This window comes from Oxyura jamaicensis, chromosome 7 (assembly GCF_011077185.1).
Source record: "Oxyura jamaicensis isolate SHBP4307 breed ruddy duck chromosome 7, BPBGC_Ojam_1.0, whole genome shotgun sequence".
Taxonomy (NCBI): domain Eukaryota; kingdom Metazoa; phylum Chordata; class Aves; order Anseriformes; family Anatidae; genus Oxyura; species Oxyura jamaicensis.
The window spans coordinates 17,632,741-17,703,473 of record NC_048899.1 but is presented as its reverse complement, the minus strand read 5'-3'; the positions used below and the strand labels follow the sequence as shown (position 1 = coordinate 17,703,473).

General features: G+C 46.9%; 1 protein-coding gene and 1 long non-coding RNA gene across 2 annotated transcripts; one reads left to right on the top strand and one right to left on the bottom strand.

Annotated features, from left to right (window-relative positions):
• Positions 1-5,339: 5,339 nt before the first annotated feature.
• LOC118170043 lies at positions 5,340-7,966 on the bottom strand. The gene is made up of 3 exons (XR_004752457.1): positions 7,320-7,966; positions 6,990-7,081; positions 5,340-5,810 (listed from the first exon to the last, which is right to left on the bottom strand). It is a non-coding gene; the product is annotated as an uncharacterized LOC118170043 (long non-coding RNA).
• Positions 7,967-15,014: 7,048 nt separating this feature from the next.
• On the top strand, positions 15,015-53,290 carry TWIST2 (twist family bHLH transcription factor 2). The gene is made up of 2 exons (XM_035331941.1): positions 15,015-16,703; positions 52,524-53,290. The coding sequence occupies exon 1, from the start codon at positions 16,184-16,186 to the stop codon at positions 16,664-16,666; it is 483 nt and encodes a 160-aa protein (XP_035187832.1). The 5' UTR covers positions 15,015-16,183; the 3' UTR covers positions 16,667-16,703; positions 52,524-53,290.
• Positions 53,291-70,733: the final 17,443 nt, after the last annotated feature.

Here is a 70,733-nt window from a genome sequence, read left to right as displayed (position 1 = left end):
TTCTGTGCAGAGCAGTTTAGGTAGGGAAAAAAAATAATAAAAAAGGAAAGGTCATTGCATTTTTTTTTTTTCGATGAGAAACCAAAATTATGCCTTTCTGTTATTATTCATTAGGAAAAACAATGTGATGCATTTCATGACTGAGTACATGAACTCTCTACTATATTTACAGAGATGGTCAGAGCAAATAAGGCAGAGAGCAAAGTTATATATCGTTTTGCAATGAAAAAGTAAAAGTAAAAAGCTACAACTGACCCAGTCAAAATTTTCAACTCAAGATCTATAGTTTCTTTAATATTAGATTTTCAGTGAAAATTATGTTTGCAATTATTTTAATAATAATAATAATAATAATATCTCCCATCCAACCTTTTGAGATACTTTTAATGTTGAACTCTAATTTCTCAGGAAAAAAAACCCTTTTCAGAAAAAAACTGTTAGTGCAAAAAGTCAGTTGGCTGGGGGAATAATTTCACTAGGAAGCTTTAATACATTTCAACCTTTTGCTTGGATCTCCTGCATTCAAAGAAAAATCTTCCTTGAAAATACAAAGGTTCTTAAGGAACATGGAGCATAGAAAGCACTCAGGATGGAAAAAATCCTGGCCGGGGACACCTTGATGCCTGCCTCAGAGAGGTGACAGATCATTGGATGCCTGTGCCCCTTGGAAAAATGTCTCCAAACTGTCCCCGCTCAAGGGCATCCCCTCTTGGGTTGTGCACAGCCAGGGATGGAAGCTACCTCTGCCACCACCTTGCTAAGCTAACTAAAGTACTGGGAAGCGTGTATGGAAGGTTTCACTTCCTTAAATTTTCATTTTGAAATGAAATATGACACAGACACACACTCAGTAGACAGCTGGCAGAGTTCCCATTTCCTACAAAAGCCCACCAGATCTGTGGATAGAGATTGTCTTTTCACACCCTTTACTAACACATTTTGATTTTTGACCTAATTTGATTACTGATTCATCTTAAAGGAGAGCAGTGTTTTTCTAGGGCTTTCCTTTTTCCCCAGTGAGGCCTCACGCTCCTTGAAATACCCAAAATCGCTGACACAGTGTGCTCCTCCAGGAATCCAGAGTCTTTCCCACTGAGTTACAAGCTGCCAAGGAGGCTATATTATAACAAAAGAAGTTTTTATATCCTCCTGTAGGCAGAGTACTGGAAACTACCATGAAATGTGCATTATCTGAATGGTATTTGTTGATGGTTAGAGTCAACTTATTTAGGAAATTTCCAGCTGATATGTAAACACGCAATGGAGAAGGACGGAGACAGCAACTGTGAGGCAGGCAGTGTCTGAACTCTCTTGGCCCCAGTCCTGGGACTTAATATCTTAAAAACTTGTCCTTATGAGTCACTGCAGCAAAGGAGCCAGAATTGCTTTTGTCACATTTGGTAAGTGGACTGAAATGCAGCCATGGACTGTGCAGTGACTCAAAATGGGGCTGGATGGAACATCTCCATCACAGCAGAAATGCCATTATTTCTGAGAGAACTTGCAGGGACATTGAAACGTGACCGAACCATTACTGGCGACAGATATATCAACCCAAAACTACCTCATGAAACCAAAGAAGCATCGATGAATGATTTCCAGACTGAAATGACATTGCATTAACATCCTATCTGTCCTCTCTGTCTCTCTGCCTTCACCACCACGGTGCCAGGTGATTCGCAAAACCCCACCTCTCTTGGACAGCCAAGAGTCCTGTACCAGTAGCTTTACAGGGTGAAAGAACCCCATAGACATCCCATCTGTGAAACGGGAATAAAATGTGCTCTTCTAAGGGTAACCAGGCTGCTAGAAGAAATGGCAGACTTGGCAATTCTCAAAATCTCCAAACCAAGACTGGTTGCCTCACTCCAGCACTTTTCCCTCTCTTCCTGCTGCAAAGGGGATAGGAAGAGATAAATTCAGGGATGGTGGTTTTGCTTTTTATTCTACTTTTTATCCTACTTTCTTTTTGTGGGAGGACAGTATTGTTTAAAGGATTAAGCTAAAATAGCGCAGGAAAATGTGTGAAGTTTAAAAGAGATAAAAGAAATAGGTGGTGACTAAAAAAATTTAGGCAAGCACATCAGTGGTCTCTAAACAGGTGTAAAGTGGCTAAAGCACTCCAGCCTACCATAAACAAGAGGTCAAAGTGATCAAACAAAGGGTTTTGACTTTAAGCTTTTGAACATGTGATTAAAGCGGTGAAGAGCATGGATGGCTCCCAGGAGGCCTGCCTGAATTTTCAACACATCACAGCGATTTGGTCCAGCCCATGTTTTGAACCTTGTTTTTTCTCCAAAGGGCCTTGTACAAATAAGCACCCACAATTTCTGCCTTTTGGTTGTTCCCGCAGTAGACACTAATGTGTAAAATGAAATGGAAGCAGCAAAGAAGACTGGCAGATCATTTTATTATTGAACAGCCCAATTGATCTGTCCGGAGCCTAAAAGTCAGGATGAGTGATGCCTCTGAAAGTCTTTGACTTTAGTGACAAGCTAATGGCACCAAAGAAGAGCGAATCTGGGATTAAACAGCTGCTGGTTTAATTGCCAGCAAGCAGCTTTCCTTTGGGGAAAGGCAACACTTTTTGTATACAGGTTTGCAAGCAAGCAAGGTAAAGCCAAATTCTGACAGTGACTTTGTAGCTGGCAAAGTGCTTGTAAAAATAGCATCTTCTGAGTCATAGGCTCTGATCCCTGTGCACATTCACAGCCAACACCAGAACAAAAGCAGCATTAGTGCCCTTACTTGTGTAGGAGCTGCAGATTCGGGATAGCTCTGAGAGAGGGAGCTACATCTCCCTCTGGCTCCCATCTTCCCAGGACACGTTAACTGAAATCCTCCCGCAGAGGCCGATTCCTGGCACAGAAGTGGGAACAGGAAGGAGCCCTGTGAGATGTGCAGGTCTCAGCCCACATTCTGCAAAGAGAAACTAGGACTACCCAGACATGCAAGCAGAATTTCCCACCCCCCAAAATCAGTTGAGTGGTGTTTTCATTAGAAATTCTTTGTGAATTCAATTTCATTTCCAAGAGGTGGGGTTAAGAGGGGAAAGGATCTGTCATGCATGAGTGGTCCTCACTGTTTATCTCACTGATTCCTCCTTGTTCTCGATGGGGAATTAAAAAAAAAGAAAAAAAAAAAAAAGAAAAAAAAATGGAAGAGAAGCAAGAACTGCTTGAAGCAGTTAATATTTTAAAAAATGACTCTCCACACCCTGATTTCCTCTGCTCTATTCTTCTTCTTCTGACAGGGAGACCCTTCCAAACAAAAAAGCAGGAGTGAAGCAGATGAATAAAAGAATTTGTCTGTAGAAATATTGCCCTTGCTTTCTTCTAAACTTAGGAGGCTTTTATTTAAACATTTCAAAATTGAGAACAATGCTCCTTATCTAAAATGCTGAGGAATTGGGTGGGATTCCTCTCTTTTTAAAATGTAAAAAATCATAAAAGAAGGAAAAATTCTTCCACTTTTCAAATTTAATTGTTCCTCTTTTTGGGGGGAATCTGAAAGAATATATAAGTTTTACATCAATTTCCAAATTAAAAATGTGGAAAAATCAAAATTTCATTACTTCCTCCTTGTTTTGAGACACTGATGGGAAAATGTTGAAAACTTTAACTTGCAAAAAATTATGACCAGAATTTTTGCCTGAGATGTATTTTTTCAGCAAAAAGAAAACAAAGCAAAACAAGTCTTATCAGTGACATGTTTTGATCCCCGCTATCCAACAGCCTCTTTATTTTTAACCCAAGAGATTTGTATCTGGGTCAAGCGTATGACCAGTTGGCCTCCTCCCACAGCGCAAGATTCAGCCTATCATTTCTCAGGTTAGAAATGCATTTTGCAAACTCTCTTTGGGTCAGCGATTAGACAAAGTTTAAGGCCAATTTATATTCCATATGAATTGGTTGGGCCATTCCTAGTGACAACAGCCAGAATATCAAATATACAAAAAAAAAAAAAAAAAAAAAAAAAAAAAAAAAAAAAAAAAAAAAAAACTGGCTTACTTAATGATATTTAAAACATATGGCACAACAATATTCTGCACATTTCCATAGCTTCACGTGTGTGTGTTACTGATACGCCTTGCATTATAACAAAAATATTAGTACACGTTGGATTGCCATCTCCCTCCCCCTTCCCCTTCCCTCCACATGGAAGGATTTCGTCATATGTCTGCTCCAGTCTGATTTTGTTATTCATCTCTGCTGAGTGCCTGACAGATGTTTGCCTGCAAATTTCTAAATCAGTCTGCACTGGGCTCACTTTGCTCCCACTGCATTCATGAAGAGTTGTACCCCATGTGTTATAGGAGCAATGCAGTCTGCCTATTCCTGCCTGCAGCTAAATAAACCAGCAAAACAGTAAAATCTTAACAGTGGGTTATGCTTCTCTGCCCCTTTGCCAAAGCAAAACTCACCTTGAAAGGTTTCACATCAAAATATCCTTCCATCCACAACCCCATTAGTATTTTTGTACAGAGAAGAAAGACTGTACTAAAATAGCAGTCACGCTTTGGGGTTTTCAAAATTATTTTATCTATCCATGAGGATTCATCTTTTGCTATACTAATAGTAAGCACTGATGCCTGTGGCCTCCTGCTTTCCCGCAATAAAATTTCTCATGCTTGTGAAAACTTCCTTTAGGAAATCTTCAACTTCCTTGAAAACAAGTTTTTTATTTTCAACCAACTATTCTTTTTTTTTTTTCCTTTTTGTTTTCCAAATCAGGTTTTCATCAAAACTAGCATATGCTACCATCAGAAAATCAGATCCCACTGAAAAACAGAAACAAAAACCATGGAGCAACTCTAATTACAAAATATCACTGAGCTCTGGTTGCACAACATGTAGTGAGACGCTGACTCTTTTAGCTTTTAATTTAGGCTTCGCCTCGTAAGCTAGAAGGTATGTGTCCCACCAACCCCGCCAAATGTTCAGAAAGTGCTGCTTGTGCTTTTGATGGAGGAGAAGTTGAGATCTTGGCTTTTTATTAGCCCCCCAGGTCTCACAGTTCTCGAGGTGAAGCTGACTTGGGGCAAATGGAAGTCAATGGAAGTGTTTTCATCACCAGGCCCAATGCTGCTCTTCTCCCGTTTTATTTTTTGATATCTCTTCAGGCTTATGCAGAGGGAAGTGCTTTCTGAGGAAGAATGTGGTTTAATGGAGGTGAGGTCTCAGGAAACAACAGTTCTTGTGCCTGTGAGTAGCTTCATGCTTGCAAGGGATTTTGTATGGAAAAGTGGTAGCTTTACCAGAATTTATTATACGTGGTCTGACCTGCCTCCTGGTGTGATGCCAGAAAGTGAAGTGTGACCAGAAGTATTCCCACAGTTTCATTGTGGTCTGTGCTTTCTCCACCACAGAAGGAAGACAGAAGACAAACAAGCAGGTTGGGAGAAGCAGAGTTGTGGAGTGACTACCTGGAATCCTCTGTGACTACCTCACAAAATCCTTACCAAATTCTCAGCCTCTAGAGCCATCTGGATGGGAGATTTCACCCCTGTCCAATTGCCAGATGCCTAGGTGCAGTGCCCAGACATCGCTCTTGAGCAGAAGTTCCTCACCATGCTGTTGATAAAGGATGGTAAGGGGACCTAGTAACCTGGAGATCCCCAAGGACATTCAGCATTTTATGAGCCAGCTATCCTCCTGCTTGGATGTGAGAGTGGTTCCTCCCCAGACTGGCTGCATTTCCCTCTCTGTTCTCTACCATCCTCAAGAAAATGGCTTATCTTATTGTTTCACCCTTCCCTTTCAATCATCTGAGCAATTCTAGGAGCCTTCAATGGTATTCTTATCCCAGCCCTGAAATAACGATGTCCTGACTATGATAAAACTGCACTAAAACCCCACGATACCCATCTATTGTCAGAGCTTGTGGCAATTTGTACTGAGAGGCCCCTCTATTGATAATTCTTGCTAAATGAAAGGCTGCCTAGCGGCACTCTAAAAATTGAAGCTTTGATGCCAGCACACAGCTCCCCAACCTATTATTGCTTTTTCAGATATGCTCCACTACATCAAAATTATACAGATGGTTCTGTCACGAGTGTAAAAGCAATGGTTTTGGTGTCTTCCCCACATAAGAAATGTAAGCCAGCTTATACAAAGGATCTTCCAGTTATATTTCCTCCATGTGTTATTTTTATGTATCTTCCAGGGAAATGCAACTGGAGAATTTGAATTTAATAAGTGCGGGATATGGGGCACTATTAAGTCTTCAAAGCACAATCAGGCAACAGTGATGGATCAAAGGCCTACAAAAATATTGCAAGAAATTATTGGCCCTTTAGGAGATGGAGACACAACAAATGCCTACTGGATTCGTACTTCAGCCCCCTTGGGAGGGCAGAATTATTAAAGGTCTCTGTAAAGCCTGCTGAGAGCAACATAAAGTTTTCTGCTGACTTTGCAAGTTGTGGATCAGACTCTGGGTCACCTGATGGAGAATATTGTGGAACCGACAGTAAACTTTATCTTTGCCAAAAGCGAAAAATAGGAGGAAATGAAACATCACAGTAGTATTGATGCCAGAAAATAATAATAATAATAATAATAATAATAAATTACAAAGCTCAATTGATAATGAAAAAGCTTCAGGAGGTTCAGGCTGAGGACAGGTATATTTTATAGCTCTCCTCCTTCAACAATTAAATGCAAGTTAAAATAACTCTTGAGGAAAAATACAGAAAAATGTAATACTTTGCAATCCACTACAGGCTGCAGTGCTCTTCCTCGTGGCAAAGACATCTACTATTCAGTGTTATTGTTTTAGTTCGGGGATTGGATACCATGGAGGCTAGATAACATCCTTAGGCTGCAATGCTGCCCATGTTTCCTGAACAGGGGCTGCTCCTGGGGAGGATTTGAGTACATGCATCACCCCCTTAACTTCAATATATATATATGAATATATAAAACTTCATATAATGCCTTATATGCTTGAAGTTGACCACATACCACAGAGACTGAAATGTGACTCACCGTGAAGACTGTACTGATGCATCCAGCCCTGTAATGTGTCTTATAGCCTCACCAAAAGGAATATTTCCCAAAGCCACTTTTCATCTGTGATGCTGAGGGAAGGATACAAGGTGCAGTATAATATCCATCGAGTCACCCTTGCCCAGCAAAGAACACCAGGAATGCAACGGAGCTACACATTGATGGGAGCTAGGGAGTGGGAAGGATACTCTGACTCCCAAATGCAGCAGGCCTGGGGTTTAAAATATCTGCTACCTCACCCAAACATGCATCCTCCCTGACATCACACATGCAATTCACAGATGCTTTGCAGGAATGCTCTTCCTGTACCTTTCAGGGGTGCAGCTGTTTCCTCAATAATTTCATTTCCAGTGCTTCAGCTACTACATGTTCCTCAGACCAGCTTTGATGTCTGTTCAGTGGTGTATTTGCAGCCAGATCTAGGTCAAGAATACTGGGGCAATTGTTCACAATACCCCAACAGACAACACGGTCCACACAAACAGAGGTCACTACACTTGAGAAAACAGCCAGTACATTTCATATTTCTGTAACAACACTCCAAAAATAATGCTAGTAATTTATGTTTTGTTATGATTGCTTCTTTTAAATTGTACAAACCTTAACTTTTGAGAATTTGTTTGTTTGGGTTGGGGCTTTTCACCTAATTGTTTTTGAAAGAAATGATTGGGTTTTCCTGCTTTTTCTCCACAGATCTCAATAGGAATGTCAAGCCCGGCTTCCCCTGGATTTGCTGAGGGTCCCAGAAGTGGAACCTGATCTTTTGAGGTCCACTTGAGTCTTTAACAAAGCTATCTTTCCTCCTCAAAGTTTATTCAGGTGCTTGAGTCAAACAGGTGTTAGTAAAGACAAAGAAGAAGTTTTAATCAGGCTAAGAAAAATAACGTCCCCTCTCAGCTGAGCAGGTTTGGTTGAATGTCTCTTCTGATGTTCTAAGTGTAGCTACTCAGCAAGGCATTTTTTTTTCTCAGTGGAAGATTTCAACCCTTCAGCAACAAGTTAAATACCAAAGAGAAGACAAATCAACTGATAACAGTGATTTCTTCAGGAGGTACCAGCCCATAGCTGTAGCAGAACTAAAAGTAAAGCACTATGGGTTTCTGTGCTCACTCCACTGTTGGCCAGGCAACCCTGGACATAGTGAGCCTCCTCCTGCTTGGCTCTCAAGGTCTGTTAGGGCTGTCCAGAAGGGGGAATAGGGGCAGTAGGCAGCTAAAGTACCAGGAAAAACAAGGACACCTAAGCTGAAGCATGTTGAAGTAAGGGGGTCAGAGTTAGGTTGCTTTTTTCAAAATATATTATATTTTCTTAGGAATGTTTCTTGAAATGTTGTTCTATTTAAAATAATCTACTTAAAACATTTTTTCCAAACAATCAATTCAATAGTGAATTCTGCCACGTTTTTATTTATTTAGTTGGTGAAAAATTTAGCAGTCACCCAGGGGGTTCTCCAAGGTGATAGCCCTTCCCTCTTGTCATCCATTTAAACACCAAAAAAAAAGCAAGGAAAGGAGGATGCTGTCCACTTCCCTTTATTTCATGGCTGATTATTGAAGGTCTCCTCACCAGATCTCACCCTCTGCTGAGACACTAAACCACAGAAGATGTTAAACAGGACCACCAATCCCCACAGAGAGTGAGCCACAGCTCTTCTGAGGTTAGGCCGATGTTCTTCAGACAAAAAGCAATAAACAGGCTGGGGGATGGGATGATGCATTTTGTCCTTCTGCTGTGGGAATGTCTCTAATACCTAAAGCCGCACAGAGAGCATAGAGAAACACTGTTGGGAAAAAAATTAATAAAAAGTTAAAATGTGGCTAAAAAAGATGAATAGGAAAGGAAGAGTGGATGTGATTTTTGAGCAGAGTTTCCAAGAAAGGGAAGACATTAGGCATTTGTTTTTTCCATCAAAGTATGGGAGAACAGCTGTGTTTTGGCTCAAAACTAGCTCTATAGACTTTCAGGGAGAAGGTTTAGGTGTCTTTTTAAAGTGAATGAATATTAGGGGAGGTTCGGCCCAATTTCTTGAGTTGGCCCAGCAGTGGCAATGACCCAACAGGTAGAGCTCTTCTTTTCTGGTGCAGGAAACTAAGATCCCATCTCTACGATCCCACTACCAGGCTGATGGGGAGTGGGAACCATTTGAAGGCAAGACTTTTCACCACTGGGAACTGTGATGAATGACCTGTCACTCAGCAGTGACCCATCCAGCCCATCAACACGTGCTGCTAATGAGCTGTCCAGTCTCCCTTAGCCAGAAGACATATGCAACATGATACATGGCCTCAACTATGCCTTAAACCCTGGAAGAAATGATTGGACAATTACAGTGCAAGGGGGTGAGAAGTGAGGACAGATGTTGCCTGTTTTTATCTGGGCAGAGGAAGGCTTGGGTGTTTGCAAACTTATGTATTAGCCAAACCCAAGGTAAAGTTCAGAGTTGGCCAAAAAGACTACAAAAGATTTAACTGACCCCATCCTTTTCTCCTCAAGAATTCAGCTTTCCCCACTTCAGAAACCCCAAAAAGTTCCCTCTTGTTTTGCCCTGACTTTTAAAATTGAAATTTTCTAGATTCTGAAAATTCCCCAAATCCTGGTGGGCTCCAGCACAGATGTTCTTGAGGCAGATCTGAGACCAACAGCAGATGCATCAGCATCCTGGAAAGGCTTCACCTCCTCCAGGCAGAGCAGTCTAGTAACTATCTGTGTCCAAGTCCATTGTTTTGGATTACCTACTACCCAAAATCTGAAATTATGATGTACCTTGGTGGTTAAACTCTAGAGGTAGCCTCAATAGTTAAAATTTGTTTGGCTGAAGTTCAGGGTGATGAATCCCTCCACACTGTGTGTGTATCTATCAAGCAATACACCCAGGCAAACAAAGCTGTTTCTCAATCTGCCTTTCTGCATGTCATGCCATTTTTTAGGGTGCATCTGTGCAGTTAGGAGGCATTTTTCAATATCCTCTGGCCAGCAACAAGGAGGCATGTCACCAGTGTCACACATCCCTTTGACGTATCCTTCAAAGTTCTTTAATTTGAGGGTAAGTGAGGAAAAGTGATTTGGATGTCAAACTGGTGGACTCACAAGGAAAACCATTCATTTCAATAACATAATTACACCACGGCTTTGCTTTCCAGTACCATGTTGCTACCTTTTCAACTCAAAAAAATGGTTAACTAGAAGTCTGACTTAATTCTCTGGGGTTCTGGCCTATCCTTAAAAATACTGAAATGTAGGAATACCAGCAATAATGTTTTGGACTTTTCCTTGGTGGGCTTTCCAGACACGTGAATTCAAGTAACCCTGGGTTTCAGAATGTGTCAAGTGAGTAATTGCACCACAGGCTGTTGTGGTCGAAATACCACCATGTAGACTGGCTGGATCCAAAGCAGGAGGTGTACAAAGGGGCAGGGTGTTTGTAAAGGCTGTCGGTGCCCAGCAGGAATGGTTTTCACGCTGGGAGCCCACTGATCCTTTCAGAGAGGATTTCAGGATTTCAGCCTGGTCAAATTCTTCCCAGATAATAGTCTGCAGCTTGCACTGCTAAAATCAGCCAAAGTTTCACCTCAGGTCCATGTCCTGAATCCTCAGTGGAAGCAGTTCTCCACCTCCTGCAGATGGAGAAGCTGTCAAGCAATACTGAAAAACTGGGGGCCAAACTTGATGTTTTTATGAATATACCTGCCTTGAAGCCAGCTCAGTTTTGAGTTCTCCTTGACATTGGTAGGAAGCCCTTCCTCCCCCATTTCATGAGGCTGGAGATGGGGGAAGAAAAGGCAAGGAGAAAAAAATACTTCACATGCTTTGATTTTCCAGTTCATGAAAAAATATTTTCATTTTTCCTAGCCCAGGTTTTAAGCTACAGTTACTACTGCTGCAGCCGCAATTAATATTTTACCTTCCAAAAAGAGGGAAAAAACTGTCTTCCCCGTGGATTCCCAGGGAGACGTTCCGCTCTGATCTGCAATTAGTGGTGGCCTTGGGTAAATGATCTAAAATAGAAATGTTATTTTTGGAATCATGATAGCTACTACTTTTTACTTCCCCAAATGCAGTTTTTTATTTTATTTTATTTTATTTTATTTTATTTTGCTTTACACTATCATTAAAAATAGAATCTACAATTGCAATGCCAGTGCATTTTGGTTTCTTCCTGCAGCAGGACACACACTATCTTTCCAACAATACTGACACGAGAAATTAGGCAGATTTCTAATCTTGCCAGCAATCAACAGTCAGACTTGAAACACTGCACCAAGCGTTCGAGGCAGAACTGGATCTGGTCTAAATTATCCTTCTCCCGCTGACAATGGAGCTTGGACTACCAGGAGCTGTGACGTGGCCCATTGATGCGTCAGACCCCTATTCAAAGCATGCTGAATCCACTGAAGATCTTTATATATATATAATTATTATTATTTCAGGGGTAGTTCAGATCAGAAACTCAGCTTTAATTGGCATATATATGTAGCTTTACACACCTGCCTGTGTTCCACAGGAGCTGACACATCTCAGATGCAGTGCTGTTTTCCAAGTCATGCTCGAGTGCTTTGCAGAGGCTGGGCCTCAGGTAGGAAAGTTGTGAATTACTGCACATTTCAACAATCTGACATGTTATGATATTCCTTGGAAGTTATTTCTGATTTGCATCCATCGTTATTACCCTGTAGACAGTCTGCCCTGGCATTGTACACAGTAGATAAAGCAAGATTTACAATCTGAGAGAAAGAAACAGAAAAGGCAAGTGTTTGGGCACTGTAGGGTCTGGATACCAATATAACCAATACATACACCTTTCCCAACATTTGGCTTTGGTCATTCTTGTGAGTATAGTGGGAGGAATGTGAGGGACAAATTATGCTTTTGAAAGCATTGCTCTTGAAGAAACCTGATGAGGGGAAATGGCCCTTGTGATTCACATGCATGGTCAAAACTTGGTTGTAGCTGCCAGCCTCATAAAGGGATGGGGACATGGAGATGGACTAACAGCCTGCAAGGCTTTTTCACAAAGTTCTTCCCCATGTTATTTTCCATCACTCTCTTGAACAGGTCCGTATTTCCAGCTCCTCAAGCACAAAGTTGAGGAAGCCACCTAAGCTGCCCCAGCAACACCCTTGCCCACCAGAAGCATTCTTTTACCTCGGCTGCATTTACTGGCAGGGTCAGCAAGCAACCAGACCGCTGTCCCCTGCTCAGCCTCTCCTTCTCTCCTGTGTGCCTGCTGCTCTCAGGGTTTGCAGCCGAGAAAGCAGAAAGGAAGAGCGGGCACATCAGCTGGTAACAGTTCAGAAACAGATGTACATTCCTGCGCAAAACTCCGACGTTAGCATATCCAATTACTTTGAAACTGCGCTCTGCTCCCACTGTCTTATCCCTAAAGCCTTGCTCGCCTTCCCTCCTGCCTCTTATCTCTGCTGTTCACTCACTGCTCCTTTGCTTTTGATTATAAACTTGTCACTGCGGGGTCTGTGCTTCGGGAAACATCCGTCTGTGCCGCGCACAGCCGAAGGAAACATAACCCAAGAAGGGGAATTGCAAGGCAAAGCACGGCTGTCCTTGCAAAGACAGCACAGTGAAGATGCATGCCCCAGGTCACATTTAGCACCCACTGCCCATGTACCAAGGAATTATGGCCTTTCTATGCCATACCAGAATCAAGGGAAAGAATCGGCTTAAGAAGATCTGGCTGCAATAGAGGCCATTCAATTTCCAACCGGGGCATTTCGGAAGGGCTTGTCCCTAGCAGTGGTAGTGAGGAGGAGGAAGGCAGTGAACACGACAGCATCTTTCTTCTTTCAGTTTGCTCAAAAGATTTGTGTCCTTGGCAGCCCCCCAACAGCGGGGAGCTGGAGAAGCATGCTGAAATGCTATCCCCCTGGCCCCCAGGGCACCCAACCTTTCCTGGCTTCCCACTGGAAGCAGAGGGGAAGGACAGCAGGAGACAGAGATCCTCTGCAGCACGAAAAGGGTGATGTGCTGGCCAGGCCCTGCTGGTGGGATAAAGGACTACAGCTTCTGTACAGAGAATAAGCACTGCCCCTGAAGTCTGGTCTATATTCCCTGTTCTCTAAAAATTAACTTTAGGAGCCAGGAACAGCAGCAGCATCACAGTGGGTGTCACTCCTTTAAAAGAGAGCATTAAACTCCCACCAAAACTTGTCTATTTTTCACATTGCAGTTTCCATTTTGTCCCCTCTTTGCCGTGCAGCAGGAAGGATGCATCCAGCATCCTCCTGTGCCAGAGGTACCTTTGTGCCACAGGGCCCACCACAAACCTCTCAAACTCCTTCTTCCTCCAGGAGAACCAGCTCACATTTCACCTGGTTCTGCAGACACGTAGACCGTGCCTTTGGTCTGCTCCAAGGGAGGATATTTGCAGTATTGTCAACACCACACGTAGCTCTAGTACTGCTATGGGATTCGGTGGCCTTAAAGGGTACAGGCATACACAGCAGTTCTGGAGCGATGCTCGTTAGAGCTGGGCGTATAGACTTTATAATTAGGGCACAGCCTAGTTTCACCATAAATTCCGCTTAATGAAGCCCGCTTGATACTAAAAAGCTTTGCACATTTAGAGGTTGTGCGCAGCAAGATCCCCCTTAGGGAGAAATCCTGCTTTGTTTTGTCATGCAAACAGTCCTTTGGGCTTGTTCGCAGAAGCCAGGCGGGGGGCCAGGGCTGTTCATGCAGTTATTTAACGCAGCCGTGGTGCACGCAGGATGTGGAGGAGCATTGGGAGCCCCGAGCCTCCTCTGTGCTGTGCAGCCTGGACAAGATTTGAGCTGGACTGGGGCTAAGCCCTGTGGGGCTAAGCCCATGATGCCTAGGAGTTGCATGTACCCTGCTCTGCCTTTCCATGATGGGCTCAGTGGCTACTGCAAGACAAAATGGTTGTGCCAGATGAGAGGAGTGTGTTCTGGGACTCATTTCCCCCAAAACCTTCTGCCCCCTGTCCCTGGAAGGGCAACGTCTCACCCCATGGGAGCACCTCAAGCCCCAGAACATCAAGCCCTGCCTTGGTGGTCACTGTGGGGCAAAAGGAAGATGCAAGCTACGCTTTGCATGCACCTCAGCAGGGCAGTAGAGAGGAGAGGCAGCCACGAGGGGCTCTGCTTGCTCTCAGAGCTCGGCTCTGCTCCCCGTGCTCCTGGCACTTTCGCACTCAGCCCAGAGCAGCCCTGTGCCCTCTCTGGGAAGCCTTTGCAGGCTCCGACAGTGCTTCTGGGCAGCATGCATCGTGCACAGCCCCGCTGCCCTCCTGTGCACCACATGGTCCCGCCGCTTTGCGCCGAGAAGGGAAACCTGTTTGCTCGGGAAGCCCTGCTTTTTGTGGCTGTTTTCCCCAGCTTGTTGTGTGATATTTTCACTTACAAGGGGGGCTTTGCCCTCCAAGGCGCAGTTTGACTTCGGTGCCTCTGCACCGACAGCATTTTGTCTCGCTTACGGGACAGGCGAGGGGCTGTAGCTCAGGTTTAGATGTCTCTTGCCCTAACTCAGCTAAGGGCAGCATCTGATCATGGACCTCCAGGTCGCAGACACAGAGCAGTGACCAACCCTTGGCCCCGGTCACATGCCCCAAGCCCTTCTGGAAACCTGGCTTCGGGGTGTGAGCAGGAGGCACCCGCTCAGCGGGGTCTTAAATTGGATTAAAAATCTATTTGCAGAACTGCCTCGCTTTCCGACTTCTGTGCTGCACCTGAAAACCTTTCCTTTTGAAAGCAAACACAGGCTCTCCCCAGGGGCTGCCTGGGGAAGTCTTTCCACTATAAACATTACCTACCAGTAGTGGAGTCAGCCCCAGGCAAGCCAAAATTCCTTCTCCTACCAAAGAACACTTTCCAATCAAACCAGACATTATTTTTTCCATTAATGAGTGTTGATACCTACTGGAAAACTTTGCAAAGAAATGTACTCCAAACTAATTCTTCTGATACAACATCTACATTTTACAAGTTTCTTTTGTCTTTCACTTTTTAAAAATGTATTTTATTTTCCTGCTCCATATAGAAAACATGATATTTGCTGCTCAGGAATGTGTCTGTTCCTGCAGTCTGGGCTTTTGCTGAAATCAGAGGTCCATATCCGAATTTTCTCTGCACGAGCTCCATGGAAGCTAGCAGAGTTTTCCCAATTTTTATCCGGTGTGATGGAGAGAAGAAAAGAGATCTGTTGTCTTCTTTCTGATGCATCAGAAACCCGAGGGCCCCTGCCATGGTTTTATATGCCCTGGGGTCCCACAATTTCAGCTGCTGGATAGACTGGAGGAAAAGACATCCTCCGACCCGCTTCAGTTCTCGCTTCTCAAAAAGGGCTCCAAGGAGAGAAGTGGGGAGAAAACTGGGAGGCAGACAGGCTCCGGGGCACACTCTGCAGGGCTTTCCAATGGCTATTGCCTGCTTTGGGATGACTCCTGGTCTGTCTGGGAGGGTCTCTCTGTGCCCGCACCAGCAGTACCCGGCCGGCTGCTCCCAAACCTCCACCCAGTGCATCTCAGGGAGCTTCTGCCACCCCGACAGCACCTGTGGGGTGGCCCTGTGGTGGCAGTGGGGGCATGCAGGGGGCTGTGATGTCCCCAAAAAAGAGAGGCAGCAACCCCAGCTGGGGCCAGAGCGACATGCTCACTCTCTGCCTCGCTGCATGTGCGAAGGGGGCACCCCAAAATCCCATGTGGGGACACAGGGGGGGCTCCGCAGGGGTCCCCGTCCCAGCGTCATGCTGTGCATCTCCTGGGGTGGGGGTGGTGGGGGGTGGTGGTCGTGAGCTATCTTTTATTCGAGGTGCATTCCCAAGATTTTAGTTAAGTGTAACATAAAACTGTGAAAGTTTAGCAGGGGAAAAGCTTTCCTCCCACCGACCTGGCCGGCCAATCAGAAGGGAGCCCCGCACCTCCCTCACTTCTGACAACTATTTAGCAACTGAGCTCAGCTAAAGTTTCCAAAAAGTTAGAATAACTTCCTCTCTCCGAGACCTCAATTTTTTTGCACAACCCCGTCCTTGAAATAAGAGCCCTTCAAGCAACCTGGAAAACGTTTGGTCAGCAAAAAAAAAAAAAACCCTCCTGTTTTTCCAAAGGATCTGTCTCAGGAATTTAAAGCACATTTAAGACACACACACTCACATAACATAAGGAGGGGGGGAAAGGCTCTTCCCCTCCCCTTCTTGCAGAAAGCATGGAAGAAAGCTCCAGTTCTCCTGTTTCCCCTGTGGATAGCTTGGGGACCAGTGAAGAGGAGCTGGAAAGGCAGCCAAAGAGATTTGGCAGGAAGAGAAGATACAGTAAGAAGTCCAGCGAAGATGGCAGCCCCAACCCAGGGAAGAGGGGGAAAAAGTCTAGTCCCAGCTCCCAATCCTATGAAGAACTGCAGAGCCAGAGGATCCTGGCCAATGTCAGAGAGAGGCAGAGGACTCAGTCGCTCAATGAAGCTTTTGCCGCCCTGAGGAAAATCATCCCCACGTTGCCCTCTGACAAACTCAGTAAAATCCAGACCCTCAAGCTCGCGGCGCGGTATATAGACTTCCTCTACCAGGTGCTACAGAGCGACGAGATGGACAGTAAGATGACGAGCTGCAGTTACGTGGCTCACGAGAGGCTGAGTTATGCCTTCTCAGTGTGGAGGATGGAGGGAGCGTGGTCCATGTCGGCCTCACACTAGCCACCGCCCGGCCGAGGCAAGCGCGGCTGCCGAAGGGGTAGGTACTGCTTTTCTTCTCCGGGACTCCTGGGCGCGGGACGGGGTGCACGCAGCGGAGGAAATATAGAAAAAGAAGCTCCCACCCTGGCCTAAAAGAAAAAAAAAAAAAAAAAAAAAAAAGGAAAGAAAATAATAATTTAGATGTGCGGCATCTTTTATTTTTATTTTTGGAAAAAAAAATGGCATTGTGTTGTTCTGCGAGGACTGGGGAGCAGAGAGGGGACTGCGGGGACGAGGGAAGGGGGAACTGCCACGGGGTGAGATTTGCCAGAAAGCGCCTGCTTTGGGGAAGGGTTTTAAGAGGGGAAAAGGCGATCAGTAAAACAGGCTGACAAGGGGATCCAAAACAGCTGCTGCGCCACGCTGAGGGCAGCTGTGCCCAAAGAAACCCCAGGGCCAGGCGTGCAGCCCCTGGGGTGGCCGCATCCTCTCGGCGGAGAGGGAGCAGGGGGCCCGTGGGACCCGGTGGGGTTCGGCTCACCCCGCTGCGCCCCGCGTTGGATTTCTGCAAAAAGAAACGAGCAGCAGATGTACACTGTCCCCCGGGCCGCGGCCCCTTCCCCCTCCCTCAATAAAGGCAAACAAAGATAGAGGAGGCTTGGGTAAATTTTCGTCTGGTTTGGTTTCCCTTCCTCAAAACGCCGGCAAAGCGAAGGTTGGCGTTAGGCTTTTATCGCAGTTTCTGATTTACTCTCAGCACTAAACTCTTCCTCATCATTTTCCATTGCTAGAAAGCTGCTTCCTCTTTGCATTGCCTTTGTAATGTTTAGGGTGGGAGGGAGGAATAAACAGAAAGAAGGGAAAAAAAAGAAAAAAAAAAAAAAGAAGAAAAAAAAAAGAGCAGCTCTTAATAACACCCTCATCTCAAGCTAATTAAGCATAGTGGCTCTGCGTTGTATCAGCCGGAGTTTGCGCAGGGCCGGTGGCTCCCCGGGGCTCGGTACATAAAGCAGAGCCCACTAACCCTGCTTGCTGCTGCAGGATGCAGTCAGCTCAAAAAGGGAATTTGCACCCCCCCCCCCTCCCCCCGTAATGTGGTGAATGAAATAATTCCATCATTTGGAGAATCAGCTCCTTAAAGACGGGGAGAAAGTTCGTCCCAGCCCATTGGCCAGGCTTGTTTAAGGAGGCAATTCCATCCTTGTTGTAGCATTAATCAATGGCCCGTTTAAAAACCTTGATAGAGCTACGGTATGTTATTTGAAAAAGCCAAGCAGTGCTCAGGCAGGGCTTACTGGTGGTGTAAAACACAGACTTGAAACCATTTTAGAAACCACTTCAAGTAAATGCTTCCTTCGTGTCTTGAAGCTGTCTGTGTTTTGGTGCTGCAATTAAAGTTTCTCCGTGCTCTCCTGGGGACCCCCCAAAATGCCAGGCTGCTTGAAAATCAGTTGCTCTACCTATTGTATGCTTTCAAGAAATAAAGGCTGTCTGCTGTTCAGTTTTGTTTAAATAGGTAACGCTGCTGTCGTGGGTTTTATGGCTATTACTAGTGTTGCTATTTTTTGCATTGCTGTGCCCTAATTTCAACTGTGAAAAGTCAAAGTCGAGCCACTTTTTTAAAGGATAAACTCTCCGTTTGTAAGACTGAGTGCCTTTTCCCATGCTAATCTGGCTGAAAGTGCTGCAGCAAATAGATTAACAAAACACACGCAAAACCCAGGCTTCTTGTCAAAAACAGATGTAAAATGTCCCAAACACATATTTCTTCAGCAGTTTAGATTGGCTGAATACTGAAGCGCTGGGATGGAACAATGCATTTATTCTGTTGTGATGTGCTGCCATTAGCCAATGGTTTTTTAAAATCTATTATCTAATATATACCCATTCCTCTCTATCGCACAGTGCATTAGTGGCAAACCCTGCATATTTTTGCCCCCTTTTGAAATTCCTTGTTAGTGGAAATGTTACTAACAGTGCTCTGACAAGGCGGGCTTTGTGTGCGGATGCTCAGAGCTTGTCCCTACATAAAAGAAATCAAGAGAGACATTTCGGGCTGTCTAAAAACCGATGACGTAGACCCAAATCCCAACGTATTTTTGGACTCCTTCGGAGCCAGTCGGCATTCAACGCCTTTTCCATAGCCAGCTCCCAGCCTGGCAGTGAGAACTGGCTTTTTGCTCAGTATTTGGGCACTCTGTAGAGGGATGTCCCCCTTCCCCGTGCAGCCCCGAGCCCCCGGCTGTCCCTCTCGCCTCTGCTTTCAGCGTCCGAGTGTGCATGCACACACATGCGGTTGAACTGTTGAAAAAGTTGTTGACAAATGGCCTGGTGTGGTGCGGTGCGGTGTCAGATTCTATCATTTATGGCGACAAAAATTATGTCTGCCAGCAAAATAAAATAAAATAAAATAAAATAAAAATAAAATAAATGGTAAGATCCTCAAGAAAACGCTCTGAAATGGACAAATGTAGCCAGGCAGCATGGTGTGGGCTTCCACATGTGCCTGTCCCAGCCAGAGGTGTTTTTCTGCACAACAGGGGAGCTGGATGTGCAGCTTGTATGGCAAAAAAAAAAGTCCTAGGGAATGGCTATTTTAGTTTGTGATCCGCTCCTGCCTTTCCTAGGGAGCAGTGAGCGCACCACCCGCCAGGTGAGCCCTGCTCGGGCAGGAGTGCCACGGCCGTCCTCCCATCTGCATGGGTTTTGGGGAAAGCAGGCAAGGAAGGGTCTCCTCGGAGGGGTGATGGCTCCTGCTTGGCCGGAAAAATCCAAGGAGTGCTTTGGTTAAAAAGTCAGAGCCTTGGGAACTGGTGAAATGCCACCTGGCCTTTGCGAATGGGAGCAGGTCCCTGCAGCTTGCTCCTCTGGCCATCAGAGGTTTTCCTGTTCTGCTTGCCGTAATTACAGGCAACTTACTCCGGTACTTTTGAGAGAAACAGGCGCAGCTTTGCACCTCAATTAGTGCACCAGGCAATCGGATGTTTCAGCGGACATGCAAAGTTCGTGTCTTGCCGAGCCTTCATCCCCCCACCTCCCATCCTCACCATCAGCACCTGTGCTCCTTCCCCTTTGCAGCCACCTTTTCCTTTTTCCTTCAGAGAGCTCAAAGTGCTCTAAACCTCCAAAAAGATGAGGAGGAAATAAAACATATTCCCCCCCTTATTACACCCGGTGGAAACAAGCCTGTCCGTGCAGGGTGGCAGGGGTGGGATGGCAGGAGCATCAGCGGGGTGCGGAGCGCACACACCCCCAGCCCGTGTGTTGGCAGGGGGGCTCTGCCAGCAGCACCCTCTGCCCATTCTCACTCATGGGCTTGCCACAAGCCCTTCGCTGTCCCCAGGCTGCAACTTGCAGCAGCGGCACCTCTGCCAGCGGGTCTGCATTCGGGAACCCACGCACGGCTTGCGTGTCCGATACGCAGCCCTCTCACCGCTGCTTCCTTAAGATTTCCAGTGCCGCTTCCAGGACAAAATGCTAGCATCCTATTTCATTTTGTCCTTAAAGAAGCAAACAGATGTTATCTCTGCTGGCCCTGGGAACAAGCTAATTCTATAGTTTATGAGAGCAGGACAGTTAACTGGGGGTGCTGTGACACTGGAACTAAGCCCTTTTTGTCCCCAAAGCCCTGCTTTTTATATGTATCCTTAGAAAATGTAAATATATTTCCTTGACAGGAAGGATTGTAAAGTTTGGTATTTACATTATTAGGTTTATAGCTTTTTTTTTCATCTTAGTGCATTTAAAAGCCCAGCAAAATGCATTTTGGATCTTCTGTTTACGTTCGTGTCTTTTCTTGGGAAAGAATAAATCTGTTAGACAGCGTACACCAAATGCATAGCAGTCAGCCAGAAAATGCTCAAATTCAGAGACCTTCGTAAAGAGAGGGGGCAAGAAAAATTCTCCTGTGAGGCAGACATGCAAAGGCAAATCATGGACTATATGCACATAAACTAATTAATGATCATCAAGAGTTAGAGACAGGCATGGTGGAGAGATGTGTAGGACTGAAACAGAAGGGGTGCTTCGAAGGGCAGTAAAAGCATGGGTTTTGCTTAATCCACTGGAGCCAGTGCTGTGGTAAAAGTCCTGTCGGGAGAGATGTGCATTGAAGGGTCGTTAAGGGAACAGTAAAGGCATACATTTCAGCTAAGTAGACCTAATTTGTCTCCAAATTAGTCGTCCTCACACTAGTCATCGGTGTGGAGTAGCTCCAATTTTAAGAGCACGCAGGGCTTCAGCATTAAAATAAAGAGGAAGATTGCAGTGCTTTCTGAATACCTCCCTTCACATTCCTGCCTTCAGCGCTCCTTGGGCATATTTCACAGAGTTATAGGTAGAAGTAATAAATTAGCCCTGAAGATCACTGCAGCTTCTTACAGAGCCGGGACAGATCCTGTAACCGCAGCTGAAATCTCTTTTGGGGACATTTCTTGTCACTCTTTTCCCCTAGCAATATAATTATTTTTATAGCTGCAGCTCTGAGAATCATTTCCATGTGGTTCAGCACGGCTTTGAAATCTCCAGGCCTGAAATCTCCAGAATTTATGTCTTGCTGCAAAACTGTAGGAATAGCCTGATGAGGCCATGAAACTTGTAAGGGAACGCCACCACAACCCAGAGCACAAAGCAAGCCCTACATGTAATCGGGGAATTACAGCTGCCGGGCGGGGGAAGCTTGCATTTGGGGTAGGTTTTTTGCTTTCTCCATGTTTTACAGAAGATTAGGGAGAAAAAAGGCTGATCAAACATCATGAAAACACTCCGGGCCAGGTTCTCTGCTGGCTCCGAGCATCCTTGCTGCTTCTTGTAGCGGGTGATCCCATCAGACATCTCAGTGGGTTGCTGTAAGTGACTTGGAGAGTGCTATACACCAGCCATGATTTACTTCTTAGGCAAATTTGGAAGTGAAGAAAAACAACAAATCCTCCAGCTGGATACTAGCAGCATCGCGCTAATTAATGATTAGTACTCGGGAATTAAAACTGTAGAAATATTTGCTGGGGAGAAAAAAAAAAAAAAAAAAAAAAAAAGAAAAAAAAAAAAAAAGCACTAGGCACCCCAGCATTTAATTAGATTTGTAGCTGTAGAAGATGACCACTCAGCAGCAACAACTAATCATACACAAATAACAAATTAACTCAGCCAGCCAATAAATCAAGGCGCAGCAGCCCTTACCCTCATACCCAGCTCTGTAACCGTTTCCACTCCAGCCCTGCGGCCGGACCCTGGGCATGGTGGTGGCTTCTCCTGGCAGCGGAGGAGCCCTAATTATGCTTCATCACCAGCATGGCCCCAGCACTGCCCCGCAGCAGGCTCCCCTGTGCACGGAGGACTCCTTGCTTAGGCAAAACTGTGCCTCTGGGGCCAGCTTTTGCAATGCCCGTGTCTATCTCCCAGCGAGGGGAGCCAGCCCTGCCTTCCTAGACCTGCTTCGGTGGGATTTCTGTACCAGGAGGACTATTAAGCTGAGTTAAGCAGCAAAAAGGCCCTTCTCCAGCAAGCTTCCCCTTGGCTGGTCTCTGCCCACGTTCTGTGTGCAAGGCGGCAACAGGGCTCCGATGGCTTTCCGGGGTGTGCATCTCCCCCTGCATTAAAGCAGGGTCTCCTCGCAGGGCGGCTGGTGAAACAGAGCACCTCCACTGATTTTTATTCCCCCCCCACCCCCCAAAAAAAAATAAAATAAAAATCTGTCACCCCGAGAGTCCAAGGCTTTCGGCATTTATCAGTAAGGAGGGTTTCCCTCTGGCAAGGCAAACCTCTGCCATGGGCAGGAGCTGTGGCACCACGGGATGACACCAGGTGAACGTGGACCTGCAGACACGAGGGCTGGCCCCGCTGCAGGAGGGTGCGGACGGGACTCCTTTCGACAGGAAGGCTGCTGGCAACGGCTCCCATACAAACATTAAACAAGCAACAACAACTGCTAAGTCCCGCTGCTAAAACAGGGTTTCAAAGGGGTTTAGGGATATTATATTCCATAATTTGGAATTTTTTTTTTCTTTTGCTGCTGCACTTCAGCAAATGGCGGCAGAAGCGGCACCTTGAAATTTGCAGACCCTGTCCTGCGTGGCTTGCAAAAGTGATCAGACATCAAAACGAAAATAACCCCTTTGCAGCATGTTCTATGGTGATCTGGAAATGAGCAATCATCCTTCCTCTCCCTCCCTTTTCCTTCTCCACCCGTCTTCTTCTCCTCTCCATCTTTCAACCACAGCTAGGGAAAGAGAAAAAGAGGGGGAAAAAGAGACAGATGTCTACTGGTTCAGCTTGATATATATTCGCTGGAAGAGGTCCAGTAAGCCTGCACTAGCTTTAATTGAATTCCTAATAAGATAGTTTTGCCTTGTTAACTGCCACCCCCAAGAAGCAGCTTTACCATTTCCTTAAGAGACACCAGACCTGCCAAACACGTGCTTTCAAATGTATGAATTAGGTTTTGGATGAATTCAGCCATCAGAAATCCTCATGCAGTAATTTATGTGATTGTGCCTTTGTTTTAAGCTGTTCAGGCCTCCCTTAAAAATCATGCGTTCTTGCTCAAGTGTAAATACACCTAGTTGCTCAGAATTTGGGAGGTGGGAGGGAGGTAGGGAGAGGGTTTTGTGCGGGTCGGCGTTCCACCGCCTTTCCTGCGTGGCTCAGGCAGCCCCGAACCTCGGGGAATTTCTGTGCCTGGTAAAGTGACTGAAATGCAGTCAAGACCCATGCCCGCTTTAGCTCCTTAATAAAATTAATTTAGAAGAGGGCTCTCATGCAACCACAAACACACATTGGAGACCGACTCCTGCGGTATGTTTTCTGCACGCCGTGAAGAAATCTAGCCACATAATATGGCTCATGAGGAGGAATTCCTGGCCAGGAGGGGCAGCTCAGAAAATCGTGGGCATGTTAGGAAAAAACTAAGGGCAGGCTGAAGAGAGAGGTGAGCAGGCGTGCACTTCCCAGCACATGATTTGCCAATATCAGCAGTGTGGTTTGTCTTTAGTTATGCCTAGGGAGTGTGGTGGCACCCCGATGTCCTATGCTGTCCACTTGTAGGGTCCACGTGAATGCCTGTCTGCCCCACAGCACCAAAATCCCATCCCGAGGGCGCCCAGGAAAAAGAAAAAATATGACTTTGGGTTGCTGATCCTTTCTGTATTTCGTGGCTTTCTTGCACGGCCCCATCCCACTGCTGCCCACTCGGCACGGGTCAGAGCAGGCTCTCGTCCTCCACAAGGGCTGACCCTGGATGCAAACAGCACGCTGTCCCACCAGCATCACTGCGGGCTCTTGGAGGAAAGCATTTGGAGCACAAATAGCCCATTTGCTGAGTTAGAACGGGGGGAAATAGCTTGGCAGAGTGTCTAAAGGGAGTGCCTCTCCGCTTGTCTCTCTGTTGCACGCCATTGCTGTGCGTGCTGAACCCCGCTGACACCAACTCACGTCCCACAGGTGCAAGCTCCTGTGAACCTGGAAAGCTTCTTGTCCCCACAATACCAGGGAAACACCATGGCCAGCACTCCCCAGGAAGGCACTGGGACGTAAAACTGTGTGACAGTTTTACGCAGGCCCTATGAGATAATACTGTCCTTAATATATATACATGTATATATGCATATAATATATTCATGTATATTTTTACACATTAGATAACATTGCTATTCTGCCAAGGAAATTTATTATTTCATCCGATGCGCTCAGGAAATTTCTAATATATCCGAGTCCATTTTGCTGTCTGTAATGGGGAGCGCGATGCTGCAGGCACGACCCTGCAGGCTCAAAGCTCTCTTCCAGCTCAGTGGGGTTTTATGCACTGAGCAAGCAGATATTTTGCAAGATGTTTTTTCATCCTTTGCCACAAGAAGGGTTGTTTAATAGGTTCCTGTTACTACCAGCATTAAATAATCTTTTTTATGCCGTATATGTCTGAAATGTTCGTTGCTGGAGCAGAGCTGAGCATCTGCTTTCTAGCCACCTTCCCCCACGGAGAAGAAATGAACTTGTCCTTAGGTTTTGGTGCAGAGAGGTGGTTCAGGCTTGGAAATGGTCAGGCTGTAGTTTATGCCCCAAGAGAAAAGATCCTCAGGGCTTGTCTTTCCAGTGATCCCCTTGGAAATGTTAACCACACAATCTAGAGATCTAAACTTCTTGTGATAACTTAATGTGTGTGAAGTAGGAACTCTCCATGGGTTTTTAAGTTCGTCCCAGGGAAAACAGCAATTGAGGGCACCACGGAAATACCTCGTTGCCCTAGAACACAATTACAGGTGGCCCCTTCTCGGCCAACAAGTGTCACTTCATTGCGGTGTGCCCAGAGAGCTGGGGATGCGGGGCAGCATTTTCAGCAGTGAATTTTCAATGGGACTCAGTTAATTTCAAAATTTTACTCTTAAGCCCCGTTATTTTTTTAAAGCAGGCAATACTTTCACTTGTGGTGGGTGGCAAAAAGTAAATATTTTAAAGTGTCTCAGGAGCCTAAGGGCAGCTCTCAGAAATACTGACATGGGTTTGAAAATTGTAGCCTCTTCTTAGCTGTGAATTCTGTCAGAATTAAAGAGAAATGCCTGGCTTACAAGTGACAGTATTTTATTATTCTGAAACCATTATTGTTCTGTTTTCTCCTGAAATTAGGAAGGCTTTTCACACACATGACATAACTCCTGAGCAGGTCCTGAGTATGTTTGTAAGGTCTGTCTTGCTCCAAAAAACAAACCTCCCGTTTACAGCCTGTTCTGTGCTATGTCCTAACGCCATAACTTCACCATCCGTGCTAATCAGCGGCGGTGTATTTTTGCTCCCCAGTGCAATTTTTCCTTAATCTGACATTTAAATGTTACTACACAAGTTTTCACATGTAGCTTTAGCAGCAATTGGCTGGCTGTTTTATTATTATTATTATTATTACTATTTGGAATGCAAAACCTCTTTTTAGGTAGGAAACCCATAGGCTGCCCCCTGGAATAACTCTTGCACCGCACTGATCAGTATGCCTTGCAGCTCTTATTTACTTCAGGCGCATCCTTAAAATCTCACACATGACCAAAATATTTCAAAACGAGGGGCTTCTCGGTTGTTTCAGCAGCTTCGGCCTGACAAACAAGCACGGGGAGCTTCAGAGGAGCACCTCCGCACAAGCTTGCCTGCTGCATGTTGTCAAAGGCCCCCTTTCCCCTGTCTCCCGAGCATGTGGCAGCAGGACAGGAGCCACCCCAAATCGGTCCCTTTCCCCCACGCAGGGAGGTGGCACCACCAGGGTGCAGGAGCCGTCGGAGGGGGCTGAGAGGCAGATGAGGCTGCTGTGCCGATTTCCATTTTCTTAGGAAACTAAGATTTATTTTTTTTATTATATTTTTTTTAAAAAAAAAAAAAAAAAGAAGAAAAATGGTATTTGGCAGCAAGCAAAGGGTGGGGATCCCTGCCAAGGCCTGGACAGCTGTACCTTCTTCCCTAGCAAGTTGTGCGATCAGCGAGGGCCGCGCTGGAAGCCAAGAGGAGTTACCATAGCTGCCACATTGCATTTTGCTGATCCTCCCTCTGGGAGACACCTTAAAGAAACAAACCCACCCTAACAGCTACGCGAGCGCTCGCGCCTCACCATGCATCAGAGGAAAACTATGGGTGACCTCTCAGACGTGCTGCTTTGTTTTTTTCTTTTCTATTTTTTTTCTTCCCCCAATATCCAGCGATCGAGGGCAGGTTTCTGATCCAAGGAAGAGGGGACAGGGGAGGAGGAGAGTAGTTTATACAAAAGTTTTTCCGTTTTCTGCAGCCTCGCTCGCGCTCAGCTCGCACACGAAAACACAGCGTGCCTTCCTGCAACTTCCCGACGGCTCGAAATAACCCGGGAGATTGTGCAAAAGCCCCAGAGCACAGCTCTGCAGTTGGGGCTGGTCTGCCCATAGCAGGCAGCTGCTTGCTTCCATTGCAAATCCCATTTTCCTCAAACACCTCTCCAGCAGAAACTTCCAAGAGGCTGTGCCCTCGGGAAGGGGCGATGGGACACTGGGTGCCCGATTTGTTGCTCAAACACGATGATGCCCAAACATATCGAGCAGCTCTCCATACCCCGCCCGCCCCCCAATAGCAGCTTCCCAGGCTCAGGGGGGTCTGTTTGATCAAAAAGAGGCGAGGAGCACAGCTGTGTGCTCCTGGTCCCTTGCTGACTCAGCATCTGCTGGCACTAGAGGGCAGGATGCACTACGTGGAAGAGCAAGGTGTGTTAGAGGCTGCATGCACAGGACACATCTCACCTCTCTCCCTCTGCCAGCAGCGTGCACAGGGCAGGAGCTGCCTCCCTGCACAAAGCAAGGAGAACACGAATTTTGCAGCCAGCATGTGCTGCACCAGGACAAGTCTCCTGGCTTGTCTAGCTTTTTTGAGTCAGGACACTGAATGGCAGCAGATGCACACCTACCATGCTGCAATCACAGCTGTTTGCTGCTTTTCTAGCCATGCAATTCAGGGTGAAAAATTTTGTCTTGCAAGGGGATGCTCTGAGCAGTGTTGGCTGGCGCTGTGTGGCAGCTTCTGGGCAAAAGCACTTGGGGAGATCAGTGTGGCAGGCACCGACAAGCTACACTGCAAATGCTGTAGCTCAGACTCTTGTAAGTGGCATTTTTCTTTATTTTCAAGTACGGGTTTACTTCATTTATTTATTGTCAGCCACTTCAGAAAATAACCAATATTTTGCAAGATCACTACGGGCTGGCCCTCTCATTAGTGAAAGCCTTGCAGCATTTGGCAGGCTTCAAGACAAAGGTAATTTGGGGTCTGAACACCAGGAAAGCACCTCCCGACCCTACTGCCACAGCATGGCTGATGGGGATACCCTGTATGTGAACACAGGAGATGTCGTAGGCACCAGGTTGCACATGGAATAAGAAGTACCGTTTGTCAACATCACAACTTGTCATAGATGCCAGCACCTCAACGGGTCGGGTTGTACAGGTGTGGCAAACCCCTGCCTGGAGCCAGCCCTTTCCGACCAGCGGCTCAAACACAGTCGGTGTATTGTGTGTCCCCTCCTGGCTGCTAGAAGGGTGCCAAAAGGTCTGCCTGGCAGCATCATCCTCTAAAATGTAAGACAAAGCTCCTCTAAAATGTAAGGAAAGGGGTGAGGGATAGGAAACTGAGCCCAGTGAGCTGCTTAGTTTACCGAGCAGGCTGTAACCCAGGAGAGCCACTGCCCTGAAACCCCTGCTCAGAGCCTGAATTTTAAGCTGAGACACCCAAAGATGGCAGGGGGGAAGCTTTCGGGATGATAATTGAGATATTGGATCATGGAGATGAGAGGGACAAAACCAAAATATGTCTGTTCTTTCTTACTAAGAGCTTCAAAATAGAATAAATTTGTGGTGGGTTATTGTTTTGGTTGTTTGGTTGTTTTTTGGCTGAAGTTTGAGAGTGGAAATGCCTTACCCTGCTTTGCTGCTAAGGCAGAAGGGTGTGTGTGTGTCTGTAACCATTGCTCAGCTTTGGGAACGGGGGTGTTTCACAGGACAGAAAACAGGGGAGCCTCTGCAGGAATGGTGGTCGGTGAAGGAGCCCCAGTGCTTCCTGACCCCTGGCCCTTCTGCTCTGCATGGCTCCAGCCTGTTTTGTGCTGCTGTTTTGGGGGGTGTTGGGGGATGCTGTGCACCTTTGCACCCCAAATGCCACAGGACAGTCGTTGGTATTGGAGCTGCAGGGTTAATTTTGGTTAATGCCTCAGTTTCCCCCTCTGAAAAGCAACACTAATGCTCTTCCTAAAGTGCCTACGCTGCCTGCCAACCTTGCAGCCTCTAAATGAGACAGGACCCTCCACATGCAGCCTGTACACAGGGAAGGGACCTGTATGTAGAAGGGCCCTCGTTTTATCAGAGCATCCCACTCCTCTGCCCGCCCCACACCTCCCTGCAGCCCGTCCTCCTTGCTGCTCGTCCCCCTGTGGTGCAGATCGTCTGCCCGCTCCGCCGTATTTTTAGGTGCTTTTTGCATCCCAGCGGGATCCGATTGCTGCCAAATGGAAAACGGCTCTGCGCTGGGGCCGGACTGAGAAGCCTATCTACAGCAATTTATATGCATTTCACAGCTCCTCGTCTCAGAGATCTAAATTGCAGATGTGCGCTTCAGATTTGGAGAGGGACAAAACGGAAGTAAAAAGGTTAAACAGCTCTGTGAGTCATTCCAATACACGACCTACTGTTGATTTAGAAACCTATCTCGGCAGTAAATACAGAATAAAGCTCTCCAAACTGTTTAACCTTTTGTATTCTGGCCAGCAAAACAAATAAATGAGAACAACAAAAAAAAAAAAAAAAAAAAAGAAAAAAAAAAAAAAACACCCTCCAGAGTCAGAAAAGCAACAATCTGGAAAAACTCGGCAGTAGAGTTAGTACCAACAAGAAAGTGACCAAAAACGGGTGACCCTAAAGATGAAGGAAAAAAATAAAATTAAATTAAAAAAGAAAAAAAAAAGAAAAAAAAAAAAAGAAAAAAAAAAGAAGGAGTAGCAGACATGAAAGGCAGAGACAGGCACACACATTAGCTGAGCTGATAGTGAAAAAGAGGCAGAGTAGAGGCTGTGCTGCTCTCTGGGAACAGCTCCAGGCAGCACAATGCAGCAGAGATGAGCAACCACTTCCCAAACAAGCACAGGGAGGTTGCTTGGCCAAGTGCTCGTAGTTTAGGGCACAATGAGAAAAAAATAATAAAGGAAAATATATCCCGGATCCTGCTCCTGCTGAGGTCAGCTGTAAGACCTTGGTTTGAGAGGCACTGGCACCCGCTCTGTGAAGGAGAGCGGTTTGCACCCAGGCTCTCCCTGCAGCTGCACAGGCTCAATGAGGAATGTCCATTACAGTCTCAAATTATTTACCCACAGGCAGTTTGGTTGTGGATTTTGGGCAGTCTAGAGGCACCAGGTTTTGTTCAAAACACGTCTCAGGTGTGTAAGTAGGGGAAAGCTGGCTGTGTAATTGCAAACAGGCACAGCATACGGGATCCCTGACATGAGAATTAGCCTCACAGCCGGCACAGCAGCAGGTCTTACCGTGCATGCAGGATGTGTGTGCACTGGTGTTGAGGGCTGGAGCAGAAGGCACGTTGCAGACTGTGCATGGAGGTGCCCTTATCTCGGCTTTGGGAAGCCCTGCAAAAGCATTGAAGGCAGCTGAACCATGCAACCCCCCCAGATCTTGTTGAATGTCTCTATTTCTGCCTTCAAAGCACAGGGTGTAGCAGCGGAAGGAGAGCTTTCCCTGGGATTTGAGGCACTGAGTGGGAGTTAGAGAAAGGCCAGCATCTGCTGATCTCAGGGTACCACCAGGAGAATACTGCACAGGGATCTTGAGGAGTTCACTTGGGCCAGAGCCATCCCGAGGACTGCAGTTAAAGCAGAATCGCTGCAAAGCTGTGCAAAGTGACCAGGGGAGCCAAGGGGGCTTCAGAGTCCCAGAAGTTGCAACGATGAAAAGGAAAACTGATGAGCAAGCTTTTGCAGCATAAATCAGACTTTCCTTAAATGTTTAGGCATGCTTTAAGTCAGCAGGCTCTGTGCCGTGCTTCACACACCACTCAAGATTGCACTGAAATGGGGATGCATTTAAAAATGACCATTATGGTCAGCACAGAGATTCAAAGCTCAGGGCAGAGACAGAGCTGTCTGTGTGGTGCCGCTGGATAATTCAGGCTCAGACACCTCCTGGGCTACATGTCTCCCTCATCCCCTAGATCAGAGATGCAGCCCCCTGTCAGTACAACAGTGACAACTGCCGTGGAATTCAGGACTGTTGAAAGCTGTGCTGATACCTTGAACATTTCTCTCTACCTTGCTGTGAAAGCCCTCTTGTGCTCCTGCACCCTCTTGTGCAGCCTGCACCCCTGGTTCTTCCAGATTCCCCTGCAGCCCCCAAAATCCCAGATCAAAAGTGGACTGAGACAGGATTTCAGAGAGCATACTTCAAGATTTTTACTAGTTTTGAACTTGCACAAGCTCATGTATTTAATTTTTTCCACCTGAAGTTCGAAGACTAGACTTAAATATATATATATATACATATTAAAAATACTGCATTGAGTAAATAAGACATTACATGCTCAGTTAATAACATTTTAAAAATTATATGGGACTTAAAAATAAAGTAGAGATAACGCTAGGCATGATGACAACAAGAGAGGTTTCTGGAGCAGTAAGGAAAGTGGGAAACATCAAGATTTTTTGCATTACAGATGTTATTGAGCCAGGGGTGTTCCCTAATTATGGACATTCTCAGATATGTGTTTCTGTACCTTCCCCACCCTGTTCAGTTTGTTCCTTTTCTTCCCTTTGTTTTAGATCCTAATACACTGCCATTTGCTTGCTACAAAGAGACACAAAACTGCAGGACCGGCCTCTGTGCTGCAGCTCCTCTTGTGAAGTGCTCTGGGATCTTGGGGAAGATGCACCTTTTGGCAGTGTAACCCCAATATATGCTGGGGGTGGTGGGAAGGAGCCATCCCCTTTAGGTGCCAGGGAACCACTGTGAAGTAGAGGGAAATTAGGCATCAGCTTCCTCTGAAGCCGCACTGGTCGCACAGGAGGAAGATTTTGTGCCGCTTTGCAAGGTTTGTGCAAGGAGGATCCTTTGGGAACGTGGTCAGTGAGATTACAGAGAGCTGCTGGAGCATGTGTGCTCACACACATCTCACCGTCTGTTGCTGGTATCGAGCCTGACGGGCAGCAAAGGGCCCAAAACTGGGAGAAGGCACAACACAAAGCAAAGGGGAATCTGAACTGAGCGCTGGGCTCGTCTCCTGTGAGAGATGGAGCAGAGGGAGCTGAGGGGGAGGAAAGAGCAGGCCAGGAGGAGCCTGGGAGACCAACAGCAGAGGAAGCAAAGGGCCTTGGAGGCTCGGGAAGAATCGCCAGGCAGAAAGAGCAGCTTGGGCTGGGAAGTGTCACAGAGGGAGACTGAGACTAACCAGGCACCACGCTAACGTGAGATGCATGTTCCCAGTGGGGATCTCCGCCTGGCTGTGCAAGCCTCGGTGACCCGGGGATCTCCACGGATCACTGCCTCACATGGATGTTGTGGGCATGGTGTCTGGGATGGCATGGGGAGCAGCCAGACCTGCCACGAGTGTCAGGGTTGGGGCAAAAATAAGAAAGGTTTTGTGCAGAAAGGCCCCCAGGAGCCAGCAGCACAGCTGGGATGGGGACAAGGCCAAGGATACCTCATTCACACCTCCATGTGTTCCAGGGGTACAAAAGGCAGGAGACAAGGAGAAATGTAAAATGGATTCACAGAGACAGGCTGTAGGGTACTGTGAAGGTTTCCCCATTTTCTATCCCGCCATTCATCCAAATTTTAACCCAAAGCTGAGCTGAAGCCTCTGCCACCTCCTCCACCCAAGCGGCAGGTGCCCAGCTCCCCACCTGCAGCCTCTGGGCTGCTACAAACCTGGGGGAGCTCAGACTTCACCCTGACAGTTTTGCAGCTCCCCAGCCAGCAGACAGCCAGGTTATTTTGGAGACCCACAAAGGAAAGAACCAACACAGTCAAACACAACTGAGTTGAGGCATGAAACAATTATTTCAGCATCACTTTCTGCAAGTGCACGTTCCCTGCCAGAGCATCACACTGAACTTGGCCTTCAAATAGCCAAGACCACCTTCTTCCAACCTGTTATTAAAGAAGTGACAGGGCCTGACAGGCAGACTGGAATTGGGAGATTATGTCAAAGAAATGTGGGCCCCCTCCAGAGCTGAAGTTTTTTTGAAGGGCACCAAATTTGCTCAGTCCTCTTGGAAATACCAGCCTATGTTCATGCCTGAGATTCTTTACCATTTAGTTGCTGTTTGAATCCCTTGGGAAAGCTTCTTTAAGCCATAACATGCCAGACCAAGATGAGAGGGGATTAAGCAAGTACTGTTGGAAGTCCAGGAGAAGGCACAAGGTGGTTCAGAGCAGCCTCTATGTATGTCCTGTTACTGCAACGGCCCAGGCCATCTCCACAGACATCAGCCACCACTCGCCTGCACCTGCAATGAAAGACTTTCCACCAGACATACCAGTATAGCTACCAGTAATACTGGAATGCTTTGTTGTCTGTGCACAAATCCTTGCTCCATGTGGGCATTATTATCCCTGCCCTAGAGAGAGCATGGGAAGATCTTTGCAGACATGGAAAAGGGGAACAGGTTCCCCCAGGACAGATACAAAACACTGATTTCTGCAGCCAGAGGCTAGCTTGTGTAACCAGGCCTAGCTCCAACAAAAGCAATAAACTCAGTTCCTCCTTTGGTTAATGGAGCATAGAGATGGAAATGGTTTGGGTGGTTTATACAGGAGAAACTTGACAGCCCCCATCGCCTGGATTTAAGAGCATCCAATTGCCAGAGATGAAACAGGCAACTGAAGTGACTGGAGCCGAGAGCAACGTCTCTGGGAGGAAAAGCAATGCCAGCAATTCTGGTTAGTGTCTGGAGTTGCTGTGATATTGCACACTTCATCTGGCTTTCTTATCCCAGCCCTACCCAGCTTCGGGGCAATGTGCAAACACTTGGAGATGGGCGTAGATCCTTCATACACGTCAGGATGCTTTTCCAGCATGCCCTGCTCTGGAAGGGAAATCACTCTGGTGGAATGACCCAGCAGTGTTTGCCAAAGAGGGACTGAGGGGAGGGAAGGAAAGGAAGAAGAAAGTATTTAATAACTCCCAAATCATTTTTAAAAATCCATTAGCTATTATTTCAGCTGTGTGACCTCCAGAAGGGACTTTCTAGAGGGCCAGATTATGCAGTCAACTGAAAATATAAATAAGTATGGAAAGGGCAGAGATCACTTTATTCAGCCAATTTGTGTGGGATGTCAGGTTAAGTTTCCTGTAGGGTGCGTGCATGCTCTTCCAGGACACGAGTGTGGCCCAACAGCTCCCCTAATCTGAGGACATCTTCCCAGTCACCAGGCATGGCACAGGCTAAGAAGTTACCATCTTTATTTGTGGAGTGCAGAATTCCAAGGGCTTCTCTGCAGTCTCACAGGCACATTGCACTGCTGCAAGATTTCCAGCTGCAGTCCGAGTGGGCTGCAGCCTTGGACACATTGCAGAGATTAGCTCTCAGCAAGCATGCTATGCTAGGTAGGGGTCTTCATAATTCCTGGCTGAAGGGAAAACTTGTGAACTCCTTTCCATTAGCACTTCTAATTTCTTCCACATTCAAGGGAAAAGACTGTACTCCAAGAAGCATCCAGCATCCCTGAGCTCATCCATTTCATTTACTCATTTGTTTCTATAAAGTACTGCTGTCTCTACGGGTCTTTTAAGCTGACCAACAGCTGATCCTTAGAAACCTATTTACTTTTCAAGTGAGGATGTAATAAGAAACACTGCTAATCACATTTGCTAAGAACTGAGAATGAGGTGGAAGAGGCTCTCTCTGCAAGATGGGATGTCTAAAATCAGAATCTCTTTGGTTGTCAAAAACAGCTTTCCTTTTCTCGAGAAGAGTGTTGCAGGACCTTGGAAAAGGAAGTGGTTGGGAAAAAAACATTTCGGCAGATAACTTACTGAGGCAGTGAGTGAAGAGCTCCAAAACCTCCCTAAACTCCAGAAGCTTGCAGCTTTCTGAGCCCATGGCATACATTAGGCTCAAATCCCTAATCTGGGCCAAAATTGCACTGTGTGTGACCCCTGCTCACTCACTGTCTCTCATGGAGAGGCATTTGTCAGAAGAGCAAAGCAAAACCCATAGTGCACATATTGCTTCTAGCCAGACAGAGAATTAAATTAGGAGTGAAAAGCACGGGTTACACCAGGAGCCCTACTGAATGCTGACCTCAATGGTATCCCTATGGCTGCACTCCACAATAGCTGGAAAAAACAACTTTAATGGTGAAAAGCACAGAGGAATGAAGTTACTACAGACATCTTATGCTCTTCCGTAACTAGAGTGCATGTAAATATAAATAGGGTATCACAGATGATCTGTGTACTGAGGCTAGAAGCACAGTTCTTATGACAGACGTAGACCAGTACTTCCCTATACCCTACCCGCATTCAGTCTGAGTTCTCACTGAACCTGTAGGGCTTCCATTTCAGTCACTGGACTCGTCCATACTGCCTCACCCTTCACAAACATGCCTGTGCAGTTGTAACTTGGGGGTAAGAAACGTAAGGAAACATTTTTCTGTACTGCAGACACAAGTTGCATGTAAAACTTGGTTGCGTGGAGCAGAAAAGCTATTCAGCACCAGTCACAGACACAGACAGTCAGACGAGAAACACGTGAGAAGCAGTTTCAGGAAAGTCCCCGATTCACAGGAGCATGAGCTTAGCTCAGGTCTGCACATCCCAGGACAGTATGTGAAATACAGAGAGGAACAGCATTGCCAAAGTCAAAGCACAGAGTCTTTGTTTTGAACAGATGCAGAGAGCTCCTCTCCCTCCCCCAGAAAGGAGATTGCATCGGTATCACAGTAATATAGGTTATTAGCTCAGTGGGAAACTAGCAGGGTTCAGATTCAAAGGCTCAAACAAGTCCAGCTTGCAGCTGGCAAACCTAAACAAGACCAGCCAGCTGGTGTTGAGCTGAGTCATCTGTACAGTAGTTTGGTTGAAAACGTTGACTTAACCCATTCATATAATCACCCAAATCCAAAAAACACGACAACTGGAGTAAAAAAAAAATGTACATCTGCATTTTGCAGGATGACAGACTGGAAAAGACCATGTAAACCAATTTTCCAGGGCTTTTTATAGGCTTCTGTGTACATGCCGCATACAATTCAAGTTCTTGGTAGTCATTTGTTAGTCTGTTCTGATTCAGCAAAGCACATGACACATCCTTAGTGCATGTGATAAATCCCACTGAAATCAGGGGGGCTAGAGGCACACATTTAGAAATTAAGCACATGATTAAATAGTTCACTAAGCAGAGGCAAGCCTAGGACATGCTGGCCTTTTTTTTTTTTTTTTTTTTTTTTTTCCTTCTTTCTTTTTTCTTTTCACTCAAATTGCTTCTTTAGCAGCATCTTTACTTGTTTCTTCCTCCAGGAATTTGAACTTGCTGGAGTGAGGATGTTTACTCCCCTTTTAAAAATCATAGCAAGGAAATGACCAGCTTCATATTTTATCTCCCAAAGCCATAAATTTTAGATGTGTGGTGAAAAACTGAAGCATCTGCAGGATAACATATTTTATGGAAACCTGAAGCAGCAACACAGAGAGCTGGTAGAGAGCAACCAGAATGCACCACCTTTGGTGTTCACTTTTTTCTTGATGTGCAAGAAAAAAAAATAAGAACACTGGTTCCTCAGTGCAGAGGAAATTGCAGCCCATGGAGTGCAGGAGGAGGATTAGCTTGTAGGAGAGCAGCCTCTTGGAGCAGAGCAGGCTGGGGTAGGACAGGATAGCCTGACCCCGTGGAGCAGCACCAAGGCCAAGCCAGCTGACGAAGGTTCATGGCACCATCCAGACTGGAACTGTGTTGCTAAAGAGATTCTGAGTAAGATTGTTCCCTTTTCTCCTTCCCGTTGCTTGCTTGTCCTGCATCATGCATGTAACAGCTTCAGGAAAGCCTGTAAAGCAGCTGGCCAACCTCAAGCCGAGTTATAAGCAATGATGCTAGTCTTATGAGTCTTGGAAAAAAGAGTGACTCATGGCAGGTCAGTGCGTGGCCATGGGCTGGTGGGTCACTGCTACCTCTTCAGGAAACCATGCTCCTGAATTAGGCATCAGAAACCACAACAATAAAAGATAAAATATTTCACCCATGGGCAGCCCTGAGGGAGATTCACTGCCACATTATTCGCTGCAGCATTACTGTCCTCCTTTCCAGAGAGCCCCATCACTACCTTAATGAAGAGCCCCTCCAGTGACCGCCACAGCCCTGGTACACAAGCACAGCTGACGAATAAGACAGACATTCAAACATGTGTGGGGTCAGAGCCAGCCAAAGCCAAAAGATCTGAAGCAAAGCAAACAAGACCATACTGAAGCACGGCATACTCACACAAACAGCCTTGCAGGCTGTGAATCCCCTTAAAGCTCTGCAGATAGCCTTACCTCCTGCCTTTGTCCTGGAGAAGTCCATTGATGCAGAACTGTCTTAGGCACCCCAGGTGCCTAAGGAGCGCCTGTCTTGAGAAGAGGTTGGTAATAAAAACAGAGTAGAAGATCTAGAGGGCTGCTTATAAGCATCAGCAGTGCCATCTGCATGTAAGACAAAAGCTGTAGAGTTTTGGGGAAGGATTGTACGACACAATACTTGCAGCAAAGGATGGAAGAAATGACCTAGTAGTGATGCTGGACTGAGGAGGTCTCTTGCCAGGCTTATGTCCATGTTAATGTAGCTCCATGCATCACCCAACAGCTTTCTCTGAAGCACAGTGTGGTTAGCACCACGGATACACACCGGTGTGCCTTACTCAATGCCAAGAACTTACCACGGCAGGCGTGTTTGGCACATAAAAGTGCAACTCCCTCTGCATGAGGGCAACACCCTATAACCCCATGTATTTTAAAGAGTTGGACTATTCTTGCCATAAAAAAGATCAGAGTAGCTTTATTGACTGCAGTGGAGTTAAACCGGTTTATTCCAAGTGAGAATTTGGCCCCTTGACTTCAATGAAGCTGTGTTGATTAATCCCAGATGGAGACCTGGCCTGGTACAATCCCGTCCAAAAGTCCCGGGAGATTAGTAACACACGCACTGAATCACTGCAGTTACTCAGAGCCTGGGTGGTTATCAAAAACCTGCACCTGCTGCGGTGGGAAACGCTGCTGGGCTCGGGCCGAGCCATTGCGATCACCGACTTCAGGGACCAGGGTGTGGCAAGTGAGGGCACATTCTTCAAACACTGCCTCATGCGAGGGGGGAGATGCCAAAGCAGCACTCTTTCCTCCGCGAATGTTTGGGAATGTGATCCGGGATGCAAGTCCCAGCTCTGACAAAAACCCAGGTGTGGTGGCAATGAGCATGGTGGGCAAGGAAATGAGTCAATCCTGCTGCGTCTCCCTGAGGGCTTTCTGTGATGCTCTGTAAGATCCTTAGTGTGAAAAATTAGCATTAAATCCACAGAGCTTCAGGGAATCTGTCCTGGCATCAGTTTGAATAAACAGTTTTGAAGGGTGAGCACAGTTTCATTCAGAAAAAATTTTCTTCCCCACACCAAATGCAATAATAAACAAATAAATAGAAATGAAATATAATATAATATAATATAATATAATATAATATAACAATATTAATTATAAAGGCATCTTTGTAGCAATCACCTCCAAGCCTCTTTCAAGGCAGGCCAAGTTTTGCTTCTCAGTGTTACAGGAACAAGTTCCATCCTCCTAGTGGGGAACGAATCTGATGAAAATTAAAAGCACTTGACTTTCACAGCAGTTCCTGTACACGTGCACGTGCACACAGCCACACACGTGTGCCTGTGGGGAGACATTGAAGGTGTGGCTTGGGTTGCAGCAAGAAGAAACACAGGAATAAACCTCCTCACAGGCTGGTGTTGATGGCTTTTTGGTCTCAGGTGGTAGGGAAGCAGGGTGGGCAGCATGTAGCCCACCTCCCCATTGCATTATCCATGCACAGATGTTATTCATGGCTGAAGGATGCTTTTGCTCTGAGGCAGCACCGCACAGGTCAAGGTGACAAAACAGGGCTCAGCATTGCGTGCAGAGGCCCAGCATCACCATCAGGAAGCAGAAATGCCTAAGCTTGCAGTTTGCTTGCTTCAGCTCTGCCTCCCAAGCGTTTCTGAAGTCAGGCATCTGGAACGTGATGTAATCTGAAGATTGATCAGCAGCAGCACACGTACAGCTGTGCACATCTGGCATACAGGTGTTTCAGCTGCTATTTGTCACTAACTGTATCGAACATTAAAAAGCACCCCGTGTTCATAAGGAAATCATACCTGTCCCACAGATTGTTCACAGGAGCCTATGAAATGCCATTGAATTTATGCAAACTGTCTCTGCTTTTTAGTGGGTGGCCCCCATTTTTATTTATTTACTTATTTCAAATCAGGAGCTTGAACCAGAGGTATTTTCAAAGCAGGGTTTTTGTTGTTGTTAATACCACTGGCATGAATCCATCAGTGGAATTAGTTGAGTCAGTCGTAACGGATGGCTGCTATCACCCACTTGCTGATTTACTCTTAGGAGGTAATGTTGTCACAGAGTCTTTGTGCTGCACTGATGTAAAAAACCTGAGATCAGTCCTTTTTGTGCTCAGCTGCCTATGGACACAGCAAGGCTTGCTTCAAAATACCTCATCAACACAGGACAGGGGCAGGTAAAGTGGGGAAATGAGCAAGAAAGGATTCATCCTTTGGATAGGACCTGCTGGTGCCCAATCCCAATCCCTGAGCCAGAAAACATGATTTCTTCCTCCCCGTGGGGTTGCTGCTGCTCAGGAAGTTTGCAGCTGAATACACGCTGCACACAGGAAAAATATGGAGAGCAGGGAAGGTGCTGGCTGAGCAGGCCAGACCAAAAGAGTTCCCTTGGAAAAAGAATAAAGCTGCAGATGTATATATTTATTTTTAGAGAAGGTGTTGTTCCTAGAATTTGTATTATTTTGGCAGGCGTGGAGAGGGGAGGAGAAAAGGTTTCCCTCTGTCCAATATTCTTTCCTTTTCCTGAAATGAGGTGGAGGCAGAGGGTTTTTTCACAGCCCATTTCATACCTCTGTTGTGGTTATTCCTGTAGAGGCGAACAGGGACCAGACATTTCACACTGACTGCCAGCACTGTCAGAGCAGGCTGCATACCATACAGTGTGCAGCACCAGCTGCCCAAAGGCACCAGTCTCACATATTTCCGAGAGGAAAAAGAACTTTGCTCCTATTAATGTCTTCCTCCCAGATATTCTCAACCAGCCTACAAGAACATGATATATTTTACTTTCCAAACAGCTTAGCATGTGCACGCATTCAGTCATCATAGCTGACACGTCTACAAACTGTAACAACAGGTCATGCAACTTCATCCTAAAGTATACTAACCCTTAGCTTGCGAGCTGTATTTATGCTGGGTAAGCACTGAAAATGGCTTTTGCTGTGAGCATCTCAGCAGAAATGTACGGCCCATGCATGACCACTCTGGCTTTCTTATCTGATTTCTGCGCAATGTATTTCCACTGCTTAGCACTGATCTGGCTGGCCCAAGCATGTAGTAAGCGTGTGTTTCAGGCAGGAAGAGCCAAATGCCTGCCCAGAATTGCTTGCAGGCTGGCAGCTGAAACCCATATAGATCTGAGAGGCCCCGAGGTTGGAGGGTCAGGGGCTCAGGAGACAGAGGGAGATGAGAGGGAGCATATTTAACGCGGTTGGCACAAGCCTCTTTAGCTTCAAAGCCATTGTTCAGGGACACGTGCATCTGTGCCACCTCCCTCCCCATCCCTGTTTATTTTAGTGGAGCTGCTAAAGAAGAAAATCTCATTCCCTGCCTTCTTTCCCTCCCTGTTCCTCTGTTCCACACCTTCCCTGTGCAAAGCCAGGCTCACTCTGGAGTGCCTCAGAAACGAGCCCAAAGAAGGGGTCTGGAGGTGTTTTTCCTCTGCTGTGGTGTTATCCAGGAGGGCTGGTGGTGGCTGGATCCTTCACTTACCTCTTTGCCCTTGGCCGCTGACTTTCCCTGGCCCCTTGCACCACAGGCCCTTTCGTGGGCCAGGAGATGCTGGTGGTGTCCCCGAGCGCTTGTTCTTCAGAGCCACCCACGAGGCAGCTGGGCAGAGCTGAGGACAGAGCTTAGACGGCCCTTTCAAATGTTGAAACAGCTCTGCTTTTTCCTGCTCCAACTGCTCATTAACAGCTTCCGGCTTTTGGCAATTTCTAGCCGCGCTTTCAGTGATGTACTGCCAAGATTTTAACAAGGGGCTCCCACAAACCTACCTCCTCCTCCAGCTGCGACGAACCCCACTGCCCCGGAGAGGCCAAGGCTTGGACTGTGGAGGAGTGCAGGGCTGGGGGAACTGTTCCTTTGGGGGGCTCTTTCCTGTTTAAAGCTTTGCTTTTTTTTTTTTTTTTTTTTTTTTCCCCTTGTCTTTTCTGGCAAGGGAAGGGACACAGCACCTTGGAGCAAGCATACTGACTGCCTGGAGGGTGCTGCAGAGAGGCAGGACATAACACAGAAACCCTGAGAGTCCCAGCAGCAAAATACTTCATTGCAGAGCTCTCACTTGCCATCCATACTGTGATCCCAGCCCCAGGCTACTAACTTTATCTGGGCCAGAATAATCAGCCACAAGCCAAAATGCTGGAGAAGTGTCTTTTTTCTAAGTGTTTCGGGACCCCAAAGGGCAAGTTCTCCTGCTAGAAGTGGTTGAGCCTGTGAGTTTCTGGGTGCATTGAAGGCCAGCTCAGCTTTCCCATGTTTTGGGGTGGGATGTGCTGGAGCAGGGCTGGTATCCCAGGGGAGCTCTGAGCTTCCAGGCATCTTGCAGGCCCAAGGTCAGACTGTGCTGACCCTCCAGCTTCCCTCCCTCTTCAGCTTCTGTAATCTGTGGGTTGGTGTCAACCGATTTGGTGGGGGCTCTCAAGCTGTTATGTTCCTGTAATTTATTTATTTATTCATTTTTTAATAAGAGGTGTCTGGATGCTCTAGTGGGCTGATGTTCCCCACCCCAAGAAAACAGTATGTTTTTTTTAAAAATAACTATCTTTGAAATTTAATGTGAAATTACCACAACCTGTATTCCTTCCCAGGCATGAATTACACTCAAATAAATCAAAACTCAAATGATAGAGAGCTGGAGATGCAAGGGAAGTTTAACAGGAGCCAAGGAAACTTTGAGATCAGAGTTTGTAGAGGTTTTAAATTTGCTCATGAGAGTCACAGCCTTCTCTGGTATTGGAGAAAGTTACTTTACTCCAGAGAGCTTAGCTTGTAGCAGTGCACCTGAGGCTAAGAGAATAGAAGAGTTCATATTCCACCTTTAAATAAGAACTGGGTGCAAGAAGGGCAGGTGTAAGACAGATACCAAAATAATAAAGTTTGTGGCAGTCAAAAACAGTAACTTAACTGCTGATTAATATTTCCATAGATAAACCTATAGATTACACATTAATAAATCAACATTAAATGCAGGCCTTTCTGGTAAATGCACCAGCATAAATTACACTGTACAAATGCAAACAAGTAATGTCTCATTAACTTTTAAAATGTTAGTTTTCTGTACTATGTTAAATTCTTTTTTTTTTTAATTTAATTATTTTTTAATTATTTTTTAAATTAAAAATAATTTCAAAAATCTGAAAAAATGGAATGACAAACAGTGAAAAATAATTCACAGCATTGTAAAGCTGGGCTTACAGGGCCAGCAGCACTTCGAGGACAGCCAGCCCTGACATAGGTAAAGTCTGTTTAGATAGGTGGTCATAGATACAAATGAGTCTTCCCGCAGGACACTGAGAACAAAAAAAAAGAGGATTTAAAGGAAGGCTAGTTCAATCAATATTGGCTGCTTGCTGTCATTAAATTCATTTATATATTTATATAATATATAATATATAATTATATAATACACAATATGCAATATATAATACATAATATATAATACATAATACATGTTTTATATAATATATATTATGTATTATATTATACATTATATATAACATATATTATGTATTATGTATTATATATTATATAATTATATATATAATCAATCTACTTCTCTTTCCTGTGGATAGTTATTAGTGAGAGGAGCTCTCAAGAACCCTGGCTTTATTGCAGCTGTGGCAGCTGGTCCCCAGCCTTGCAGGCATGCTCTGTCCTGCTCAGCTGGCCAAGGCCAAGACACAGGTCCAGGGTCACGGGCTCTCCTGTTGGCTTCCTTTTTGGCATTGTCTCTTTTGGATTTTGCATCCCAAACAGGGAGGTGTGAGCAAGCCATTGGCTTTCCTCAGCACTGTGCAGGCTGGGCTGGTGAGACTGAAACAGGCTTGGAGGGAGGAGAATTGCAAGGATCAAACCTCCTTCCAGATGGGCTGTACGTTTTCTTTTCCTACATCCCTGTCAAACAGTTAGTCACTCCCGATAACAAACCGGGGAGCCGCAGGACGCGGGGAGGATGTTTTCTCTTGGACCAGCCATGGGCAAATAAATCCTCCAAGGTCTGAAAAGCCTGGGGTAAATTAGATTAGAGGCTTTCCTCTAGACGGTGAAAGGCGCTTGAGGCAGGGGTAGGTTTAGAGAGAGCAAGGGGAGGCCCTGCGGCTCGGGAATGAACAACTGCGAGGGATATGTTTTTAAATGGTTTCCCAGCTGTAAGATGCACATAATTGTGGCTTTCCTTCATCTGGGAGACTTCAAGAGCGGATGGTTGATAAGAGTTCATACCAGCAAAGGCAGAAAAACACAAGCCAAGGTATCTGGTTTCAGTCTGTCCGTACCCGTAGCATTAGATCTGATTTTGGCCCTCTCCCCCCTCTGCATGTACACAATTATCCAAATTCCTTTCTCCACTGCTTCCTCCCCTCTGAAGTCTTGCAGACCGGCCCTTGTGCCTTTTCTGCAATAGCAGCAGTCACGCATTGTGTTAGGGATGGTTGTGCAATTGGGCTCTCTCCTTTCCCGGTCACCTTGTATTAGTGTAGGTGCCTGCGCTGCAGTCACAAGGACTCCCCAGGGGATACAGCGCAACCATGGTGTTGGGAACTTAGACCCCATCCCCATCTTTTTAGCCTATTCTGATGGGAAACAACCTAGAAATCATGGGATTTCCACTATTCTAACCACCTAACTGCTCACAAGTGCCATTCCTCTGTGCCTCAGTTTCCCCCTTGTGCCTCATCTCTGCTGTTTGCCTCCATCTGTGCTCCCCAACCCCCGTGCATTGCAGGTGGGGCATCCCAAATCACCATTATGCACACCAGTGTGGGCTGCTTTCCTGTACAGTTGTGTGGGCAGCAAGGTAGATGTGCTCAAGGACACAGCCAAAACATTGTTTTTCCACCTCACAGCTGTTGCCTCATTCTCCCCACTCAGCTGTCCTGTGGTCAAGCAGAAGGGGGACCCTTTCTGGCATTCTGGTATGGGGAAATTGGCTTTCCAAAATATGATTCTTGATCCTTCTCTGGGGTTGCCTCATGTTGGCTTTACCCATGTAAGACATCACAGAGTTACCTACTTGCAAAGGCCTTGCTGCTGCTAAGCAACATGTTATTTTTCCCAGAAAGTTGCATTTTTGTGTCATCCAAATGTCAAAAGTATCTTAAATACAAACTGCTCTCTACCTTGGCTCTGGGGACAGCTGACAATTCTGTAATTCTGATTTGAGAATATCCCTTTGGTACAGACACAGCCAATGCCTGTAGCAGGGCATAGATCCTTTCTTCCTTTTACTTTGTTATAAATATATTAGTTCATATATGAACTATGCATAAATATGAACACAACATGTACAGATGCAGGTTTCCCATTTCTACACAGACCAAAGACTTGCTTTCATAAACACACCTAGAGACCTGATGAATTCAGTCAATATTTTCTGTGTGTTTTGATTTGGTTTTAGCCTACTTGCTACAAGCCATACTATATAGAAATTTCAGCATGGAAGTTGCAAAAATTGAAAGCCTTTGAAAATTCTTTTGATCTCACTCTAACTTTCCCTTTCTAACAGCCAGTTTTGACTGACAGAGCAGAAGTGTCTCTAGAAAAACTGCTGATGGGCCCTGGTTACATCTAAAAGTGGGTCAGGTCTGAACCAAGCTGCTTGGTGGTGTGGACAGATTCTGGAGCACCAAGCTGGTCTTTGCTGCAGCCAGAGATTATCAAAGCCATAATGACTGTGAAACCCACCACCTGAGCTGGGACAGTCCTTGTCTTCAAGGCTCTTAAGGAAATCAGTGAGGTGCCATTCACCCAGGTAGGGAACAAAACCAAAACCCCAGCACTCTCCTTTTCCAGACCAGATAACAGAGGCCTGTTGCAGGTTTTAGTAAGCAACAGTGGATAAAACTACTCTTAGGCATCCACCATTTTACCCAAGAGTGGCTGTGATGGTCAGGGTGCACAGGGGAAGGGAAGTTCTGGGTGTTTTGGCACTGAGCTTGGCATGACCAGTAGGGTTGGAGAGGCAGAGAAATAAGCAGGGGAGGTTAACAGGCTCTTTCCCAGGAGGGCTCAGAGGGTTTGTTGGCATGGCAGGAGACAGGCAAGGCTGTACGTGCAACCCTTGCTCAGGCACACCTTAACTTCAGCATGTTGTGTGACAACAGGTGCTTCTTCAGGAGGGAGGCAAAAGGCATCTATCCCACCTCCCAGGGTCAAGGATCACTGTCAGTTTGCTAAAACTGGCCAGGCTCTCTGCTTCCACCAGTTATGAGGTCTCTTATGCCAAAGGAAACACATGCAAGGGGCAGATTCACCTCTGCCTGCCCTGGCTGATGAAGGCCTCAGAAGGGCCTCACACTGCCTGCAGGCTGCACAGCTCTGCAGCAGGGGAGGCCAGGACGGGGCCCAGCTTTGGAAATGAGCCTTGCTTTGGGAGATCTGGCTGGTGATAGACAAGTCTCTTTTCTCCTTTGCTTTTACCCTACACAACAGGAAGTCAGAGCAAACTTTTCGTCCACAAACCTCTTCTGCAGCCCACTTTGGTTCTTTCTGCTTTTCATAATCTGCAGGAGCAATAGCAACCAGGAGCTACATATTTTGCCAAATCCTCCAGGAAGGAGGGTAGCAAATACCTTTTTGCCTGTGTACATCCCTGTGTGCTGGTCACAGCTCCAGGCCAGGTCCTGGCAGCCAGCACCTTGCCTCCACCCTAGCACCTCTCTTCTGTAAGTTTAATGGCGCTATGATAAAATCCAAGCCAAAGTAACTCTCCATTCTTCCTGACTTAGGTCTGTTTCATATGGCTCACAGAAATTCATCCCATGCATAGTTGGAAGGCAATTTGGGGAGGCTCAGAACTAGGTCAAAACAAACTTAATTTCCTCCAGGTCCAGGTGGAACGCTGCTTTGTGAACCGAGCTATTTGCATGCCGCCTTTCAGCTTTCCACCCGCGGCCATCACAGCCTCCAACACACAGTCACAGGAAAGCTTTTAGCATTTTGGAGCATGGCTGTTTTCCACTCTCCCTGTGCTCCAAAGCAGCTGGACCGTTTTTGCCTAGTCTCCAGAAAACAAAAACAACAACAAGAAAGAGGAATTACCTTCGGGCATGGAAAATTTTCAGCACAAGCAGGACAAGTTTCAGAAGGTTATGAACAGATGAAAAAAAAAAAAAAAAACAAAAAACAAAAAAAAAAAAAACACAGGACTCTGGATGGCAAAGCTTACAGACCTGATCAATACTTGCAACATGCTTTTTTAAGCTGTAAGCAATGTGCCTCAGTTCACAAAGGTCAGGAATGAGCAAGGTTAAGGGCAAGCTTTGGGGTGTTTGACACCCCGGCACGTAAGCCTTAAGCACCGCATGTAGGGACGCTGCTCAAGATGATGACAACCCCCGATAGGTCTGGTGATTTCTGTGTCCCCAGCAAGATCATCCTGGGTATCTCAGACCTCTGCATTTCAAGCTGCCAGGTAGGCTTCAATGGCAGGCCTCTTGGAGGGCAAACCTGGGCCTGAGTGGGGTGACAGGCACTAGGGAGAAAGGAGTACAAGATGCTCTCAGGACTCCAGCTAGCCTGCCATGGGCCACATCCAGTCCACTGCCTCGGTAGCCAGGTGAGATGGGACTCTCATGGCCAGAAGCAACCCAGATGCAGGCTTTCTGGCCTGAGAGTCAAGACACTGAGATCCATCCTCCCCTCCAGCTTGGCATTTCCTAATCTAAAAAAGAACAGTGCGATTTCTGGAGCAGCCTGCTTTGGCATTTCAAAAATTCACATCAGCCCATGCTGACCTTTTCTCTCCAAAGGCACGGGTGTGGACACGTGCGTCCCATGTCACATTTTGCATTGTTCGCTGTTGTTTTCCCCATCCCCAACCACGGAGTGCCTACGGGGCAGTAAACACACAGCGCTGGTGTGGCGGGTGGGCGTACCGGGACTATGACATCATGCAATAACCAAACTAGCCACATTTATTTGTTTTGAAAAATATTAAGGGCAGCTGCTACTTAGCGCCGACAGAAATATTTTATTGATTTTCTAGAGCAGGAGTGTCCCCCGTTGTGTTGTAACCCAGCAGTGCTTGAACCCAGTGGTGGGACATTTCCAGAATAAATCAGCTACAGCCTATTTTCCCTTCTCTTTTTAAATATTCAGAGCATATCCAGCCCTGAAAATACATGCCTGGGTAACAACTAGAGAGGTCACTGCCTGATGTTCTTGCTCTGCCGTCTCAATAAAGTGTATTCTCTAGGCAGGTCCAACACAGAAGGGGACTTCTCCTTCCCCATTCGCCCCATAATGTCCCATCACTAGCAGAGGAGATGGAGATGGGACAGCGGCTCTACAGCTTTTCCTTGGGCAGAAGAATTTGTTCCTGTGCTGCTGCTGTTCTTGAAGGGGAAAACGCTCTTACCAGCTCTTGTGCAGCACCTAGCATGGGAACAACCTGATCATCAGTGTGGGCCAGGACTAATGACAGCCTGAGTAGGCTTTTGCTGTAGGTTTCCCTTTTGGCTGTTCTCATGTTGGGAGGATGAGTTTTGAGACGATGGGGAACTCCAGCTGAGTTTGTTCGGTGCTTTCTCGTGGGCTGGTTTAATATTTGCTTCCTCATGCATGTTTTCTTGCGTCCTACCTAATCACCCCAGGCAGCCCCGCTGCTCGCCAGCCCGCCTCACAGAAATGCCGCTCCCTGCTCCAAACCTCCAGAGTCTGTAAAAAAGCAGCCTTTGAAGTTAACATCCCATTAAAAATGAATGTTCTGGGGACGCTTAAAGAACAGGCACAGTCTGGGCAGGGAGACTTCAAAGGAGGCAAAAATGCAGTGGTGGGGACTGTGCCGAGTGTGGCAGAGCGGCTGGGGCACTGCGGGCTGGTGGGAAGAGCAGCCTCTCCATCCCACCAAGCCAGGACCAGGGCAGCCACACATGGGGACAGAGGAACACACTCACAGGTGTCACTTTTAAGACATTCGTTACTGCAATTCAAGCCCCATTCAGCAGCAAAGGATGCTCAGTCAGAAACCGTGTCCCCTCCGGAGGCAGCCGAAAGCAGTATCACCAGCCCGGGGGCACGGGCAGCATGCCCTGCACTGACCTGCTGGGCAGGGCTGGGGTCTTGGCTTTGACCCATGCTGCTTTTCACTTCCCCAAGATGAAGGGGAAGGGGGGAGGAAACAGTCTATAAACTTCTCAGCGACTGCCGAAATCAGTACCAGGTGTCGCAGGGCAAGCAGCTGGCGTGTGCTGCACCATGCTGCTGTTTGTGCCCCTCATCTCCCCCCTTGCTGCCCGACCCCAGCTCGGTTAGGAGCACAAGGCAACAGGACTGGGCACCCATGACCCCTTAGGTGGGCTGGGACCTTTCTGGTAGGAAAGCGGCCAGACCCTGGGTACAGAACCATTTCTGACTTTGCAACCTATATAACAAGCTCAAATAGCATCTTTTTCCTAAAAATAATAATAAAAAATACAATTTAAATACTCAAAGGCTTTTCTGGTGATTTCGATTGCTTTTGCATTCTTGGCTGTGTTATGGAAATGATTTCAATCCCTTTGTAACCAAACCCAACCCTAATCCTATATAAGCAAGGACCTCAGGGACCTGTTGCAAAATTTCCTCCGACTGGGGTCCTGCTCTTGCTGCCACCTTACATCAAACCTGCAGCTCTCAGCTGCAGTGGTTTCCCTGCTGTGCTTTGGGGCTGGGGAATGCTCTAAAAGAAATAAAAATTAGCCGCAGCCTGTGCCACCACCGAAAATGCACTGGATCTGTAATGTTACAGGGTCCGGAGTGCATAACAGCTATATTCTGAGTTATAAACTGCAGGATAAAAGAAATGTTTAGAAATTATGTCCGGCAGAGAGCTCCACTGTGTATCATCTCTCACTCCGGACTGTAACCATGCACTGTTATTGTGTGGCTTTATGCCCTTCAGCCGTGCACTGGAGAAATCACAAGGTGATTCCTGGGCACTAGTTAATTAAAGCCCATGTGCACTGTAAGAGAAGCAGGGATGTACGGCAATTTCCCAGCCAGGGAAATTGAAGCATGTGCAGAGAGAGCGATTACACAGGGAACCTGTGCATAAGCTGGGATTAAAACTGAGCTCTGCAAGGTCCTGCTGTCCTATCCCTCCAGTTTAGTGCCATCCAGAGAGGAAACTCTGTCCCCTCCCCATGAAATCCACTATGGGCTTTTCTGTGTCCTTTAAGAAGCCCCATAAACCCTTACCTCACCACCCAGCTGCCACAGGAGGCACGCAGTGAGGCCATGAGCAAGCCAGGCTTGCAGGAGTTCTTCAGGAAACCTCCATGGGCCCAGCTCACAGGAGTAGCCGCCAGCTGGATATGTGGGCAGGCTTTGATGAACGCCTTGTTGAGCCCCTCTGGGATTAAAGGATCATAAACGTGAAGCATGACCTTGGGAGGGTCCATTAAAGCACAGAATTGCTGAGGAAAACCCTCTGTAACTTAACAGGTGACAGAGCCTGAAGGGCCCTTCTGGCTCATTTTTAAAGCTCCTGAAGGCAACAGGGCAGTGCTTCCCCCGCTGGTCTATGTCGAACTGAGATCAGAGCTGGATACTCTGCGTGCACTGGTTTTACTGGGACACTTTGAGCTGGGATCAGCTCAAAGAAGCAAGGGATGGGAGGAGGTAGGTGGTACAAAGGACCTGGCTGTTGTGGTGTGGTAGTGCTGCGGAGGAGGAAAGACCTGGGGGGTCTGTGAATGAGTGGGTTTTACTCTTTGGTGTGTATCTTAAATAGAATTTGTGGTCAGGACAACTAAGAAAAGGTTAAATAATGTGAACTTAAACACAAGTACTTGTCAAGTTGGGGAAAATAACCCCTTCACGGCCAGTTGCCTTTGGGTGACCTTTGTATCTTGGCATCTTAGCTTCATCAGCTAAGAGGCTGCTTTAATGTGCAGTGGATAATTGGAGAAAATAGGATGGAAAATAGTCTAGCAGATCATCTGGTGCTGTGGTTCCCATCCTGTGGTCCACAAATCGTTAGTGAGATGTAAGACTTCAGAAACTGATTCACTCACACAGGCCCAAATCCAAATCATAGACTCACACACGAGATGAGGGACAGCAAAATTAACAAAGGAACACTCAACACTTGACCTATTGTTATTTGCTTGTGAATGTGTCCCATTGTAGCACTGCTGCACTAGATGGCATTTTTTTCCAGAAGGACTAACTAGTCCTCGGATGCTCCTGTCCTTCAGCTGGATCCACTACAACAAAACCAGATGGTACTTGACTTGTTTAACCCTTTCCTAAAAACCCTGAGTGATGGAGATCATGCTGTACAGAAGAAGATAAGAGGTCACCTGCTGCTTGGTCTGATCTGCTAACTTTACATCACACATAATAAACAAACGAACAAACCAAAACCAGCACAGGAGGGTCTCTCCCAAGAGACATGTGGGCTGAGGGTTCTTTTGGCATCATCTCTCCAGGAATATGTCACCATGTCAGACCTGTTTGAATCACAGCAAATGGAGACCAGGTGCTCCAGGGGACTGCAGTTCCTCCAATTATTTATGGAGAAGGTAGAAAAGGGTTTTGATGGAACTGGAGAAATGCCTCTTTTTTATTACTAGTTCCTCTAAACTAGGTCCTCCTCCCCCTGCGATTTTGCCTGCGAACTCTCATCAAAATGCTAGGTTGGGTTCACAAGGTGTTGCTCCAGTTCTGAAAAAAATAAAAAAATAATAATAATTATGCAGGCAGCAGCAATCTGATTTAAGAGAGATGGACATCCTTTATTTTAGGGCACTGGCTCAAACCTGCCTTGCTGTGGCAGGAAAGCATGGACCCATGGGTGAGCAGCACTGCCCTGGGTGACTCCTGCAGCCCCTCATGGGGAAAGCAGGGCTGGCAACGAGGCATTAGCCCAGCGGTGGGCTCCCTAATCTGCCCACCATGACCCCAGCGCTGGTGCCCTGTGCAGAATGGGGAGGGATGGGGTAAGCAGTAAGGGTGCTCCTTACCCTGCAAAGCCAAGCCAGAGCCCTGGGGCACAGCAACGCTGCCATGTGCTGAGTAGATGTGTGCTCGTTTGTCTCACTGTTACAGGGAAGTCAAAACACCCTGTTAGCACTGAGCTGCTGTGAAATTCCCATTTTTTCCAGTTGGCCAGAGCCAAAAGAGCTGCTGGAAACCTGAAGGAAATGGTGAAAATGAGATCCCACACGGCAGCAGCAGTCGGAGCGGCGCACCTCACCCGGGGCTGAAGGCATTGACTTGCAAATCACCAGTTTTGCCCCAAGAGCAGCTTTGTGCTGGCCTGTCCCATCTTAGATGTGATTTTAAAAATAAGTGGGAGTAGGCTAGCTCACTGTTGGTTTCTACCTATTTTTACCTTTCTTTACATGGCAGTCAGGCTAAGCAAGGAGCAGGGCACAGCGTTTTGTCATGTGGCTGGAAGCAAACAGCATCCACCCCTTCCTCTGCTTGCTGGAGAAAATCATGGAAGAAAAGATCACTGAGCTTAAAGGTTGTCCCAGACTCAGGCAGAAACTCACTCTGTGGTGTCTTCCTCCGTCCTTTATTGTATTTTTCTTTCCTGAGTCCCCGCCGTGCTCCCCTCGCTGGGGTTGTGGCAATGTGAGCATGAAGAAAGGGCCAGTCTGTCATCTGTCAGACGTGCTCGTACACAAACCACGGCCGCTCGCACACACCAAGCAGTTAGGCGTTCCTAAGTGGTCCTGGGCAGCTTGTCAAGTCCTGAGCTCGTCTGCAGAATGTGGTTGTAATTAGATAATTAATAACTTTGAGAAGGAAAGGAAAGGAAATAAGCTAAATGGAAGCTTTCCTTAGTGGGAGGAAATAATTATATCTGCTTTTTGATATATGAGCTGAGATGGCTTTCTGGAGGCAGAAACAGCATCTTGCATGAAAAATCATCCCTCCCCCAAGTTGGTTGGGATCTCCCTTGGGCACTGCTGGCTTGCAGCTTGTCCCAGCAGCCCGCAGATAAGCAGCAGCAGGTTGCTGCAGACCTGGGCAAAGCCTGCAGGTAACAGGGCTCCCTACCGTGCTGCTGCATCCTGTCGCAACCCAGAAAGCGGAGCAGAGGAGAGGTGATACACAGGGCTGGGTCGCTGGGAACCGCAGGGATAACAGGGCTTTAGCATCACATCCCGCGGGGCTGGAGAGGTGCTGTAAGCATATGGACTTTTAGATGTGTTGCTTCTGCCTATGGATTTAACCATTTCACATCACAATGAAAAAAAGGCTGTGGCATTACTAAGCTCCGAAGTTACACACCCAAAAGGAATTGTTAGATTTATGTTGATTTCTCTTATTTTGGATGTGCTTGGCTGTTACTTAAATGTGCTAGCCAAGAATAGGAAGAAAACATTAATTTTCAGCAGGGCTTGCCTGACTTTGCAGGAAGAGCTGAGAGTCACTATGGGTGGATTTACATTTTGTACAAGTACATTTTGGGCACCTAGCTCTGCTCCCTGCGCGTCACTGGGAGCCCTGTGCTTACAGGTTGGACTCGGTGATCTTGGAGGTCTCTTCCAACCTAGACTATTCTGTGATTCTGTGAAATACAACAACGAATTGGCAGCAGCACTAGCACTGAGCATCCAATCTCCCCGTTTTCCTTGGTTAAGAGGCCACGAGGGCTATTCCTGGCGCACTGGATCTTGCCCAGCTGCTAGATTAACCAAGTGTCTCCACGCTACCGGCACCAGGGATGGATTTTAACATGTGGTTATGGGTTTTCACAACACTGCCTTGGTTTGCAGGCAGAAAGAGCTTATGAGACAATATATATCACACAAAGATGTGCTGCATTCAGTGTATTCAGTGTATTTATTTTTCCTTTTTTTCCCCCCTTTCTCTAGACTGTCCAGTGTCTGAGACTGAAGTGGAATTGGGATGTATCCAAGTTTGTAGCTTCTGAAACCTTAACAACCTCAAGTAAACTGGTCCAAAAGACCCCTCTTGACCTCCCTCGCTCTGAACTCTTGCAGAGCACTTAGACTGAGCAGAAACCAGCACCAAAGCTAACGGTCTGAAACTTTGCAACATCTCTCCCCAAGTGACTGACCAAAGAGAAAAGAGAAGCAACATTCCTGATTGTTCGTTGTTGTTGGGTTTTATGTCTGTGTGTCTGTCTGTGCGTTTGGTTTTATTTTTCTTTTTTTTTTTTTTTCTGATAAATCTTAATTCAGGAATACCTTTATGAGAAATCTTTGGGTTTGGATTTTATTTCCCCTTACCTGTATTCTTTTTTTTTTTCCTTTTTTTTTTTTTTTTTTAGTTCAAAACATGATTTCTTGTACAGTAGTGTCAAAACTGGACCAAGGCTCTCAGAAAAAAAAAAGGAAGAAAAAAGGCCTCAGTGTCCCCAGCTCCCTGCATGATTTGTTTCAAGTACAGCCTGGACTACAGACTGCCCTCCACACTCTGCTGCCTCTTCCTTATTGCGCCATGATTTGCTACAGCTCCCAGCCCCCCCTCCCCTCCTTTTTATTTTCATTTTCTGTTCCAGTGTATATGTTGCTTATTTGTTTTATTTATTGAGATATTTTTAACGAGCTAAGAGACTGCAATGTCGCTGTGTATACTGCTTCTCTTGCCAATAAAAATAAAGATGTCATGCAGCTACTGGGGGTATTTGATTTACACTCTGAGTACACAGCCCCAAGCAGAAGTTGAGGAGCTGAGCCACCCCACCAATGCCTCAGCGTTCACCAACTTTGATAAAATCCATTCCTCAGGTAGCAGGCGGTAGGTGCAGAAGTAGCTCAGCATCGCATGATGTCTGCCCACATGTGCCAGGAGCAGTGGGTTGCTCGCTCGCAGCCCTGCTCAGGAGGTTTACTCAGGCTGCAGGCACTGTGGAAGGGGCTCGGGCATCTGCAGGGCCATGGCCTCCAACGCACTGCTTGTTGCAGACTCTGCCTTTCCAAAGAAAACTTTCAGCCTTTCCACAGAACTCTTTGTAATAATTTCAAAACGAATTTCACCTAGATGGGCTGGAGTTGAACTGCTCAGCCTCGGAATTACTATTCATTTCTGGGCTACATATTGCATCCAGAAAAGAAGAATGACCCATAACAGCTGGGCAAAAAGCATTAGCTGCACTACAGAAGTGGTCACCCAGGGTTGCTGGTGTGCTCCTCCTTCCTCCTTCCCTTCCACCCTGGGAGCAAAGCCCAGCGGGCTCTGCTGGTGCCCACCAGCCTTTCTCCACCGGCTCGCAGCGCCCCGTCAGGCTCTTGGTCACACACATGCTGAAGCCAGGTTTCAATTTCCAGGTCATAAATAACACGTTTAAAAAGAATTTGCTCTGAAAGAAAAAGAAAAAAGAAAAAAACACCTTTAAAGAACAATCACAGTGGATCTGGAAACATGGGGCTAAATTATCCCAAATGACCTTTTGTTCTCACACCCTCTCCCTGCTGGATTAACAATGATGCCAGTTAACTTGAGAGCATCTGGACTGCAACACCGAGGTGACAGACAGAGATTGATTAAATGGCAGGTCTCTGGCAAAGGCGGCTTGGGAGCCTCAGTGCTCCTTGCTGGAATTATCAATTCACTTTGCAAAGCAAGAGACAAAACAGATCTCTGTAAGAAAGATCAGCTCAGAAATTGGCAGAGAGTGGTGTAGTGGGGGAAAAGGAAAAGATGGTGAAGGATAATTGGCTATTGAAAAAAAAGCAATGCTGTGGTGTCTAGAGCCATTAAAATATAAATCATGTCATTCCATCTAAACCAGCTTCAGAGAAAAACTTTTTAGCATGCCAAATCCGGAACATACATGTGTGTATCATCAGATGTATTAATTGCCTGATAGGCTTCAGAACTTAAATGTCAAATGTTTATTTTAAAACAAGCAGAGTTGCATGGAGTAAAATACATCAAGTCCATTAGAAGCTCTTATTTTCTTAAAAGTAAATGACATCTCAGTCTCGGCGTTTGGTAGCAGCAGAGCCAAAAATGCCATTTAAGAAGGTGAACATAACACGTGTCATGTGATGCAGCACGCCATGCAGCAAGCAGGTTTTTTTTCCCAGGGGTGCACATTAGCTTCTGCATTTTTTGTGAAGCTTTAATGATGCTCCAAATCACACTAGGCTGATTTCACCACAGAGTGGCATTTTCCAAGCATGGGCCCGTAAATCCAACTTCAGCCCCATTAATTATTTGTTAGAAGAGCCTGATGTGCTGCTCTGCTTTCCCAGGACGTGACCAGAACCAGAAGGAGATACCTGGCAGGTCAGATCAGATGTCTGCAACCGTAGCTGCCATGTGCCTTCCTTAATGCTGCAAAGCATCAGGGCTGCTGACCTTCCCTGACAATGCCAGGCTTTTAAGGACATCTCATGGCAGATCAAAGCTTTTGCTCTCTCCCTCTCACTGCAAAGTGCACTAGCAGCCACTATCAGGTGAACAGTGACAATAAATGCTTGCAAGCACTAGTTGGGTCCCTTTTTGATGGATTCTGGGGGTTAGCAGAGGCTCCTGTGGGTGAATGGCCACAGAAAAGTAAATTTGGAGACGAGAAATAAATCCAGAGCACCAGGATACTTCTTTTTTTTTTTTTTTTTTTTTTTTTTTTTCCAGGCAGAAAGTATTGAAGCTGGTCAGGTCAGTCAGTGAACAGCAATGCCATGGGGCTCAAATGAGTGGTTTCAGGTCACAAGGTGAGAATGGAGGCTATCAAACACTCCAAGACATCCTGATAATCTGAGACCTGTAAATTGTCTGGATAACACATTTTAGCAGACGACACATTTGAATTGACAGATAAAGAGATGTGCGTTTCAATAAATTGCTGAAAAGCTTTTTCATCTTGTATGAGTTCATCTTGCAGAAGTTGCAGCCCAGTGTTAGGAGGAAACCAAAGACAAGGTAAAATGCAGATCCTAAAACTGAAGCTATGTTGTCCTGTACAGTGCATGACAGACATATTTACTATTCTTTTTTATATGTAGGAGTTTTTTAGTGATTAGCTGTGCTTAACATTCACCCTAATTCCCACTGTGACTGAATTCATCCTTTTTCCATCCATGCATGAAACCCCAAAGCCCCACAAGAGACTGGTGTTTCCTAGGGCAGGGATGTATTCTCTTGTGCAAAAGAGAGTGAAACCAGAATTCTGTAAGGCACCAGGCCCACCCAAACCTGACATATCCTCACAACAGGGGTTTCTCTGCATTTGCAGGACCTGGCTAAATATTGGTCCTGAACTGTTTGCTCTCTGCATACATGAAAGGCTACAGAAAACACCCAGCACATGCTATTTGTGCAGGGGTCCAGCTAATAGCAAAGTAAAGTGTTCACTGGAAAGAAGCCAAGTCCTGAAATCGTGATATCAAGTGTGCTGGTTTTTTGTTTTGTTTTTTAACTCACTACTAGCTCAGCTAAGCACTGCCAAACCTTCTATTTCCAAAAGTGAAAAAGCATTCAGCTAGAGTTCTTGAGGTAGTCCAAATGAAAAAGAAAAAAAAAAAAAAAAAAAAGAAAAACAAAGAAAAACAAACAAACAAACAAATCAATCCAAAACCAAACCCAAGCCCCACATCCCACCCCTTGGAATCTCTATATTTTCTCCCTGGCCTCCCCCAGGGCTACCCTATTTTCACCCAGCCGCTGACAGCGAGGAGGGGAGGAGGGACCAGGGAGGGGAAACGCTGACAATTTTTCCCAGAGATGCTTGTAAACTTGGAGTCCTTGCTTGGCTGGGACCACCCAGGCACCATCGCTGGGATGAGGATTTCAACCTTCCTTAAAGGGTGACTGCAAAGAGAGGTAGTCAGTCTGCGGTGGTTAGCATCATCTCTGCACGGAGACCTTGGCTAGGGCAACATGCATCCCACCCAGCACTGGGAGAGGAGGGAGCCTGTGGGACTTCAAGTGGCACCTAGATGGAGTCAGCTATATGATCAGGATAAAGATAAGTCTTCTATTGACTTCTGCAAGAGAAAGGAATGGCTGTTCTGAAGCATAGTGACAGTGGCCTTTATAGGGTTTAAAGATAAAGGCAAAAATTATACCCAGAAATCACACGAAATGTGAAGTGTTGTTGCCTGAGATCTTTACTGAAACTAATGTCACATGTCACCAGGTAGAAACCTGCTAACTTCCCACTGGGACGTAGCAATGCCTTCTGCAGGCATTGTAACTCACTTTCAAATCTCTGAGCAGCCATACTGAAGCTCTTATTAAGATAAAAACTGAAGTCATTTTCAAGATCCTAGATTATCTCTGTGTGCACACATTGCAGTCAGATATTTACTTAGAAGGGACTTGCCCAGCTCATCTCCAGCATCCAAACATTTGAACTTCAGTTGAGATCCTTCAGCTGCTAAGAGACTTGTCTTCAGTCAGACAAACCCCTTCCAGCAGCTGCTTCAGCATCAGACGGACCATGGAAACCATGAAAGGCAAATAGGGAGGTCAAGCACAGCAGAAGATCCTCTTGCACAACCCATTCATCCATCACTCAGGCATGCTGTCTTCACAATGCATTAAATATCATGAGTTTATGCCTCATCTTTAACACTTCCTCCCACTTCTAGCAACAAATCAGTAACCATAAGCTGGTTCCCTAAACCCTGATGAGACGCAAACACCATACATTGCCAACATTTCAGCCATGTTTTAATGCAGTAATTCAAGCTGATGAAGGTTTTTCAGCTGTATCTTGATGCTTTTTGTGGTTTTGATGCCATTCCACTTGCCTTTGTAGTCTCAGAATTTGTTTTGAGTATGGTAAAGTGCACTCAGCCCTTTTATGATTTCCTGTCTTGTTTCAGAGTCTTGCACTGAAAGACTTTAGTTGCCTCCTAAATCTTTTTCCAGAACTCTCCTGTCACTTTAAATATTGGCCAGCATTTTGTTAGCTTCAAGACTTTGAAATAATATCAAAGTAAACCTCAAAGGAAAATAACCCAGTAAAGGGTAAGGTTGAAGCTTAATTCATATTTAAATAAAAATCTTTCACTTCAGCTTGGGTTACTGTGTAAAATGACTGGGAGCAAATGGAGCTTTTAAAGGCCTTATTCCCCTGGGGGTCTATTTTAAAATGAATGGAGAGCCTACCAGGCAGGGGAATGAAATGCCTTCCCATGAAAAATTCTCTGCCATTGGGAAGAAAAAATTTGAAGTTCTCCAGAATCAAGATGGACTTTTTCCTCCCTCTCTTCCTGAACTGTGGCCCCAGACAACATTTGTAAATGGTGCTCTCACCCTGCAGGCAGAGAGGACCAGTTCCAAAGCCTTTGCAGAAGGAAAGAAGGAGCTAGCAATTGATTTGCAAATAAAAATATAGCCTTTTCTTTAATAATTTGTTCTTCTTTTTTGGGGGGGTGAGGGGGTGGGAGGTGTGGGGGGAATAAACCATACATTTTATGAAATGAGAACAGGAGGTTTACCCAGTCACCCCTACCAAAATGCTGTCTTTCAGGAAAGAAAGAGGGAACTGGGGGCTGATTTCCTACAAACTTTAGCACCTGACAGAAATTTTTACAAAGCCATAAAGGCAGATTTGCAAGCTTAATGCCCAGCACAGGTAAGTTTGCAAGAGTAGCGAAGCACACAGCTCTCCTTGACTTTATCTGGGGAGCTCCTTTGAAATTTGCCTTTAAGCTGCACATCCTGCTGCAGCATGGAGTCGAAGTGATGGATTTAGCCTTCCACGTACCCTCTGCCTTTATTCCTTATTTCCTATTCAAGCCCAAGGAACAGTGGGTGGGAGGGACTGCTTTTGCTAACGCCAGCAGCTCCAGATCTGCCAAAACCCGAAACAAAGGCTGTGAGAAAAATATTTCTGCAGGAAGCATTTGCTGAAACATGATTCATTTCTTTAAGATAAGTAATATTTCCTACGGCCAACACTTACAAAAGGGTTAGCCTCCCTCATCCATACTTCAGCCTGGATGATGAATACGGCTGAGGCATGTGCTTCCAGTTGAGCCTCTACGGTGCTGGTGTGCTTGCTCAAAGTTCGAAGGCATGGCACACCACTGCAAATTTACTCTCATCTGAAGGCACTCTGAGGCTGGGGACTTCATGGTTTACTCTGGGTCTTTCCTCACTGCCAGCCCCCCAGGTCCCCCTCAGTTTGGCTGCACCAGGTCAGGAGGTGAAGGGGACTCTCCTCTCCCCCTGCTGCATGCCACCACCTCAAGCAGCATTGTTTTCAGACACGGCCTAACACCCCTGCCTCAGTCACTGTGGCTTTTTCACCAGCTACTACAAACAATGGGCTCTGTGGGTCATTTGCAGTTCATCACGTCTTTTGAGTTGTCCGGGTAGTTATTTGAAAAACCATTCCTGCTTAGCACATGGCCACAAGATACATAATGAAATTTCCTAACATCCCTTATTTCAGAAACCTCTTTCAAAAGCGGCCTGCCAGACTGCAGCTTTCTTTCCCAAATTAGTGATCTGGTGGAAACTCAGCAGGAACTGGGCGACGACCCAGCTGGCACGGTCCTGAAGATGTGCGAGACAGCGGCTCGCAGTGCGCCGTGGGAGGTGGGGACTCGCGCCACGGTCCCCCGGCCCTGCTGGGTCCCAAGCCAGGACACAGCTTCAGCACCTGCACCTCCTCTTCTGAGAGGCCTCACTTTCTCACATATGTGTCTAACTAGCATGAGGGGCTGGCTGAGCTCCTTCCTCTTCCTCACCCCTCTGGGCACTCAGCAGAGGCAGAGGGCTACATGTGGGGCTCTCTATCCCAGCAGTGCCTGCCAGGACAGCAAGTCCTGGTGGGCTGATGGACCCAAAAAGCTGAGCAGGGAGCTCCATGGGCACACCCCTCTTGCTGCATTGCTCTGGCTCACACCAGAGCTGGTGGAGCCCGTCCATGGGGCTGACCACACTTCTGCCCCATTCAGACACAAGCCTGACACACAGCCCACCTCAGATGTTCTTTAGCCACCACATTAAGGACATAAAACTATGAGAGAGCATCCAAAGGATGGCTACAAAGATAGTGAAGGTTCTGGAGGGCAAGACATATGAGGAGCTGCTGAGGTCCCTTGGCTTGCTCAGCCCAGAGCAGAGCAGGCTGAGGGGAGGCCTCATGGTGGCCTGCAGCTCCCTCACGAGGGGAGTGCAGGGGCAGGCGCTGAGCTCTGCTCTCTGGGGACAGCGACAGAACCCGAGGGAACGGCGTGGAGCTGGGACAGGGGAGGGTCAGGCTGGGGGTTAGGGAAAGGTTCTGCACCAAGAGGGTGGCTGGGCACTGGGACAGGCTCCCCATGGCAGTGGTCACGGTAATAACCTGCTAGAATTCAAGAAGCGTTTGGACACCACTGTCAGACACATGTGGTTTTGGGTGGTCCTGTGTGGAGCTAGGAGTTGGAATCAGTTATCTTTGTGGGTCCCTTCCAACTTGTGATATTCTATGGTTCTATGATTCTATGATCTGTCAGAGGTAAGGCCTCTGCTCTGTATAGTTGCTTTGCATTTTCCCCCTGCTTAGCCCTGAACACCTCTGTCCCACCCCACTGTTCTCCACCAGATCATGTTCCATCAGAACTTCCTGCAAGCAGCAGCGATGGCCGTGACTGGAGCTCATCCACCACACTGCCCCACCAATGCCACCTTCCTTCTGATGGACATACGCAGCACCAGGCTGCAGTACCCAGCTGGCACCAATGTTACCAGGGAACATGAGGATGTCTGATCTCACCCAGACCCTCACTGTTTGCTGAGAATGGCACAAGCCAAGGAGTCATGGTCTTGTGATGACCTCCTGAGTGCTCCAGCCAGAATGCCAGGAGAAGTGCTCTCAGGAGAGGGGACAAGCAAGTGTAGGAGTGCTCTTTGCTGCCAAGCCCACTGGAGAGAAGTGGATCTGGTTGTGCCTACACTCCATTTTTAACATCTAGGCCATGAAAGTTTATTTCTTTCTTTTTTATTTATTTATTTTTATTTTTCCAGGTACATATATCAGGGGAGTTGGTTGGAGAGATGTTTGCATGAGTTATCACCTGGCTGACTCTCCCTGCAGTCAGGTCTCCCCATGACCCTTGGCTCAGCAGAGATGGGGCTGCAATAAGCCACCAGCTGCCTGCACTCAGGCTGGGTCAGCTACATCCAGGCATCATGCCTTATGCTGCTGCCACCAGGCACCTCCAGGCACATTGTCGCAGCTGGGGACACTGATTTTCTAAGTGTGAGAACTCCCTGACCACAAAGACACCTCAGGCCATGTCCACCGTGGCTCACCCAGCAACCCCTCACTCACCAGCCTCCTCTGATCACCCATGCTAACGCAGCCCCATGCCCACGAGCCATCCATCACCTCCCAGGGCAGAGCAGCAGCCCCAGGTATTGCTGCACCCCAGGTCCAGGGGGGCTGAGACTTCCTGTGGTACACCTCTGATTAGGTGCTGGCTGAGCACTGCCTTCCCCAGCCATAAGAAAAGGAATGGTGTGCATATAGGAAAGAGAAGTGCAGAGGAAGAGAAGGATTAACACGGAGTGCAGAAAGGAAGGTAAGCAAAGACGTGCCTGTTCTTATGGACTGCACATGAATACATCAGTCAGGAGATGGATCGGTCTTTCAGACATTTCCTCAGACCCCTTTTCCATATATCATGTGTTGCTTTCATGTTAGAATTTCATTCATACTAAACTCACTGTTCCTCTACACTGGGAGTTCAGCATTGCCTTTACAAAGCCATACTTTTTAACGCCACATTAAAATTGAATATTGGTTACTCAGAGGGAAAAAAAAAAAAAATCCTAATGTCAGCATTTTTGTTGCAAACACAGCAGGTTCAATACTTTTCAATAGTTTCTCCCTAAAGGAGTGAGAAGATAATTTACTTTATTAAATAATACTCTTTCCTGCCAGTCACATGCTTCCTCAAGATGTTGACCAGACCTGCAGAGCTCCCACTCTGCACACCTCTGAAACCACCTGTGATGACTGGGACTGACACCCCCAGCAGATTTGTCCCAGCCCTGCCCTCCAGTTTGCAGTGGGGGAGCTCCTGTCCTGCACAAGGTGGTGCACAGGGGTCTCCTCTGCTCATGGCAGCACTGGGGGAATCCAGCCCCAGCACAACAGCACAGCCCAGGCTGGGAGCAGCTACTTCTGGTACAGCTCTGCTGGGCTGTAACCAGATCTTACCCTAGTGAACCTCATGCTGTGACATGTTTATACGACCAGGCCCTTTCCCCTTCATCAGTATTGGGGTCAGGAGGAGCCAAAGGTCAGGCTCTGAGCCGATGATTTCTCTTCTAAACAAAACCATTGCCTCCCTCTACCTTCTTCCTCAAAGAGCTTGGCTCATAAATTTTCATTTAGGAGCCCTGAACTGACTTTTTTCCCCCTTCACGTTCTCTTTAACAAGAGAGATATTTCATTCCCCCAAACCAGAGGGCAGTTCCTTATTTCTCTGAGTCCTGAGCTATTTAGGAAGCTTTTGTCAGCATCCTGCCCCATGCTTCAACTTACAAAGTGCCAGTCAGTGTTGCTGGAGAAATAAAGGTGGCAGAGATGTGACACATGGCCCCAGGCCAGCTTTATAACCTCTCAGTCGACTCTTGCCAGATCAGCAGTCCCGCTGCCGGGTTTTAATGGTTCTGCCACCGATATTCCCATAGCATCAGCCCCCTGCTTGACACCCTCAGGGCTGGAACGTGCAAAACCAAACCCCAGCAAAACCCACCACTGTCAGAAATGATCGTGCTTGCTTCACTTTGAAGAGAGAACAGGGGAAAAGCAGAAAATGCAGCTGGTTTTCAGGTTTGCTACTTGCACTCATACATACACTAAAGCCCAGCTAAAGCTTGGTGTCAAAGAGCAACCAAAACCCCATGACCAAAGTGCAAATAATTTGTGCTTCTCCTTGGGAAACTGCAAACCCAGAGATGGATTTTTTTTTTTTTGATTTTTTATTCCATTCCCCTCTGCTGCCGTGGACACCTTTGAGTCCCCCAAAAGGTTCAACTTTTCTATTGCTTTACAGATCCTGACCTCTCGCATTGCACTTTTTCAAACTTCCCAGCAGTGATGGTTCTTGGTACTTGCTTGTCTTAATGACACATCAGCTGACATGGGAAAATAAATTGGCTGCTGCCATAGAAGGAGGAGGTGATTTAGACAGCCAGTTTCAAGAAGGGTTGAGGGATCTGGGTGCTCAAATCCTTCTGAAAGTGAAATCCCCTCAGGTGGTTGTGAAAAGCCCACCATGACAGCCTGACCCTTTCTGGAATTGAATGCACTTTGTGCCCTGGTGCTGCAGGTTCATATTCCACAGGGCTTCGTGGATAAAACATGCTTGGTAGTTTCAGATGGGTGTGGTGTGAAGGTTCCCCATAGCACAGTCCTTGCCAGGACATGGAGGCGCACTGTTCCTAGCAGTGCCGAGAGAGCCAAGGAGATATACTTCACACCAAGGCACCAGTGCAGCCCAGACTGCTTCACACCCCAGCTCACACTGAAACAGAACAACAGAGGGTGATTTCTGAGTTGTGGGGTCAGTCTCCTCTGAAGTCTCATGATAGCTTTGAGCTAAGGATACACATTTCTCTGCATCAACCCAGCCAGGGAACAAATTGTGGATGACTGCTCAGCTCTTCCTGCAGTTCCTGCATAGCCTAACATGTTTAATTATGCCCTGGTAAGACATAAGTAATGTGAATTGCTGCCCACAACAACTCAGGATGAATTTGATAATGGCATAACTCACCCCCAGGAATGTGTGCAACTCTCACCCGGTGTGAGTGGTGGGGGTCATATCCAGCTCAGCCAGCTCTGCTTTTCCATGCCACTTGGCCTTCATTCTGCTCAGGTAGTTAAGGAGACTTTCCCCTGGCTGGGGAGAAAATTCATCTCCATCTCCCCAGCCTCACTCAGTGCCTGCGGGTTAGTGCCATCGTGTGGATACAGCTGCAATGGAGAGGAGGGGAGAGGTGGGAGGAAGAACCCTGGGAAAAGGACAAATCTGGCATTGCCCAAGTCAGGTTTTAAGTCTAGTTCTCCCCTTGTGCTAGTGATTGGGCTTAAGTGGGACCATGCTGCTTCCTCCAACAGGTTGAATAAATATAATAACAGCAAATGCACACATCACCTGCACCTTATCTACTCCACAACATCTCCAGGTGCTGACAGCAGATCTTCAGAGGGAGTTTTCCCATATGATGCTCTAATGAAAGCAACAGCAGTTGAGATTAAGATCTCTGCTGTGTTAAAATGGCTCAGAAGCTGAAACAGAGCTGAGCTGTGCATGTGTTATACTCACTCTACCTTATTCAAGCCCTTGTGTTTAGAAACGGGGCTGGAATACACACATGAATGTGTCAGCCCCTCCTGGGCTGTCTGGCCTAATGGCACAAACCTACTCTCAAACCTGAAGGAAAATCAAGCTGTGGATTTTGGCTAATGGCACAGGGTGGGTTCTTTTCTCTGAGCGTGCATCCTGTCCTGGAAGTCACACAGTCCCCAACCTCCAACTCTCTTGCAAAACCGAAAAGCAATCTGAGCCCAGGATAAAAATAAAGGGTCCATGGGGCCCTGCCACTCTGGGGTCAACTGATGCAGTGGACGTGCAATCAAGCTCCTTCATGTAATCTCTCCACTGCCTTTTACAGGCTGAATCTGAAACAGAGCCAAGTGACGAGCAGGGGGATAACGAATCGCGAGGCTGGGGTTTCCTTTGTACAGTTAAAATCCCAAGCCAAGTCCTGCTGGCTGGGACATTCCTGTTATCTTTCAGAACAGAGGGCTGAACTCCAATGGGCTCCTTCCAAAACCCCATCCACCGTGATGAGGAGCAACCTGCCCCAGCTCAGCGTTCGAGGAGGGGGACGAGCTCGGTTCTCACAAGAAGGGGAGGACGCCTGCGAAGACCCTGCCCAGGCCCTGCTCAGCCTCCCTGCTTTCAGAGGAGGCAGTCGTGTCTCTGTGCCGACCTCTGCACCTCCCACACACACGCTACGCCTGTCCACCCTTGTCATGTTTTTGGCTTCCCCCGAGTTCATACTGCCAAGGTCTTTGCAGAGCATTTGTAGCACTGGAGCAGAGTGACTCCCCGCTCACAGGCCCTTTGTCTCTGCCAGGATGGCTCCAGAGGAGCTCTAGATCTTGGCTCAGGAAGAGCTGGCCACTGGGGACCTCCTTGGACGAGGTGCAAGGGACACGCAGGTGGTCGGCACTCAGCCCTGAGCACCCGGACAACCCACCTCTGCACTGTGCTGGTTGTCACGAGTTGGACCACCAGCCTGTAGGTGCAAGTGGGGGCACAAGCAGTGGTCCAAGCCCACCACACATCAGGGCACATCCGTCCTTAACTGGGCACCCCGTTCGAGCCGGGTTTCACAGCGTATGGATGACTGCATCCAAGATTCATTAATGACCCAACCCCACGTTGCTGTTTCAGATTAAATTGTTCCCAATGCTATGCATTGTTATTTGGGAAATGTATGAATTTTTCCCATATGTCTTTGACCTATAAAATGAACATCCCTCAAAACTCAAAGGTTATTGCCAACTACGACGTGTTTTCATTTCTCGTCTTTAAGCACATTTCATGGTTTGCCAAAACTTTTTAGGAGGTTGAAATTGAAGGCCTTGACTCAGGAAAGCACTTCAAATATGTGCCAAGTAGGACTTACGCGCACACTTGCATCTAAGTACATGCTACAGGCCTGTGCTGAGCTGAGATGTTTTCCCAAACTGGTGCCAAAAACATCTTCCTCTTCATTAACTCCTGGACTCTCAAATTCAGTCCTCAGCTTTATTGACAATCACCTACAGGTGAAATTTGGCTTGCAGATGTGGAGCTCCTAGATTGCAGATAGAAGCTAATTATTCAGGGATTGCTGGCTGGAGCTTTGGGAAGCCATAAAAAGCCAGATTAAGTAGAGCTGGGTGATATTTTTCAAATGGATATTTAAAAGAAAAACAATTTGCAGTGGTTTCACTGAGTGATTGGTTTTAACAACAAAATCTGGCAAAAAAAAAAAAAAATCAGAACAGCATATTTCAAGCCTTTCTAAATTAAAGCTCTGAAAGGACTTGGATTTTTTTTTTTTTTTTTTAATTTTACAGTATAAAACATTCAGTGTCCAAGTCAGGTATTTCATTTCAGGCTGACTGAAATCTCTTACTTGACCAGAAAATATACCTTTTTCTTTTTGGTTGGCCAGAAATTCACATTTCATGTTTCAGTTCTTCCCAAATCAATATTTCAACTTTCTGAAATTTCACTGGCCAGAAACTCAGCTGCTCATATATTTTTATGTATTTATCTTGAGAACTGAAAACAGAGGTGGGTAAATGAAGAGGGAATGCAGCAGTCCCACTCTCTAGGCAAAGGGAAGTTTCAAGTTTGTCTTTAAGAACTTGCAGGTCATCTGGGAGGAATTCAAGCGATGACAGATACCGTGTGTATCAAAAGACAAGGGAATCTGTACTCCACTTCCAGGGAAAAAAATAAAAAATAAATCATAATTTCAAGGGAAAATACTGGATGGAGACCAGCCCACTCTGAGCTCTCAGCTCTCCTACCTGTACTTCTACGGTACAGGATGCCTTTTATCTCAGCAGCACTACTCTCTGCATGACAGAAAGCCCATATTCTGTTTCAGCGCACTTCTAACAGAGCTACTCTGTTATCCTACAGAGTGCAGTTCCCACCAGAGATGTCAGATGGGGCTTCCCTCTGGCGAGCAGCTCTCCACCCTTTCAAGGTGACGTCTCCAAGACAATAGAGGGCCATAGCAAGACTTTGCCTGACCTTTGCCTTCTGGGCTCTTGGCTTGTCTTTAACCACTAATTCACCTCACTAAGCCAAAACTCTCATTGCAGAGCCCCCAGGGATTGCCAATTTGCTTCTCCAGTGTTTATTGACACAGAGGGCTGGTGACAGCACACAGAACAAGAACCACTCATCTGCAGATCTGATCCCATCTCCCCAGAGAAGTATCGCCCTCAGATGGAGCAAAGATGATGCAGGACTTTAAGTGAAATAAACCCAAAAACTTGTATCTCATCAACATCTGAGTGGCTCAGCCCAGCCCAGCGTGGGGTGAGTCAGATAAATTCATACGGTGAGCACCACCATCAGACCCATCTCCACCACCAAGACCAGCCTGAGCATACAGCTTCAGGACTGTTCTGAAGGATGGGGACTAGTGGGAATCCCACCTCTGGCTGGTATGTGCAGGCTGGAGTGTGGGCATCTCCACCAACATCAGCACCAGGCAGCACTTTGGAGAAGGTCTTGACCATGCACACGGCTTACATCAGCAAAGCAATTGAAGCAATTCCACCCATATGGCTATTATACAACAAGATGGCCAGAAAGGCAGAAAAGCCCAAATCACATTTTCTGATCCTTTAAAAGTTTGGTCACTCCTGAAATCAATTACAAATGAAGAGGCTTTAATGGGGAGTTGAAAGAAGCAGTAGGGTGGGTCACTTGTTTTTATTCCTATTGTCAAATGGTAATATTGTTCTCATCTTTAAGATGTCAAAAGACTGTGAAGTAAAAAAACAAAGCCAAAGTGCCAACTTCCCAACACCCAACCACAGTGAGACATTCATGGACACAAGGAAACGGGCTGCAAAACTTGCACAAAAAATAAACCGCCGTGAGAAGGACTTTGCCAAAGTTAAGGGAAAGGGAGGTTACAAGCATTTGTGGGAAACAGTGCAGAAAGGAAAGGATAAAAGAGAAAAGGGAAGAAAAAAAAAAAAAGAAAAAAAAAAAGAAGAGGAAAGAGCACAGGGAGAGAGGACTGGGGCTAGGGCTGTGCCAGTCAGGAGGGATTTGGCCGGATGATGGTTTTACTGCATTTAAATGTGTAAGATACACTTTGATTAATTCTAGTAGACTACACCAAAGTCATACTTGCAACTCCCAGCACGCTAATTACGGAGAAGAGGCGGACAGTGACTCATGTTGGAAACCACCCAACTTCCATAGGGGGAAAAAAAGAAAAAAGAGAGAGAGAGAGAAGAGAGAGAGAGAGAGAGAGAGAGAGAGAGAGAGGGAGGGAGAGAGGAATCTCAGTGCTCAGGCAACCCAGACCATCCCCAGATCTGTGCACAGCGCTGGGAGAAAGGTCAGGGCACGCGCAGACGCAGGGTGGGAGTGATGGCCGGGCCGTTCCCAAGGAGGGATGGCATAGCGGAAGGACAGGGAAACATCCTGGGGGTGGCAGGGAGAGGTCAGGGCTCTCAGGGATCCGTTTGCTCACCTTTTGTAGGTAACTCCACTCTCACACATGAGAAATGAGCTGCAGGAGGTCCAGGCTTTGTGGGGTGCATGGATGGGGTTTACATGGGGATGCGGTGCTCCAGCAAGATGGGGCTAACAGCCAGGCATGGCCATCCCAGTTGTGAGGCCCTGGGTAGGACATTTCTCCTCCCTGACACCCAAAAAGCCTTCTGCCAAGGTGACGGGTGAAGAAACGCAATGGGCAGGTGCTGGGGGATTGCTGTGTGCCCCTACCTCCAGCAGCATCATCACCAAACCACTGTCCTGCTTGTCCTTCAAAGCCAACACCAGCTGAAGCACCGAGCCCCTGGTATGGAGGAGGGTCTCTGAAAAGAAGAAGATTTAGAAAAGCCTGAAGGCTGCAGGGAGTACAACAGCATGTAAGTGGTGTCACCACCAGAGGCTTGCTGCAGCCCTCTCATCTCCCTGCCTACGCACAGGGCCGAGAACTTGCGTCAGTGGTTGAAATGGGCAGGGACCCACAGGGAGCACAGATGGGGCTGCTTCAGCCCAACCCCATCGCTGCCACACTATGAGCTCCTTGCTCACATGTCCGATTCCCACAGGCATAGAAACCAGTGGTTGAAGACAGGACAGGCAATGGTGAAGCCTTCAGCCTCACTTCATGCTCCCTCCTCTCTCACAGAGCCCACCAGCTCCATGGGCTTGAGAGCCTGAAAGCTCCCACTCAGGGCTAGGTGAGCAGGAGAAGATGTGCTAAGGCCAGGTGTGAAGGGTTGCCAATGCAAAAATAAAGCCTCAGACTCGCATTAAACCTCAGAGAGCCCATCCAGCTCCTGCATGGTGAGGAACTCCCTCCCTTCTTGTGATATTTAGTGAGAAGGAGATGTTCACACACACACACACACACACACACACACACGGCTTAGCAATGAATACCGCCAGCTCTGAAACATCTCTCAGGGCGACAGAGGAGAAACTAAGGGGGGTACTGGCCTGATATTTATTATCCCATCTCAGTTCCATACTCATCTACTCATTTTTAACTCTCTGAGCAGCTGACAGCATCAGGAACTGAAGCCAGAGCATCAGATTAACAACATCTTTCTTCTCCAGTCTTTCGGCCACATGTTTGAACTGGTTCAGCCCATGAATAAAACTGAAGCCCCGTAATCTTACAGTCTTGACATGTAGATGGAGGACAGGGAGAGGGCATGCTTAATGCATGATGCAAATTGCAGAGCCATTTCTTCAGCTTCTTTCTTTGGGGGAAAAGAATAAAGTGTTTGTTTTAAGAAAACAAGAAAGGAAGCTGCAGGATGTGACTCCCTGTCTCCACTGTGCTGGCTTGCAGCTCATACTGCAGCTTGGCAGTGCCAGGGATATGTCACACATGTGTGTGTTCCTCTCAGACCAAGCAGGAACCCTGCTGGTGGCCTTCAGATGCATTAATAACGAGGTGACGAGTTATCAAGCCGTCACACTGCAATGCTTGTTCCCTTCTCCACCTCTCTGACACCACCACAAGCCCATCCGGCTCCACAACCACTAGAGGGGGGCAGAAGGTAACCAGTGGAGGAGAAGATTTTCTCTGGGTAACATGGACATCAGCAGACTGGGGAGTTCCTGAGGTTTTTCAGGGTATGGCTCCAGGCAGACTAAGCTCAGGCTATGGATGGTGTGGAGGTGCACCACGCTCAGATTTCACAGCACCCACACCAGGAGGTTTCTCCACAATGCCGGCACTCTGCCGAAGCGGCTGACAAAATGGAGGAGCCACGTGGGCCGCCAGGCCTCTTCTCCAGAGACGGGTGGTGTGGTGCCGGTTCTCCAGTTTGAACACAACAGCAGCGATGGCCGGGGAAAGAAAACCCTTTGGGTTCAGCCTCTGGGGAAGAAAAAGTAACCAAGCCGCAGTCTGGAGAGCTGCAGAAACAGCTATAAAATACAAGGACAGGACAGCGCAGATGGCGTGAGAAGGAGTTAAAGGCTTCCTAATTCAAAATGTATGTGATCGCCCATGCCTCGGCCCTGTTCCAGAGAGGTTGCAACATGCTGGTTACAGGCAAGCAGGCAATGCTGCATTGCGAGCCTGGGGCAGACATTTTGTGGAGATAAGAATCAAGCTGCACTGCAAGCCGCCGTTTTTTTGGGAGGTCACAGAGGTGGAATAACCACCGGATGGCAGGAAACCCTCCTCTGGGCAAGGGAAACCCACCACAGCCCTGGGAGAGGATGGTTTCCTCTGATTTCCTTTAGGTTTTCTCCACCAATCTTCCTCCTGAGTGAGGAATATATAGAAGATTTTGCATCATGACCTGTGAGATCATCTCAGCGTGAAATAAACCATTTTCCTGATGGAAAATGGAGTTTTACCAGAACAACTGCTTTGTAACATCCATTTGAAAGAATTTTCCATTAGGAAAGATCATGGGACTTAGGCCTCTGTGTCCCCCATGCCTTCCTAGCTTTCTGTTTCATGCCACAGGACAGTACCTCCTGGTCCCAGCACGCTGCTGGGCCTCCAGAGGTGTCCCTCCTGCTTCACCACCCAGGGAGATGCAGGGCATGGAGGAGCAGGAGGCCCCAGGCCACAAACTGGCCACTCACCTAAAGGTAGATGCCGGTGCTGACCCAGGGTGTGTAATCATGGCCCCATCTGGCCATGTGAAGCTCCATGGCCATACTGTTTCTGACGTTCACTAACAGAAATGAGAAGAAAGCAGATCACTTGTAAATTCAAACCATCCATGACTGGTGGGGGCCTTCCTCTGACCAAACCACCAGCAAAATCCTTCAGGATGGTCATAAAAAAATCACAACCCCTGCAAAGGTCCAACTGAGCCTCCCTAATTGCCATAGCAGGAAAAGGGTCGCTGAGGAGCTACGGAA

Coding starts and splice junctions, on each gene's coding strand:
- TWIST2 (XM_035331941.1), top strand. CDS start 16,184: ATGGAAGAAAGCTCCAGTTCTCCTGTTTCCCCTGTGGATAGCTTGGGG.